This window comes from Phasianus colchicus, chromosome 1, assembly GCF_987193195.1.
Source record: "Phasianus colchicus chromosome 1, bPhaCol1.hap1.1, whole genome shotgun sequence".
NCBI classification, from domain to species: domain Eukaryota; kingdom Metazoa; phylum Chordata; class Aves; order Galliformes; family Phasianidae; genus Phasianus; species Phasianus colchicus.
The window spans coordinates 128,675,238-128,747,326 of NC_143436.1; positions in this window are offsets into that span (position 1 = coordinate 128,675,238).

Consider the following 72,089-nt stretch of genomic DNA (forward strand, 5'->3'; position numbering starts at 1 on the left):
AGAATACCTCAATTGTATCTGTTGCTGAGACTCCCTAAGAGGTTATTTCAGGTAAATGCATATTAGGTGATATCTCTATCTTTTTTCTGGTTCTTCTCTCCTGTCTGAGTGTTCTGAATATGAAAACATTTCATCCTGCTTCAGATTTGTATCCTTTCAAAATGTAAACTCACTTTCAACACTTAGAGAGATTTGTCTCTGAAATGCATAGGTGTCAAACATTTTGAATAACTCAGTCTTGAAGTACACAAAACAAATTACATCTCTCTATATAATAATGGAATTGTGAATTATCACTGCAGAAAATGTTCTAGATCTCTTAAGTAATTATTTTGGACACTAATATTGCATCACTATTTCTATTTTTGAACTAACATTTAAAAAATATCTTTGTAATTTTCTTAATGAAGTTCAAGAAAATCATGCTTCAGTATGTCTAAAACTTTAGCAGAAGACCTCTCAGTCATCAATATGATAACGCCAGTCACAGTTTTACAGTGAGAAATAGTTCTGGCTTATAAAAACAGAAGTACTGTAATAGAAAACCAACAGATTTTGAATGAAATGAACAAGTATGAATTTTAAATTACTCAAGTCTTCCTGTGACATACTTCTGAGTCTTAAAACAGGCTCTTATTAATATTAATTTTAGAAGATAATACTCCTGTCCTCTTATAAATGAACACAGAAAACATCAATAACATATTTTTCCCCGATGGTTTAATATATCTTTACTATATATTTTTAAAGCAATTATTTAGACACGTCTTTAACAATCATTTAAAAACAAAACCCAAAAACCTTAAAACATCTTAGTGATTGTAACAGAAAATAAAAGACTCTAGAGGATGATATATGTTCTATGTGCTATAGTACTGTTCCTATCTAATATTCATCTCTGATACTTCTTGCTGTGAAGCTCTAGAGCCATAATGTTCAACTCTCTCAAAAGTCAATAAGGACAAGCTACCTTGTCAAAACAGATAAATCCAAGCTGTCATCTCATACCATCTGTTGTCACCTAAAATCAAATTCATAATACAGGTATATCAATTACATTTTCAGGTGACAATATTCAAAACATGTTACTTATTTTTTTATAGACATTATAACCAGGTCACCTCATGGCTGCATCCATCAAGCTCTTTAAGATATACATATGATCACTAATAGAATTCTACTATTATCAATACTACCCTATTTAGCTGAGGAAAAAAAAAAGAAAAAAAAAATCTTTTTTTTTTTTTTTTTTTTTAATTAAAAGAGTTCAATAAAACCAAAGTACATTCAATATACTAGGATGAGAATGCTGGAAAAATCTTATTTATGCACATAACACATTAGGCTTCAGATACTATCCTTCTGTCCTTCTAAGCTGCCTATAGTACAAACCCGGGCTAAGTGCAGGACTCTTATTTGGAGCAGCCTCTGCTGATAAATGAGACCTTACTGGCTTCTGCCAGTAATGAAAAGTAAAAACCTGTTCAGCGTCTTCAGTGGCAAGAGTCTCCTTCTGAAAAATACAGAAGACTGGAAGAGAAATACACAACACGAAGAATCACTCAGAAATGGTTGATGAGAAATAACATTTCGTACTCCATCATCCAGACTCATCTTAAGCTACTTTCTGATTTTATTTTATACTCTTCAAGATAGTTATTGATTAAAATTTTTAATATAGATGACAAATTCAAGTTAATTTAAATTCACATTAATTATATAGTTATTAGTTAATTTAGAGGATTGAAGAGGTGTTTTGTTTATTTGTTTGTTTGTTTAAAATGATGCATATAGAGGTGTTTTAAGCCATCCAGCACTATCCATTGAAAAATAATTTTCCATCAATTAGAATATTACCTATATAAAAAAAAATATCTATTTTCAATTTCAGTTTTAGGTGTTTGTCCCAGGATACTCTGAATTTATTGCAATTTATTGATTCAACAGATTTTAATAGATTACCTGCAATTCTTAAAATAGCCTTCAGAAAATCATGCATCAGACTTTTGCATAACAAATGGGATTAGCCTGTGAAAATAGACGAATAAATAAAAACCCTACTAGAAGTCATAAATATTGAAGGGAAAAAAAAACAAAACTGACACGTTCACTTATGGTAAGTTTAATGTTTTACTTTTTCTCTTTACGAGAAATTAACTGAACAACACCTTTTCATCATTTCAAGTGTTTATACTGTCGAAAAGTCCCTATAAATCTTATTGGTGAAGGACAAAATATTCTGCAAAGAAACAAGTGAAAACTGGTATTAAAAAGAGTCTTTTTGTTTTTACATCAGTACCCATATTTTTAAAACAATTTCCAATTTCCAATATTTCTTTTGAAGTGATTAAAAAAAATCTGAAAGTTACATTTGAAGTGTAAAGGACAGATGTATTTTGGATTAAGATGAAAACACTATTTCATTGTAGTCAGTCTAAATTAAGCAAACAACAGTATTATACAGATAAATATCTGCAGATATCCAAGCCAATGAGCCAATGAGCATATCCAATTAATGAGCATTAATTAGAGAGATAGCTTATTTTTTCAAGCACATGTTTTATGAAATATATTATTTAATATTTTCAGTCATGAATGAAAAAAAACAAAAAGATGATATGATTCAAGAAGTCATAAACAGGAAGGAGGAGCCACGTACTCCTAGAGAAGGAATTGGATGACCATGAGGTCTGCAGATTTGGAAATGAGAACACAAAATAAGGACAGGTCACACATATATTTCTCTATAAAACTGGATGACCATGAGGCTCAAATGGCGGGATGACAGAAAAGATAACTAGATAGCAATAAGCCAGAGAGCTATCAGTGTATTGTAACCATAAAATGGCAAATTTAATCTTAGAGTGAGTCTACTGTAACATTTTGAGAGAACTTGAGGAAATATTAAGTATATATGCAAGGTCAAAAAACATCTGTAAATCTATGGCTATTTTTATTCTTTCGTGTTCCAGGCAGCATGAAACTGAAATGAAAATAGCCTACGGGGAGAAAATAAGTACAGAAAGCACAAAAGAAATCTTAAAGAACTTTTGTTTTCCCCTTGGAGAAATGGCAATAAAGAGGAAAAAGGATTACTCTCATCTAAAATACCAGAAATGACTGAAGATAAATTAAGTGAAAATAAGAATATATGGGATTTGTTTAGAATTTAGGCATAAATGGAAAAAGCTGTAGCAACTGGCAAATTTAATTTTGAAATTAGAGGAATTTTAATCTTCAGATTAGACTCTTCAGACCTCCATGGAGGCAAATTACATCCAGAAAGTTGGAGTTTAGAATAGGCTTATGAGAGGAATTTCATCAATCAAGTTTCTGCAATAAAAGAGCTGATTATTAAATGGGTCTGTTTCAACTCCATGTTTTGAGTTTCATTTTCGTTTATCTATGCGGAGAACTTCTGTTGGTTTACTTTATTTCAGGAGTTTTTCACTGTAATGAGTCAAAATTCTGGTATCAAGTAAGACTGTTCTAATGTCCTGAAATGCTTTTCTTCTCAAGTTCCTCATTACTTCTTCACAGAGCAATCAGAAAGAAAAAAAAATAGACTTCTAACTAGGTTCTAAAACACAAGAGCTTTTCGAAAATGTGTTTTTAATAGAATCATCATGCATTTAAATATATATGTATTAGACAAATAATTGCATATGACTGTCAAAATCCATCAGTAAATATTAAGTACTCTGATTTGACATTTTGATGATATTTGTACTTTCCTTACCAAGAGATACTGTTGTTTAACTTCTATATTTAGTTAGTTTAGTTAGCATATACAAGTGTGGTGTTTTTTTGTTTTTTTTTCATCACAACATTTTTGTAATTAACATTCTTATTCTCTGTCACATAATGGAAATGCTATTCATCAGATCCAAGTATTTGGTAAAAGATTACAGCTCCATAAAATCTCTATGTGTCCTTACGGAGACTCAATTTTGTTTTTGCTGCTGTTTGCTTATTTATTTATTTATTTACTTACTTACTTACTTACTTCCTTATATGTTATTTGTTTTTCCTATTGGCTTGTACTGACAGTCAAACAATACTATTTATTTTTCTTTTACTTAGCTCCAAGGATAAAAACTGTGGCTACCAGAAGTACTGTGGGAAGCATAATCACATATGTACTGAGTAGTTTAAAAAACATATTTGAGAAGGCAATCCTTTGAACTGTTGCTTAATATTTTTACTAAAGTTATTTGTAAATGTATATTTAACAAGTATGCTGAAAGCTTGAAGAAGCGTAATTACCTTCGAGTTTAATATTAGTTCCATCAACATTACTTAGTACAATTTCTGTGTATTAGGCTATCAAGTCCATATACTATCTAGTTTATTTTCTGTTTGCTTTAGTCTGATAGCAACTTCGCTGTCAAAATTTTAAACTGTCTGAAGTCTAAAACTTTCATTTTGTGCATGTATGCACAAAAACAAATTCAGATACATCATTATTTTGTTAAGAACTTGCTTACATTAAAAAAATAAAAAAATCTTTTTCAGAATGTACTAGTACTGCCAGCTGAGAGTATAAGCAGGTGATTTTTTTTTTTTTTTTTTCCCCACTTTGTGCTGTACGAATTTGGTCAGGTATTAAGTTCCTCGGTTTCCCTTATATTTCAAGGAAAAAAAAAAAAAATCTAATATTTGAAGAACATTTATTATTTTGAAAAACACCACTGAAATCATAAGACCTATATAATAAAAGACTATTCAGAGTACTTAGAAGTTGCAAAATCCAGAAACCTAGAAAACGAAGAATGCATAACCTAAATGACAGATTGCATATTTCATTTCTTATAAAGTATTGAATGATGGATTACAAAATACATACAGGCCTTTCTTCAGTTTTTGTTGCAGCAATTTCAAATGAATTGCTATAAATAACTGAAATAAAAGAAATAAAAAATAGTAAGAAAAAAAAAAAAACAAACATAATAAGTAATATATTTGGGGGGTTTACTCTTGGCACATTCTTATTCCAGCTGAGAAAACAACTTTTCAGTAGCTCATAAATGAAATGTGCTTATTGGCTGAGATAATGTCCACATTACTCAGAGAAACTGGGGAAATATGTGACTAAAAATGCCATTCTCTTTGCGTCATGGTTTGCTAGTGGAAAGAGTGGAGCATATGCAGACAGTTTACATGCAAAGTGAGTAACTAAAGGTAATCCAGGCAGCTAATCAAACATCTTTAAAGCCTGAATTTTATCTGATTGAGTCAACATTCATAGAAAAGAGTTTGGCAGGTGAAAATTAGGGAGAATAGCTAGCTGTCCAGAGAAAATTGCTTTTTCAATTCTCGGTAAATTGTTGCACTCTTGAACAGTATTAGAAGCAAACATTCACACTGAATATAAAAGAGACAAGTTAAAAAGAAGGACAAGAAAGTGAGTGGAAACAGAAAGTAAAATAGTCTTCATATACTGTTATTGTATACTATTGAATCTCAGCTATCTCATGGAAATCACTACAGAAATCAGATATATAATATACATTGATTATATTAATTTTACAAATGTAAGAAGTGTAATGTGTAGATCTTTTCCTTAAAATGAGTATCTTCTTGTTGCTTATTACTGTATGTCTGTACTGTATGTGCCCTTATTTACGGTACTTAAGCATTCACTGACAACCTTAACTGCAAAAAATCATTTATATGAGATTTGTAAGATAATACATACCTGTCAATGTTATTATATGTCATCTTCAAATGGCATATATCAGGAAAAATTCGGCAAGTAAATGGAGCTTTAGGAGTTTATATTCACTATCTCAAGTCACCACATATCCAGGCTGAGAATATCTGAACGGCAAGCCTCTCTCATGGTCAGTTAGAAAAGCAATGGTTCCTTTGTATCTTTTCAATCTGGAGCTTACCAGACTGAACTGTGGGATCTTAGAATCACAGAAAATTATAAAAATTAGGAAGATTTTGTTCAACTTGTCTGTTTGCTGAGCCATGTGAAAAACCATCACTATGGATGGTTATCAATGTCACATTAAGGTGACTATACAGTCATGTCTTGCCACTTAATATTGCTTCTTATCCTCTTAAAGGGACTACTGCAAAAGGCAAGAAAGGTGGAAAAGTTGAGGATCTGTTTGTTGAGGTTAATAGTTACAGTACCTACTACCCAGTAGTTATTTTACTGACAATAACTACTAGACAACACCACAGTCAGTGAAGATTTGTTTGCACAGAAATGCAAATGATGGTTAAGCTAGGGTGAAAGCTGAAAAAAAAAAAAAAAAAAAAAAAAAGTTCTCAAGAAACAGTTATTTTAAAAACACATCATTGATGTATGAATTTTGTGTGTGTGTGGTGGAGTGTATTTTGTCATTGCTGGGCTGTTGTTTTTGTTGTTTGCTGTTTATTTTTCTTTTATTGAAACGCTATCATACAGAATCCAGAGGCAACAGAAGATATTGTTCCAGCACACAGTTCTGAACCATTGTCAAGGTACTTCCTCAGCTTATTCTTAGTGTTTACTGACTTAGAATACTTTCCTCTTACCATATTCTACTAAATAAAGAGAGAACTGTGAGAAATTCTTGCATTCAATAATCCAGGCTCAGGCAGAACTTGCTATGAATCACAATTTACTTTATGCTTTTGCAAGAGTTGGTGACCTATAGGGTAGGCACACTACACTGGAAAGATACAGCAGTTTATATTTCCTATCACCCAGTGAAGGTTCCCTTCCCTGTTTCCTCACTGGTCAAGGACTCCAGGGTTTACAACCTATCTGATGCTTCTAATTCCCTTAGCTGATGTTCTGCCCCTGTTTACTACTTGGTTAACCCCACTCCATTCTCCCTCTGTTCTTTTATTTTTACTTATTATGGTATGCTGGGATAATCTCTCATAGTTGACCTTGCCCTCTGGCTATTATTCAAACTGCTGAACTGTACTGGTACATTTCCTGATGTTACTTCAAAATGCAGATCTTCTATTCTGTTAGCAGGAATCTATTTTGTATTAGAGTTCTGAAGCACCTCTTTGGTGTCATAACATCCTTTTGCTATACCAAAACATTTCTTACCCCACATATCAATGCAAAAATATACTGAAAATAATTAAAATAAAGAATGAATTACAAAAATAAGACAGAAATTGATTCCGGTTTGTAGCTTCATCAATATAGATACAAATGTAAAATTTATTTTCATGACATTTTGTCACTCAGCTGTACTCTAGAACTACTGACAACCATGCCAAAACCTTTCACAGTCCCCTGAAGTGGTACCTACTTAGCAAACAATGTGGCCTTAGTCACTCTTGTCAATTTCCAAAACTACAGATAAAGTCACATACACCATATACTTAAATATATTGTGCACAAGAGAAACGCCTGAAGAATCAGCCTCTTCTTGACTTTCACAGTCTGTTCTATAGCAGTAGAGAGCAATGTCAAAACAAGAAGCCTACTATGCTTGCTCGTGTACTTGTACAGGTAGGTAAGTTGTAAAGAAAACAGAAAACTGAATTCTTTGGATTGCTGTAGAATCATAGAATCATAAAACAGCTTAGGTTCAAAAAGACCTTAAGGATCATCTAATTCCCACATCTCTGTCATGGGCTGAGTTGCCAACGCTAGTGGTCAGGCTGCTCAGGATCCCATCCAACCTGGCCTTGAATGCCTCCTTCATATTAGAAAAATCATGGCTGTACAGTGAAGTCCCTGGTGACTGGAAAAAGGGAAACATTGCTCCCATTTTTAAGAAAGGGAGAAAGGAAGACCCAGGGAACTACAGGCTGGTGAGCCTCACCTCTGTGCCTAGGAGGATCATGGAGCAGATCCTCTGAGAAGCTACGTTAAGGCACATACAGGACAAAGAGGTGATTCGAGACAGTCAGCATGGCTTCAACAAGGGCAGATCTTGTCTGACCAGTCTGGTGGTCTTCTATGATAGTGTGACAGCTTCAGTGAACAGGGAAAGGACGATAAATGTAATCTACCTGGACTTCTGCAAAGCCTTTGACATGTTTCCTCACTACATCCTTCTCTCTAATTTGGAGAGGTATGGATTTGAAGGATGGATTGTTCAGTGGATTAGGAATTGGTTGGCTGGACCCAGCCAGAGGATTGTGATTAATGGTTCTTTGTCAGGGTGGAGGCCGGTCACAAGTGGTGTCCCTCAGTGGTCGGTGTTGGGACCGGTGCTCTTCAGTATCTTCATCAGTGACATAGACAATCAACTAGGCATCAACTGAACCCTCAGCAAGTTTGCAGATGACACCAAGCTGAGCAGTGCAGTTGATACTCTGGAAGGAAGAGGGACCTGGATAGGCTGGAAGTGGGCCCGTAAAAACCTAATGAGGCTCATATAGGCCAAGTGCAGGGTGCTGCACTTGGGTTTGGGGCAATCCCAGGTATTTATACAAAGTGGGGGAAGATCTCCTTGAGAGTAACCCTGTGGAGAAGGATTTGGGGGTCCTGGTGGATGAGAAGCTGGACATGAGCCAGCAGTTGCTTTTGCAGCCTAGAAGACCAATTGTGTTCTGGGCTGCATTAAAAAAGGGGTGGCCAGCAGGGAGAGGGAGGTAATTGTCCCCCTCTACTCAGCTCTTGTGAGGCCCCATCTGGAGTACTGCGTCCAGGCCTGGGGCCCCCAGTACAAGAACTACATGGAGCTCCTGGAGTGGGTCCAGAGGAGGGCCACTAAGATGATCAGAGGGCTAGAGTAACTCTCCTATGAAGAAAGGTTGAGGAAATTAGATTGTTTAGCTTGGAGAAGAGAAGGCTCTGAGGAGACCTCATTAGAACTTGAAGGGAGCATTTAAACAGGATGAGCAATTGCTTGTTTATGAGGGTGGACAGCGATAGGACAAGGGGAAATGGTTTTAAATTGAGACAGGGGAGGTTTAGATTAGGTATTAGGAGGAAGTTTTTCACACAGAAAGTGGTGACACACTGGAACAGGTTATCCAAGGAGGTTGTGGATGCTCCATCCCTGCACGCATTCAAGGCCAGGCAGGATGTGACTCTGGGCAGCCTGGTCTAGTGGATCGTGACCCTGCACATAGCTGAGGATTGAAACTAGATGATCATTGTGGTCCTTTTCAACGCAGGCTGTTCTATGATTCTATGGGGCATCCACACCTTCTCTGAGCAACCTGTTCCAGTGGCTCACCACACTCTGAGTAAAGTGCTTTTTCCTAACATCTAACCTAAACATCTGTTTTTCAGTGTGAAGACATTCTCCCTTGTTCTATCACTGTAGAAAGTCAGTTCCCTTCCTGCTTATGAGCTTCCTTCCAATATTTGAAGGCCACTGAGGTCTCCCCAGAGCCTTCTCTTCTTCACGCTAAGCAAGCTCAGCTACCTCCACCTTTTTTCACAGGAGAGCTGCTCCAGCCCTCTGATTATCCTCGTGGCTCTCCTTTGGAACCGTTTGAACAGCTCTCCATCTTTATTGCACCGGGGGACTGAGATGTGGATGCAGTACTCCAGATAGGGCCTCGTGGGGGCAGAGTAGAGGGGAAAATCATTGTTATACAAGTTGCTCACTTTGTCCTGAAAGGTCTGAAGGCCTTAGACAAGAACCGTTTGCATACAGAGTTAATGTCTTTGCTTTATAAAGGATAGGCACCACTTGTGTTTCAGAACTGTACAATATTAGTATATATATGTATATGATAAGAATATAAGGAGTTTAAGATTCAAGTGTTCTAGTGAATCTAATAAGATCCATACAGCATAGATGATGACTGATGCTGAAAAGCATCACGTTTTTTACTGTTTGAAAGAATGTAGTCAGAATTAGTGTGCTACTCTCAGCCTAATTTAGGTTTAAGAAAGTCATGAAGAGTTAGATTACTAATAGATGCTGACAGTACAACTATTTTAGTGAGCCTTCTTCTGTGATTACCTTAAGGTAATCCAAGGATCTGTGGGTTCTTGGTTCTGTAACTTAATTTAAAAAAAAATTAATTGTTCTATACCAGAAACAATGGGCTAAATAACTAAGATCATATTTAGTGCTGGAGAAAAAACATGAATGCTGAAGACATAAAGCTAGAATGATTCCACAACTTTGCTTCATATGCATTTCCACATCAGATGCCATTTTGTCAGACTGTCGCTCTGCCACCATCTGTCACATTGCAACATGAAAAGAATGTTGGCAGGAGTGTTTAGCCTCTATTGCCACACCACCAAAATCCACCTCTGATGTCATGGGACAATATCATAAAATAGGAGGCATTAGTTTTGGAGTAGTTCTTGTAAAAAATATAATATAGTCAATTTATAAGGAATAAAATATTTTATTTTGTTTAAAATAACAGAGAGAGAGCAACAAACACATAAATCTAGTGGGATATTTCACCTTGTTTTTGTGAAACTAGTGCATCAGTCTGGTTCTGTGACATTGGTTTCAATTCTTAGTGAGGTCCCAAGTTGTTTGTCAGAGATTTTTGATGAAATTTTACTTGTTCAGTATTTTATCCTGACAATTTTTCACAAATGTCTACACTGCCAAAAAGCAATGACATGAATAAGAAGTAGTTGTGAAGTGAGGGATAATTCTGTCTGTTAAGAGAGGGTTTACGAAAGTCCTGTAAAGAGACATGATCAGATTTTTTATTTGAATGTCTGATTGCTACTCTGTACATTTCATTTGAAAGTTTGCTGGTAATGTATTTATATCAGCTGAAAATCAGCTTGCAAACACAAACTGATGTGTTGTTTTTTTTTGGCACTTTTGAAACATATTCTCAAATTCCTTTATCAAAACAGAATGCATGGTTCATGTTTTTTTGCTATTCAAAGGACTGTGTTTAGCCTATGTATCAAAATGCATAATATTACCATAAGTAAAGCTGGCACTGCACTGTGCCCTTCCCATGCTCTGGTTTCAGCCCAAACAGGGCTGATCACACATCAGTGTGAGGTTGTTGTGAGCATTGGGCTCACCCACGGCCAGGTAAGGCGAGGCTGCTCCACAGGGAAGAGCCACTGCCTGGGGGTGCACCACATTTCAATCTGCACCAGAGCACATGTGGCCCATGAGACTCAGGCTGGTCATTCCTATACTATATGGTATGGGTCATCTGTCCTTGTATAGGTTCTTGCGCACTCACTGCCTCTTCACTGGAAGGAAACTATGAGAAGCTGAAAAGTCTCTGACTCAGTGTAAGAATTGCTTACACTATGGCTGAATTCCAAATCACACCATTTAACTACTCATTTGTCTCAAGATTCATGATCCGCAGCAGCTACCCTAAAGAAAGAAATTTCAAAATGATTAAACTTTTATTTTCCTTTTTCTTCTACTTTTTCCTTGGAGAAAAGTTGTTACGCTCACACTGCAAGCCAGCTGAACAACATGGATCTCTGTTTTTCAACACATAACTGGCTGCAACACAGGACTAAGACAAAGAACTGTCCTCTGAATCATGTTTCAGTTTTCCTGCTCCCTGTCTCTATATTGCACAGGATTTTGTCTGTGGATCCCTATTAAAAAAATGATCTCTGAAACACAGAGCTCCTTTGCACATATTTTAGAAGAGATAGCTCTTACAGAGTGGTATTTCAAGCACTGCTGCCTGTCGTGATCAGATGACAGCTTTAAAAAATAATTTTCTCTTTAGCTATCTTCCCCTAGGCTCATAAGAGCCCATAAGAGTAAAGAAAAAAATACCTTCTCTGTGGTTTCTGACACTCTGTTTCATATTGACTTGCTTTAAATTCTGTGTATTGACATGTATGAATGAGCCATCTTTAACCTTTCTTAAATGTATTTTCCTCCTTTTGTGTTTCCACTCTGTTTTCAGCAATAGAAAAAGCAAAATGACATTTGATTTTCGAACTTTTCTATTTTAGTATGCTATAGTTTTTGTCAATGTATATTTTAAAAGCACTTGCATATATGCAAAAGAGATTGAATATCTACAACTGGCAACACTTGGTTGGATAACAGCTAATTGGAAATTTGTTCAGCTGGAGTACAGTGTTAGATGATAAATAATAGATGTATGCATTCTATTACTTCAGCAAATCTCAGTGCAGTTCAGTAAATGTACTGGAGCCTCTGCACCTTTTATACTTCAGATCCAAAGTCTGACAAACAATTTTACTTCTCATTAAATCCCAGCAGTATTTGATAAGTCATCCTGTGAACTTACACTGAATAGGGTAAAGAATGACATTTAAAATCTCAGCTCAGAAATCTCGGTCAAAAGACTCACAATTTACCCTATGTCTACTTACAAAGTAGCATTCTGATTAGGATGAAAGGTATGGAAGTGCAATTAATGATGAGTGACACCTTGTACCAGCTATATGTAAGGCTAAATTCACCTTATTTCAAAACAGCAAATTGGAAAAGAAAATAGTAGTGAAAACCACTGTTGAAACTATCCAACCTCACAAACAGCATTCAGATTTTTTTTTTCTTATTATGTTTTTAAAACTGTACATTATTTATATATATATACATATATGTATAAATGTATGGCTTTTAGATCAGCACTTACTGCTCACTATTAAATATGAAATTTCAGAACTTTTGATTATTTTATGATTTCCTAAGAATTCACGAAATATTGGAATTTATTAAGAAGTTGATATGACTGGATTATCAAATTAGTAAATTGGATTTTTCAGCCTAGGAGTTTCTTGAGTTGATTGAGACTGAGCATACTTAGAGGTATAACATGCAAATATGTTCAAACTTCCAAACTCTTCCCATAATACTGAGATTATAATTAACATTAATGTTCAGCAATAATATGGTAAGCACTCACAATTAGTCTGTCATCGGGTGCCATCAAAACCAAGCAGTTTTATGTTAGTTTAGTTGAGATACTTGTAGACTAGTGTTAAGACAAGCTGATAACACCTTAGCATTTTCCAACTTCTCATGACATATTGAGAGCATTGTCCTACAACAGGATCATAGTTTATTTTTACTCCAGTTTAATTGGATGGGAAAATAAAATTAATTATTAAAACAAGCAAGCAAACAAACAAAGTCAACCAATCAGCAAACTAGGCAAAAAAAGCACTTCTTTTTTTTTTCATTGAACTGTTATTTCTGTGCTTGTAGATACCTTCATTCCATTTCATGAGCTCTATTTCATCCCCCTATCAGGACACATGCACCTTCATTTCCCTGGTCTATAGCTTTTATTTCTGTTCTTTTTTTTAGAAGATGTGCAGACAAATTAAGACTCTCATCTGAGTAAAAAGCAGTAATAGACTACACAGACACAAAGAATTTTAAAAATCCTTTCAATCTTCTTAAAGAATAAGACAACATCAATTCATGAATTAATAACATTATCAATTATTAATAATATCAGCAGTTTAACCTACTTCCTTTTTAGACATAATAGTGGTCTTCTATCTAGAAAGAAAGAAAAAAAAAGAAAGAAAGAAAAGGAAAAAAAAGTGAAAAGAATCATGGGTCAGATTAAATTACATTCTGATAAAAAAAAAAAAAAAGTTTCAGTTTTCTTCCCCATACTTATCCTGAGATTTTAAAACCAGTGAGCTGTGAGATTTCCTGTTTGCGGGCCCAACAATATAAAATATCTCCTCTTACCTAACTCTACACCTAATTTTTCTAAAGTAGATACAGAAATATATATACTCCATGGACAGTTTTTAGACATTGGTTTAATGCTGGTGGCAAATATATATACTCCATAGACAGTTTTTAGACATTGGTTTATCACAGTTTTCTGTAGCTATGTAAGAAGACACACCAATAATGGAGTCAATAAAACTTTAGCATGTGAATATTTCTGAGTTCCAAACCTTTACTGAGAATCACAAGACTACATTCTTCTCTTGTATGTGTGTGCATCTATCTGACACATGCATATAAATGTACATATGCATGTTTATTCATATGCAAATGCATAAATATATGTAATCATTATTATACATATATGCACATACAGATATACAAACGTGTATAAACTATTCAAAAACTGTATCTTAGCTCTGAATGGTGTTCTCCAGAAAATAACAGCATAAATCTTTTAAATAAATTCATCTAACAATCTGAGCTTTTGATCTCATTTGGCAATGAATCCCATTATATTACATATGTTGGTAAAAATAGATCTCTGGTTTTTGAATCTCTGTTAGTTGTTGTCTGATCTTGAATAATATAGATATAAAATAGGGTAGTTCATTGCCACTTTTTAATAATGACATACAGTAATTTTTTATAACTATGCAGAAGCTCAAAGTACTTAATAAATTACTAGAAATATTTCATGCAACAGAATAAAATATATATATTACATAAATTAAGATACATAGGATTCTAAGAGGCTAGGTGGAAGTAATATTTTTTTTTTCTGTCCATGGAGAAAATGAGAGAAACAAAAGGAGAAAGGCTTGATGAAGACCTGTATTCCAGCTAGGAGACAGACACTTGTAACATTTTTAATTTCTCAACAAAAAGAACTGGAATTATTACTATAATCTAGTAATGGCATTCAAGATTGTTATTGCTGCTCACTGATATTTCTATCCATTGAATGAACTTATTTTCTCAAAAAAATATAATGCATGCACCATGAATAAAAAGAGGGATAAGAATTGCTGTAGGCCTTTTTCCCCTATAGGTTTAATCTTTCAGAATATTTTACTTGAACAGCATACTGTAATAAATAAAATCCTCAGGGAATCTCAAACTAATTATACCAGCTCATAAAAAATGTTCCACTTCCCAATTAAATGCACACCTCAGACTCAATCAAGTGGCCTAGTGAAGAACTTTGTGAATATTAAAATTCATATGGCTATTTAGAAATTTAGAAACAAACTGACTCCTGACTGAGAAAAGTAAATCTGGATCTAAAATTCTGCTACTGGAATCTGTATGTGTGTGTGTGTGTGAAAGTATTGAACTCTAATGTGCATAGATCATTAGAGAGGTTCTATGAAGACAGAGTTATTCAAGCTGAAGGTTTCTAGTAGCAGAAAACTCATGAAGAACATAGTGATTATATCTGTTCAAGTAATTTACTATTCTGACTCCTTCTGAAGGATTATATCTTGATTATGCTGCCCAGAAAGAAGGCAGAGTTATTCGTTACAACACATAGGCAATATCTAAGATGAGCTTTTTCATTGCATTCCTGGGCACCATGTACTGACAAAATTTCTGTGAAGACCTGGCAAATGTCTGAGTTTTACTAAATCTGATTGGAATTCAGGGAAAGGAGAGCAGTGGTATTGTGATTTGCCCTTGCCCGCATGTAATTTACTTGTTGTACTGAGAATCATTGAGTTGTTGTACAACATTGTACTGCTGTCCCTCAGTACACTAAACTTTCCCAAGTTCAGTGGGAAATATTGGTGATAGATGGACAGTTGGACGGGATGATCTTAAAAGTCTTTTCCAAGCTTGGTTATTCTGTGGTTCTATAATTATGCGATTCTATGATTCAGTTACTCACTACTCCTTGACTGATGGCCAGCTAGACCCATGAGCAGCAGAAAGGCAAGATGCCTTCAAAATTCCTTCTGCATGATGTCATATGCTACGGAATGTCCTTTAGTCCAGTTTAAGTCAGCTGTCCAAATTCTGTTCCCTCTCAGCTCCTTGGGCTCTTAGCTGAGGATGGCCTTGGCTCTGTACAGCACTGCTTAGCAGCAACTATGAACATCAGTGTGTTATCAACATCGTTTGTGTCCTAGAACCAAAACAAGCAGCAACTATGAACATCAGTGTGTTATCAACATCGTTTGTGTCCTAGAACCAAAACAAGCAGCAACTATGAACATCAGTGTGTTATCAACATCGTTTGTGTCCTAGAACCAAAACGTTGCATCATATCAGATACTCTGAAGAAAACAGTTTCAGTCCCAGCTGAAACTAGGACAAGCTGGTATTTCCACATTTGTATTTTACTGTGTTTTAAATTTAGGAGGAAAATTATCTTCATAACACACTTATGTTGTAGTTGTTGATGAGCCATGCTTACACAGAGTTGAGGACTTTTCAGTTTCTCATGCTACCCTGTCAACAAGGAGGTTAGAAGTGCACAATGAGATGGGAGGAGACACACCAAGACAGCTGACATAAACTAGCTGAAGTGATATCACATTCTACATTGTATCGTACTAAGCAATAAAACTCAGGCAAATTGGCTTAGGATGCTGCCAAAGCTCTGGGTCTGGTTGGGCATTAGTCAAGCTCATGGTGAGAAATTGCATTGTCCATCGCTTGTTTTGTGTATTCTTTTCTTTTTCTTTACATTTTTCTTTCCCCTTTTTTCTTTCCTATGAAGTTCTACTTATCCAAACCCTAGAGTTTTATTTTTTATCTCCTAATTCTAAGCACCATACCACTGGTGGGGAGAGAATGATTTTAGAGTAACCAATTGTGATTTTTAACACAAAGTTAGATGCAGCAGACCTCAAGGAAAACTAACAAACAGAAATGTTACTAGGGTAAAGAAAGACAAAACTTTATAAAAAAAAGCATGCAAATGACTAACAGAAGTAATTTTCAAGAAAATATTGAATATTCCCTTGGGATTTCCTTAGAAAGAAATGTTTCAGGTTCTCATCCATGCTGAATTGCTGGAATGTGCTGTAGGTAATTAGATATTGATTGTAGATGTCAGTGAGTATACCACTTAGCATCTGTTTTCATGTAATGTAAAATGTGTGAAGTCAGAATTAATCTTGGAATTATTTTTAAGCAGTTATATTTTAATTAGATATTGCTTGCACCTGAGAAAATTAATCCAATTTGAAATTGAAGAGTAACAAGTTTTTAATGATTAAGTGACTACAACTTGAGGAACAATAACAGAGATTTGCTTACTGCTGTTTCTCAGGTTAACACATATTTGTAATAATTTGTAATCCAAAAGTGTTTGTTAACAACTATATGTAGTAAAAATGTCAATAGTAATCACTAGGACCAATTTGAAACTGATTGTTTTTCTTGAGAAGTTATTACAGGAGCAATGTCTACTTTCATCTACACTAACTGTTGTTTTTTAGAGCCGATAATGTAACCATGTATATTTTTCATTATGTTTCAGCCATTGAAATGAGACTCCGTGCTCAGTCTGATGATATTCTCTATGTTTACCTTCCTTAAGAATGAAATTTCTCTAATTCAGTCCAACTGAAGAAAGTAAAATACAAAAACCAAACCAAGTTGTTAAAAGAAACATATAAGTTCTGCAGAATGGGCTAAATATACTATAAGTTATATTTATATCCATATATATATATATCCATATATTTTGCTGAAAGGCTGGATTTTTTTATTTTGGCTGAATCTCTGCCTGCACCTCCTTCTACAGATAAGAAAGTCTAGAAAGTAAAGGGTTTCTGCATAAATATGTATTTTCTGCAAATATATATGAGGTTGAATATGAATCAAACACCTCTTCAGAGAACAGTTTTAGTCCTTTAGCTAAAAGGACTCATCGTTTCTTTGTTTATTGTCATAGCATTTCACAGCCTGAATAGACTAAGAGCTTTATTTTTCCTTTCTTAGCAAGTTAACGTACTCAACTGTCCTCAAGATTAGTGACATTATATGGATGTATTCTTGTCTGGATCATATATTATCTATGTTACAAAAAGAAAAAAAGAAGAAAGAAAAAAAGAAAAAAAAATGTTTTCTTTTGTTGTGGTTGTGTTGCTGAGTTAAAAGGCCTGCTGTTGAGAAGTAAAATTAACATATCTTGCAAAACGTGTATCTCGAATGTTGTTTAAAGTAGTTAATTGTAAACCTGTACTTGAGTTAATCTTCATATCTATCTTAAAGTATGACTTAAACAAGAAACATTCAAATTATATGAGTCATAAGGAATAATCTTCTGAAATTCTAAAGAAATACAGCATCTTTGCTACTATTCTAAAATATTTACATCTGTTTTTCCCTGTCTCTCTAGATATAACAGTAGCACAAAACCAGAGCTTCCAGAAAAGAAAAATGTGCAGTGCCTTAATGTACCAATAACATGCTTTCTAGTGAATAGGTCTTAAATAAAATAAATAGACAAAAGAGAAAAACACCTCATGGCAAAATTCAAATTTTAGTTATTTGAATATTAGTGAATGAAAATATTTTTTGTGTTTCTATCTTCATCCTGATAAAACCAATTAATATTGTGGTCTAATCAAGGAGAACTAAGTCTTCCCTTCACTGGTAGAGTCAGTTAGAAAGTGACTGTCTGGTTTGTACAATCAATAGCATTCTTTTGACATTCACAGCAACTGAAGTCTCTCTCTTCAAGGCCAGAATCTCTTTTGGGGATGATCAATGAATAGGATTCTGTTTCTAATTTTAAAAAGTCTGTAATGAAAAGCAATCAAAATTTCAGCTTTTAATTATATTTTGAATGCTCAAAATCTCACTAGTGTCTACAATCACTGACTGAAATAATTCCATTAGCCCTGACAAGGAATTAAGTAAGACTGGACTGATGATGTGTCAAAAATTGAGATTCTAGCTTCCTACCACTGAAACCTTCTAGAAAAGGCCCAGTATATGGTTTTAGTGTATGTACTGGAGATGAAAAATTCCTCAATGTCAAGCAAGGGTTTTTTTTTTTACCAGATTTCTATTAGAAAAGATTCTGGTGACAAATGAACACATTTTATGGTCATTCTTATCATGTTCCTTCAAGGCTTGTCAGACTAATGTCAATAACAGAGAAAGAGTTGTGTTGAACTACTCAGGGGAAAATGTAATAAGAGATTTCCACCCCCTCTGAGACCTTGAGTCTTTGAGAAAACATCCTAGCTGCAGGCCAGGTTAAAAAAAATAATCCCAAAGAGAATCATCATCTGTTTGTCATCAGAAAGTCATGCTCTAATCTTCTATTGTTTCCTAACAGTTTGGACTACTACCAGAGAAGTGCACACACAGATAGTATCACTTCACAACGGTGAACACAATAGAAAACTAGAAATCTTGGATATATTTTCAGTGAACTGATACGCATGATATATGAGAATAAAGATTTGGAACTGGTATGTGTGTTACAGGCATAAGAAAAAAAAAAAAAAAAGGACTAAAATGAAAATAAATACACAGTTAAAAAAAAAAAAAGTTAAAAAAGAAAAAGCACCATTGAAGTGTATCAAGTCAAATTCATTAAAACTTTTATTTTATCCAGCAGATCCTATTTACATGTGGATGTCCCTCATCCACTCACTTCTGCCCCCTTATTCCCAGTTATTCTAATTCACATGTTCATATTATTCTAAGAACTTTCTGTTTGATACTGACATTAATCTCACCCATCAGACATTAAGCCAAATTCACTGGAAACATGTTGCATTCCTAAATATCAATATCAAGGATTCACTGTGGCTTAAGGTTTTGTACTTAAAACTTATGATTTGCATAAGAAGCATTTCTTGCACTAAGGTTGATTTTTTTTTTTTTAATTTTGTTATCATTACTTCTGCTTATGAAGAGAATTAATCATTTTGTATCAACGTAGTTATATTTTTATATCTATCTAATATAATTAGAAGAATAACCGTTTTAAACCTTAATGTTGGAAGTTCTTAAAATTCTTTATACTGGTAGCTGTTGTTGCTAATGGAAGCTAAATGTTAAAGTTATTGTTTTTTTCTTGTTGTTGTTGTTGTTTTTATTTTCCTGATTGTAAAAAAAATAAATTGAAGAGAGATACCATAATTTTTATTAGATTACTTATTGATTTGTATATGTTTATGATTTTTTGAGTAAAATTGAACCAAATTGTCAATAGGAAATATTTCCCTTTCCTATGTCTTAATCAACCTTGTCAGTCATTTCATATTAGTCAAGTATGTAACAAACAATAAAAAAGAACAATAATTTTTTTAAAAAAGAAGGCAAATCCAATATTATTTTCAGGGAACACTATTTCAAGGCTTAGTGTGGAAAACCAGTGTCAATTTTCCTTACATCTATATATCACAAGTGGCAAACAGTCTTTTGTTTTCACACATGGAGCTTCAGAAAACATAATTTGTCCTTAAAAAAGAAAAGAAAACAAAACAAAAAACAACACTGGGACACTGGGATACAATTGGTAATTGTAGAGTAAGTTTGGGAATTTTTTAAATGTGTCCTAAACTATTGCAAGTTATTACCCTCTCAAACGAATGAGAGACGGCAGGTAACCATTATTTGAATAAATATAAAATATGACACACCACATTAAATTGATATGCATATAAATATATTGAGAAGCTTAGTAGATTGTTTAAAAACACTCTTTAGCCATTATTGAATATTCCTAAATTTCTCTACTGTCAAAGAACAAGCTTTCCTCCTTCCATCATTTCTGTGCAGCTAGGTACATTTTTGAATATATGTTTTCGCTAAAAGTACGTCTTTTTTATCACTAAGAAACAAAACAAGTGTTGATCGAATCATAGAATCATAGAACTGCAAGGTTGGAAACGACCTGCAAAATCATCTAGTCCAACTGTCCTCCCTTTACTACTTCTACCACAAGCCTCTAAACCATATCTCAAGTTCCTCATCCAGATGCCTCTTGAACACTGTCAGGGATCATGACTGCACCACCTTCCCAGGCAGGCCATTCCAGTGCCTGACCACTCTCTGAGAGAAAAAGTTCTTCCTTATGTCTAACCTAAACCTCCTCTGGTACAACTTGCGGCCATTTCCTCGGGTCCTGTTTGTTGCCTGGGAGAAGGGGGCAAACCCCTCCTCACCACAACTTCCCTTCAGGAAGTTGTAGAGTGCAATAAATTTTTCATATAAATGCTACAAATAATAATATATCAGCATCCTTCTTCTGAAAAAAAGCTGGTAAAGAAATATAATCTATAGTACAAAGGTTTTACAGGCATAATACTATTTTCTTTATATAAAATTTTATACAATGCTATTTTTTAATTTTGGAAGTGCATAAATTTTTCCATTTAGAAAATTGCAGGAAGTTTTGCATACCTTAGTGGTTTTATTTTTATTTTTTTGAGTAAGCTAAAAAATGCATTCTTGAAAAAGAATAGATTCCTATTTCCAGGTGGTTCTACTTCAGTTGAGTGGTCACAATCATGACTGCTTACTTTGAAGTCATCTACAATGGAAAAGTTCAGAGAGCTGAGATTCTGATTCAAAAAAGAGACTGAGGATAATCTTATCAATGTATAACTAAATAGAGAGGATATGAAAAGGACAGAGCTAGGCTCTTTAAAATAGAGCCCTGGGCCAGGCACTGGGCACAAATTATAATACAGGACGCTAGAAGCCCTTCCGTAGTGTGTGGATGATGAAGCACTGGTATGGGTTGTCCAGACAATTGCAGAGTCTCCTCCTTGGAGATTACCAAAAGCCACCTGGACGTGGGCCTGGGCACTTTGTTCTAGGTGGCCCTGCTGGAACAGAGGAGTGGACTCAGAGGTCATTGCCAGCCTCAGCCATTCTGTGTTTCTGTGATTCTCTGAAACAAGTAAATATTCTTCAAAAGAGAGGATTTAATTTGGACCTGATACAACCATTGCCACAGTGATTGATCCTGAGCAATTACCTACCATTTGTTTTTCTCCAGCTCAGGAAATAGTACCATGCAGCTCATATTTACTCACAGCCATGGTAGTTCATACCAGAAATCCCTTGTGTGGCATCAAATACTTTTGTTGAGACTTCAGTAATCTTGTAGTTGTGTCCTAAGAGAAAATTAACAGAGTAGTTAAAATAAGAAATAAGAAAATGTGTCATAGAGCTGATATTTTTGGAGATTTTAAGGATGTAACCACTATTAAATTATGTATTTGTTTCAACTGCATAATCTGTCATGTATTTAGAAACAGTGTGAAATGAAATTCATGATTTTCCACCCATTTTTATATCCAAATTGCCAGAAATGTAACAATTTGAATTAGGTTTTCCTGAGATGGAGGCAAATATGTAAACAAATAAACAAAATTAAATGAATGTCAAACTTATGTAAGTAAATATATAATACATATATATACATATTTATATAAATTAAATATGTGAAAACATAATGAAACACTAGTGGGTAAATCATGAATTTCCTTTCCCACATATGTAGCTTATCATTTGATCTGAACATTGATTCACTTCTCACATACAACTTTTCAGGAAATGGCATGTAATTGTTATTTAAATCATTATATACATATAGTACCAGTAGTGGCTTGCTTTTAGATGGGATTAATGTCTTAAGATTCTTTAAAAATTCCAATAGGTTTTCTTATATGCTTTGTTTTATTTGGAAATAATTTAAGGGAGTAAAGTTAATTCCACATATAATCAGTAACAAAATTGTGTTTAGAAAATAAATGAATGTGTTAAAGCAAAAATAAAACAGTCCTTCACAATTATTTACACATATTATCGATCATTTGAGTATTATTCATTTGGTATTCTGTGAGACAACTTTGAACAGATCAGTACAGAATAGAATGTTCTCCACATTCTCATAATTAAATTCATTTTAAAATCTAATAGCATGGAAATCTTCAATATTGAAATCAGAACTGTTATTCCTTCACAGTGACATCGCTAAATATACTGAAGATAAGAACACAGTGACACATTATATTTATCTGTACTATAGAAAATCATGGGAATTGAAAGGTGGTGTGTGCATTTTTGGACAAAGGTAATGTTTGGTCTAGCAAATGACTACCCAGATGATTAGGCCATAGGCTGAGGTTAAGATAACCAAACAGAGAATGGAAAACAACTGGTCAACTTGGAACAAAGTACTGAATATGTTTATGCTGAGTAACAGCTGAATAACAAGCTGGCAAAAATTGAAGATGACATAATGAAAGAGGGTTGGATTTCGCAGATCTAAAGGGAAGTTATATGTGGAACAGTTAAACTCATGGATAAGTGGAGGAAAATGGGAGACCCTTTGGGCAGTATGATCTAGGATGGACAGCAATGCCTAGGTGACTATTTCAGCAATGTCACACAAGGCTGAGATTGCTCACAATAGTACAAGAAAAAATAAGCTGGTTGAACTGCCATTCACAGTCTTCACAGCCTGGAGAAATGGGTAAACAGAGAGAGCTCATCAAAAGGATGTGCAAAGTTTTTCATTCGGGTAAGAATGACCCTATGTGCCCATATATGCTAAGCACTGACCAACTGGAAAACATCTCTGGAGAAAAGGACCCAAGAATTCTGCTTATACACCAGGCTTTATATACTGCCCAGAGTCCAGCAAAAAGCCACAAGAATTAGTGTGGGGCTAGAAGAGAGCTGGGACTGTTCAGCCTGGAGAGAAGAAGGATCAGAGGAGATCTTACTGATGTACTTAAGTGCTGGACATGAGGATGTAAAGAAAATGGAGCTAGACTCTGCTCAATAATAAGACACAGTAGACACAGACTGAGATGCAGGAAATCCCAATTAAACATAAATTCCACTTCTGCTATGTTGATGGTCAAGTAGCAGGTTGTCAAAAAATGTTGTGGAGTCTCCATCTGTGGAGATATTCACAGTGTGATGGATATGACCCTAAGCAACCTGCTTTAGTTATTCCATGAGAAACAAGTGTGCAGGGAAGTGGCAGTCCACAGCTGTTGGGCAGTATGGGTACACCAGTCAGGTAAAGTGAGTATCCTGTTGTTCCTGCGGTAGTATCCATTCCACATCTGGAAGCATCAGCTGTCCACCACTGAAAATCTTGTATAAACACTTGAGACCAACCCTTATCTTGTTTCACAGCCACACAGAAATGTATTTCAAGAAAACTTCCTTTATTTAGGACATTTTGTGATTGACAGCAAAAAGTTAGCTTATCAAGAAAAGTAGATCAAAACAGAAATATCAGTGGGCTGTGTGTCATGTCCAACTGCTTCTAGCAAGAGAGAAGTTGCACCTAAAAAATGAAGAATGCTAGAAGGAGCTGTTAGCAGAAGCAGGGTATGAACTAAATTTCCCAATATGTTGCCCTGAGAATTAAAATATCTACTTTTTTTTTTTTTTTTTTTTTTTCCCACCAAGATAAGTAGTGAATCTATTTTGAAAATGTGCTCATTAGGACTTCAGGTTTTTTTTTTCTTTTTTAATGAAGCTCCAGTCCACACTAAGAATAAAACACAGGACTAGTTGTAGAATAGTTAGAAATGTTCATGCACACAGTCAGTTTGGACAATTAGGAGGCCTTCCAGGATCAGACTACCTAATTATGAGTTCACTACTTTTTTCATCAAAGAGCAATGGAGCAAAGTTAAATAAGTAAAAGTGTAGACATTTTCTCAGTGTTTATAGATTTATAGATCCATTAAAACTGCAGTACTGCAAGGATAGATGGGCTTTAGTGAGTTCACAGGTTAAGATTTAGAAAGATTCTGATCTACTGGGCTCATTCCTGAACTGCAGTTACTTAGTCATTGACTACATTAGCATAAGATTTGGGGCTCTCTGAATTGGCTGTACCTCTCATTTAGCTTTTTTGGCTTTCTACATTTTGGGGGTCAAAGAAAATCTTCAGCTAAGCAGAATATTATTACTAAGTGACTGAATGAAGTTCTCAATTATTCAAATTCTGTTTAGTTGACTGTAAGCTATATTTAGCGTGCTCATTTCTGGAGGGGAGATGTCTATATTTTAAGTAGCATTTTTTGTGTGCCTATGCCTACCTAGAGCATTTACTGAAGATGAATGAAAAGAACTTAAAAAGTAGCTCAAAATGCCTGCTGATGTTGACAGATAAGCATTTTAAGCAAGAACAATGCTTTTGAAAATTAATATATATAAATAGATCAAATTGGGATAAAGGCCACAAGGAACCTAAGTAAAATTACATGCAAATGGATAGACCCAAGTAAAAAATATCAGACTTGATTAGAATTGTGAAGAAAAGGATTACAACTTCTATCTACAATGTTATGCTAGCTCTTTGCTACGTAGATGGAGACAACACTTCCATAGAAAATCCACTCTCATGGTTTTATAATTTTGATAGCATTATTCCACATCATAACATCATGTAAAGCACAGGTAATTAAAGAGTTAATACTCCAGTTCTGTGGACTGACAACTTTCTGGATACCTGGTTCTCAGGAGAGAAGAAGAACTACATATCCCAGGGGACTTCATGGTCAGAGAGGAAGATAAGTCACGGGAAGAAGTCACGGGATCTCACTCTCTGGCTCAAGCTCTCTCTTGCTTGCTGCCTGGCAGTGTGTGGGTGTGCTTCCCAGCTGTGCAGCTCCTGTTCCAAGTAGCTTTTCAGTTTCAGATACTCTATTATTTTATTTAATTTATTAGCCTCAATTTCAATTATATTGTATTATATAGTGTTATCTTTCATTTCGATATCTGATCAGCTCCCATCTCCCTACCCCTGCCCCCTGTCACAGGCACATTGATCTAGATAACTCCATGACACCCTCTGACTTAGGAAATCATTAACATACAAGACTCCTTTGGTATCAGAGTGCTTTGACAGCCAAAATATAATCTATGGTTATAAAGAAATGTAACTAAGAATGGAATGGAAAGGAATAGAATTGTTCAGTTGGAATGGGCATTCAACTACTCCAACTGCCTGACCTCCCTGGGATTAAAAAAAAAGATACTGCTTATTATTGAAGGCATTGTCCAAATGCTTTATGAATACTGACAGATATTGGGTAACAATTACCTCTCTAAGAAGAAGGTTCCATTGTTTGATCATCCCCATAGTAAGGAACTGTTTCCTAATGTCCTGTCAAAACCTTTCCCTGACACAACTCTGTGCTGTTCCCACACATGCCTTCATCACTCCCTAAGGAGGGGAGACTGGCATTTCCCTTTCCATTTTCACTCCTCAGGAAATCTCAGAGAACAATGAAGTCACCTCTAAGTCTCCTCCAGGTTGGGCAACTGGTATCCTCAGCTTCTCCTCACAGGACATGATTTCCAGCCCCCTTACCAATTTGTTTCCCTCCTATGGTTGCTTCCAAGTTTTTAACTATCCTTTTTGTATTGTATGTCATGGTTTTGCACACCACACCAATGATAAATACAATAGGAGAATCATCTCTTTTGGCCAACTGTGGCCAACTGGCTATGCTGTGTTTAATACATCTGCAAATGCATCAAATGCATCCCTCTTCGTTGCCAGGACACACTGCTGACTAAAACTGAGCCTGCTGTCAAGCAGCATCCCCACATCCTCTTCTTCTGAGTTGCTCTCCAGCCACTTATCCCCTGGTGTTTACACGTCTGAAGTTGCTCCATCCCAGGTTCAGAACCTGACATTTTCCTTTGTTGATTTTCACAAGATATATGGATCCTTCTGCAAGGCATCTTGTCCTTCCATGGAGTCAACAGCACCTTCCAGTTTAGTGTCAACTGAAACCTTGAAGATTCACTCTACTCCAACATCCATATCACTGATCAAAATTATGAATAGATTGGACATAGAATTGAGCCCCAGATAACTTCACCAGTGACTGGCCACCAGCCAGATGTACTCCCATTCACTACAGCTAGTTGATCCAGTTCATCACCCACCATACCATGAACCTGTTTATCTCAATAAGACAACTTTTCCAGAATGATAAATTAAAATGCAAATATAAGTGCCAACATAAGTGTAAATGTAAAAGTTTGTATAAATATTATGGAAATTTGAACTTTTTAGGATATTTGAAAGGTGAAATTTTTGGCTAAACAATAAAGAAGGAAAAATAAGAGAGCTTGTCTAGACTTCAATTTATACAGAGTACAACTATTCTGGAAAAGCATGCTTGTATTTTCAAATATTCACATATGGTCACTAGAAAACCAACAAACCAAACTGTTGGACTAAAGATCAGTAAGGGGATCAGTGTTAGACCTCAACTTTAAAGCTACCAATGAATAAGAGAAAAGATCATTGCAAAGTCTGCACTGGTATTACCTTTACTTTTTGCTCAGCTAAGGCACACTGACTTCAGGGCCTCCATTGGTACAGTTTCTGCAACTGACCAAGATCTAGAATTGGGTCACAGAATCACAGAATATCAGGGTTTGGAAGGGACTTTGAAAGATCACCTAGTCCAATCCCCCTGCCAGAGCAGGAATACCTAGATCAGGTTGCACAGTGAAAGATATTATTCTTTTACATCATTGCTCAAAGCTTGCTGGGGACACAGATGAACAAGTCCAAGGAAGTCCTGGGCAAGGGTTGAGAAATCCTTTGTCTGAAGGACACAGATGGACAAGGCCAGGGGCAACAAGAGAGACATAATCCGCAGCTTAATGTCCAGGAAGCAGTCTTTTGTGTGGGCTTATCTCAAGGAAGATGGCCATCTCAGCAGGTGCTGCACACGACTCCTACCCAAGCTTCCAGGAATGGCACGCTGGCAGAAGGATAAAAAGAGGACCTACAACCATGAGGTTGGGTATTCTGGCAACAAATTTCCTCATGAAGAAGAAAAGGTTTCTGACATGAGAAGCCTCACAACCTGCCTCTCTTCCTCCTGAACTTGCTCTGCGCTCTACCATGATGCTGAAGAAGAACAAAGGCGTCTGCCATCAGATTCCTCATTACAGAATTCCTGCATGCTGATGGACTCTCCTGGGCCTGCTACCTGAGTCCTGCTGCTTCCTCCTGGATTGGCTCTGCGACTTCTTCCAGCTACCTGCTTGCTGCCCAAGGCTGGCCATTCTGCTGCTGCTCTCCCCCTGCTACTTTTGCCTTGGACCTTCGAAACGGCGTGCAACGGGACCACTGCTGGATCCTGGTGGTGACTATCCGTGCTTTATGCAATTCTTGTTTCTTTCCTATCTTTTCTATTGCCTTCCTTCCCTTCCCTGTCACTCTAATTCATAATAGTCACCATCCTTCCCTTCCCTGTCTCCCTGATTAGGATTTGTAATAAACTGGTCGGACCAACATTTGAACTGTTGTTTCTTAATCTCACGCTGGGTATGTTATATTAAAAGAACCTCTTCTCCCTCCTATAAATTGGAGCAAGACACACAGGAATGCGTCCAGGCAGGTTTTGAATGTCTCCAGTGAAGGAGACCTCACAAACTCTCAGATGCTTCTGTGGAACCTCCTGTGTTCCAGCTTGCACCCACTGCCCCTTGTCCTATTGCTAGATGGATGTCACTGGGAAAATCATGGCTTCATCCTCCTGACATACACCCTTTACATATTTATAAACATTAATGAGGTCACCCCTCAGTCCCCTCTTTTCCAAAATACAGAAATCCAGCTCCCTCAACTCACCTCGTAAGGGAGATGCTCCAGTCCCTTAAGCATTTTTGTGGCTATGTGCTTGACTCTCTCAAGCAGTTCCTTGTCCTTCTTGAACTGAGGAGCCCAGAACAGGACACAGTACTCCAGATGCGGTCTCACCAGGGCAGAGTAAAGGGGGAGGAGAATCTCTCTCGACCTACTAACCAAATCCCTTCTAATAGACCCCAGGATGCCATTGGCCTTCTTGGCCACAAGACACAGTGCAGGCTCATGGTCATCCTGCTGTCCACCAGGACCCCCAGGTCCCTTTCCCCTGTGCTGCTCTCCAACAGATCTGTCCCCTACCTATACTGGTAGCTGGGGTTGTTCTTGCCCTTGCCCTTGCCCTTGCCCTTGCCCTTGCCCTTGCCCTTGCCCTTGCCCTTGCCCTTGCCCTTGCCCTTGCCCTTGCCCTTGTTAGATTTCTCCCTGCCCAGCTCTGCAGCCTGTCTGGGTCTCACTGGATGGCAGCACAGCCTTCTGGCCGGTCAGCCACTCCTGCCAGTTTTGTGGCATCAGCAAACTTGCTTACTGTGCACCAAGTACTGATTCCTGAGGGAAGCTAGTAGACACAGGCCTCCAATTAGATTCTATCCCATTAACCACAACTCTTTGTCTTCTACCATTCAGTCAGTTCACAATCCACCTCCCTACCTAATTGTCCAGACCACACTTCCTCAGTTTAGCTGCGAGGATGTTGTGTGAGATGGCGTCAAATGCTTTACTGAAATCAAGATAGACCATATTCGCTGCTTTACCATCATCTATTCACCTGGTTATTTCTTCTTAAAAGGCTATCAGGTTGGCCAAGCATTACTTCCCCTTGGCGAAGCCAAGATGCCTAGAGACAGTACCAAGGATAAGTTGCTGCATCACCATTTCAGGGAAGGAGGTGAGGCTGACTGGTATATAGTTACCTGGGTCGTCCCTTTTGCCCTTTCTGAAGACTGGCGTGACAGGGGTCACCTGGGTCACAGGTTTTTAAGGGATGCTGACATTTAATTGAAGGAAGTTGTTTAGTTTAAGTCTTGCACATGACTAGTATGACTTGATCCCAGAGATTAATGAAGACCTAAATAACTTATATTTTATCTTCATTCAAACAACTTATCTATTTGAAGATACATATACTGAGACTTTGTAAAAACTAAATATGCTTCAGTTCTGTATATTATATTAAGTAAATACTAGACAGCAATCAAAACAAAGCTCACTTATGCATAAATAGCCATATTAAGATATTTTTGATCTCTTGTAGTACTTGGCAGAGTTCTTCTTTCAATAATGCTTCATGTTCCCTAAATCCCATCACTACTTCATTTGACTGTCAGACGCCTCAGTGAGGCTTTATAGAGCAACATGGCAAGTTTTGCACTTTATTACCCTTAAAGTAGCAGTGAGTCTGTACAGGAACAGCTAGGTGTTTTCCACACAGTTACAGTACAGTGAATCTAGATGTATCTCTATATTTTAACGGATACATCTGTTCCTTTTTGGACTATAAATTTCAAAGCGATTCTAATGTTGAATTCAGATAAAAATTGTTTTTAACACATTTATGTGACGAGTTTATGTAATTTAACAGCAGATTTCATTCTTTATAACTGTTTTTGAAAAGATGATTGCTGCTGCAGTGACATGTCATATTTAGGTTTTCTGTTGTTAACTTTGCTAGATCCTTACAACTACTATTATAAAGATATATATATCCTCTTTCACCATATTGAAAATATTCTGTCCAAGATAATGGAAACTATCCATTGGCAATGAACATATTTTATTCTTCTCATAAAAGTTGGACAAAAGATGAAGATTTTATAACAGATTCAAACAACTGCATCCCTCACATTTATAAAATGCTAATACAACAACGTATTTCCAATTGTGACAACATTCTTTAAGTAAATCTGGAATTCAAAGCAATCAGTGGGGAGAAACATTGTGCTAGAAAAGATTTCCATACCTTTAAAATATTAATAGGGGCTTAACTTTCACCAGATTATCTCACAACTCAGGATTGGATTTTAGAGAGCCTGAAAAATACCTCTGATTTTCTCCTTTGATAATTCCACCTCTCATACAATACCATTGGGTTAACCAGAAGAAAAACAAACAAACAAACAACAAACAAACAAACAAAGACAGGAGAAGAAGGAAAAAAAAAAAAAACCAACATCATTTCTCACATCCCTGAACCTCACATCCCTCTGAACCTCTGAAATTCTAAGTGGGAGCAAAATTCCCCCCACTATAAGAGCAGAGCAAGACTGAGACTGCTTCATAGGACTGAATGTGTATGAGTCTATAAAGCAAGATGACGTGCATTCGAAGGTTCTGAAGGAAATGGGTGATGTGTGCTGTCCATCATATTCAAAAAGTAATGGTTGTCAAAGTCCCTAGTGACTGCAAACAGGCAAAGAGCACTCCCATTTTTAAGGGAGAAAGGTAGACCTGTTGAACCACAAGCCAATGAACCTCACCTCTGTGCCTTGGGAAGATCACAGAGCAGATCCTCCTGGAAGCTATGTTAAGGCACATAAAAGATAAGGGGGTGATTTGAAACATCCAGCACAGATTCACGAAGGGAAGATCATGTCTGACCAATCTAGTAGCCTTCTACGATGGAGTGACAGTATCTGTGGAGAAAGGGGAGGCAAATGTTGCAATCTACCTGGATTTCTTCAAGACTTTTGACATGGTCCTACACCACATACTTATCTCTAAATTGGAAAACTATGAGTTTGAAGGGTGGACTATTCAGTGGATGAGGAATTGGTTGAAAATCATAGACAGAGGGTTGTGGTCAGCAGTTCTGTGTCCCAGTAGAGGCTGTTGATGTGTGATATCCCTCAGGGTCTATCTTGGAACTGGTGCTGTTCATTATCATCATCAGTGAGATATATGATAACACTGAGTGCACCATCAGCAAAATTGCTGATGACACCAAGCTGTGTGATGCCGTTGGTAAGGCAGAAGCGATGCCATCCAAAGAGACCTAGACAAGCTTGAAAGGTTGGCCCATGTAAAACTAATGAGGTTCAACAAAGCCATATGCAAGATGATGCACTTGAGTTGGGGTAAACTCAAGTATGTCTACAGCCTGGGAGAACAGGAGTAGTCCTGCCTAGAAGGACTTAAAGGTACTGGTAGAAGAAAAATTTAACATGAGCCAGCAGTGTGCACTTGCAGCTCAGAAGCCCAAAGGTGTCCTGGGCTGCATCAGAAGAGGGGTGGCCAGCAGGACTGTCCCTCTCTACTCTTCCCTCCTGTGACTTCATCTGGAGTACTGCATCCAGGTCTAGGAACTCCTACACAGGAAAGACGTCAGGTTTTTGGAGAGGGTCCAGAGGAAAGTCGTGAAGATGATTAGAGGACTGGAGCACCTCTCTCTCCTTTGAAGACAGTTTTTGACTCTGGAGAAGAGAAGACTGTAGGAAGACATCATTACAGCCTTCCAGTATTTAAAGGGAGAGTACAAATATATGGTAAATCAATTTTTTACACAGGTTAATAGAGATAGGAGAATGGTTTTAGAGTAAAGGAGGGGAGATGATTTAGATTAGATGTTAGGGAGAAGGTTTTCACTGAGAGGGTGGTGAGGTGCTGGAATATCCCAGTGAAGCAGTGGATGCTTCATTCCTGGAGGCGTACAAGGCCAGGCTGGATGGGGCTCTGGGCAACCTGATCTAGTGCTTCATCTAGTGGTTGGCAACCCTGCCTGTGGCAGGGGTACATGATCTTTGACATCCCTTCTAATCCAAGCCATTCTATGATTCTATACTTTCGTATAGATCAGGCTCAGCCAGCAGTGTTCATGAGAGACAAGATCTGCTTGACCAACCTAATCTTATTCTACAGTCGAGTGACCTACCTGTTGGATAGGAGAGGCTGTTGATGTAGTCCACCTAGACTTCAGCAATGTATTTGACTCTGTACTCAGCACTAATGAGGCCACACCTTGAGTGCTGTGTTGAGCTTTGAGCCCCTCACTGCAAGGAAGGCATCAAGCCTCTGGAGCATGTCTAGATAAGGGCAATGAAGCTGGTGACTGGTCTGAAGCACAAGTCTAATGAAGAGTGCTGAGGGAGCTGGGATTCTTTAGTCTGGAGAAGAGGAGGCTCAGGTGAGACCTTATTGTTCTCTACAACTATCTGAAAGGAGGTTGTGGTGAGCTAGGATTAGCCCACTTCTCCTGCATAACGAGTGACAGTACTAGAGGAAATGTCCTCAAGTTGCGACAGGGGAGATTGTAGAATATTGGACATTAGGAAAATCTTCTCTGGAAGAATGGCCAGGTGCTGGAAAAGGCTGCCCAGGGAAGTGGTTCAGTCTCCATCACTGGAAGTGTTCAAGAAACATTTAGATGTTATACTGAGGGACATGGTTTAGAGGGTGGTAGTTGGACCGTTGGACTGGATGATCTTGGAGGAGTTTTCAAACCTTGGTGATTCTATGATTTTATGTAATTAACTTTAGTTTTAAATAGTTTATAAATATATGAGTAGTCATTTGACTTATTGTTTCATGTTTTTTTTTCAATCTATATAATTACAGAAGGGATTAATATCACTATAGGAATAAGAGGGAATCTAGGTGTTAGCACAAAAGAATAAAAGAGAAACATCATGGTCTATAAAGAACCATACAGTGAAAAATCGTAAGAGCTAGAGAATGGTGTAAGTTGTGGGGTGTTGATATTTCAGAAATATCAAGGTGATTACAAACAATCCAGTGTAGTGTTGCATACCAGATTGTCAGCTACCATAGAAGCTGGGCCATCTGTGGATTTTAGAAGTGGGGTTTTGAGGAAGAAAATAAAAAGGTATACCCTTGTTAAGATAGTTGTCTGCGGACTGAAATCTGTATCTGTTACGAGTTCTTAGATGAACTCAGGCAATCCACTTAAACCAGACTTTTAAAAGATAGCAGATTAATTTAATTTTTTTTTTTTTTTTTTTTGAGTGCTTCTGTTGAGACTCTAAAACTTGATTTGTAGACATGCTGAATACTTACATATGCAGCCCTGAGAATAAAAGCTGTATTTGAGTATAAAAATTGATATGTGCTGTTAAGTCGTACTGGAAGTTAGCTACTAGTGGCCTTATATTGATTACCTAGAATTAATGAAAGAGTTTGGCTACAATCACCTTATATATCTATTTTCTACCTGCAAAATGTGGATAGTAATTCGCCTTTCCTTCACAGGATTCAAATGTTCATTTCAGTACAAAAGGGATTATGGAAACACTTCGAGAATACATTGGAATTGGACAAAACACTGATCTTTCATTTCAAACTAAAATATTATGTCTTATATTTCATTTCTAAGCTAAACTAAAAACATGAAAATAAATGCCTTTAGAAACTGACCACCATATTTTGATAATACTTAAACAGAATTTCTATATGTTTGTCTTTTTACCATTTCTTTTGGCAGGGAAACTCAGTTAATTTTATGTGCATTGTAATATTTTTTTCAGACATATTAAATATTAAGCTAATTTATTTTTAATTATATCTATATCAGCATGGTAATATTATAGAAAAGCTTCACATGGAATTAGCAGCTTTTATTTAAATCAAATTTTAAGCAGCCTATAGTAAGTAGTAATTTCAGTAACATTGTGACAATGAGAGATAAAATATTAATGGCCTAGATATATCTCAGACATTGTCATATTTGTCCACTACACAAGTCAGGAATCCAGTAGCCTTCCTTAAATAAGTGCATTTATACATTCAGTATATTTATTTAACATAGTGTATATATGTGTTTCTGTCTGTGCAATTACAGTAATTCATAATAAAATTATTTAGTGATCAAAAAATAAGCTTTTATAAATGTTCAAGGTGATCATCAATGAAAAGGCACTAAAACAGTTCTTTATAGCTCTGATATACTTTATTACCATTATAGATTTCTTTTTTTTTAAGTTTAGACCATTTTACTAGTGCTACATGATTTTTAGTACTTTTCCTACTTTGAATTTACATAAAATCTACTTGCATTTAACCAAAACCTTTTCAGCTCATTTTATGTTGTTTGTAAATCAATTTTCTGGCATTCCAGTTACTGTATTCCTGTATGAATGCAAATTAGACTTGAGAGTCCTTTGAATGTTTTTTGCTAGTGGAACAGTGATAGTAAATATGTAAGAAATTAAACAAAGTGTAAGGAATAGAACTGTTTAGAAAACACACAATTTCTGGCTTTCTGTAGATTTAATAGTCATTTTACATAGAATTTCAACGTAATTGTTGAATTCTATTTAGTTACTTTCCTATAAAACTCAATGAGCTTCTTGCAGGTGTTTATTTTCAAGCTACCTGGGTACAAGGATTTTTATAAAGTAAAAATAGCTCTCCTCAGGGCAGCCTTCAAATTTCCAGCTTCTAAATCCAGTTTAGCTCTTTGTGCTGAAAGTCACAATTAGACTTCCTGTAGAATAAAATACTTCTTATGATGCCTAATGTAAAAAGAATCAACCTCTATCCCTTTCAAACGAAAGATCATAAATAAGTAACTGTGCCTTTTATTTGCATTTGTTTGTAGATATTCAATTTGACTTTTAGATATATTGGTTGATTTGATCAATATTAACAGATATTTGATTCAGAGATTAAGCTTTGAGCAGCAGAAAGTAAGATCTTATGGAAAGTAATTTCTTGAAGCATTTTCTAAACAAAATATCAAATAAATTTACAGACCACATAATAGCCAATGTTTACTTACTTTCCAGTCTTGAAAGAATGCATTCTTATTTGGAAAGAATAACTTATAGTACATTACATTAGGAGGGGTGTTTGTAAATACAATTACAAACACAGGGTCACAATTGCAGCTGCCCTTAGGCCTCTTTTTTTCCTTTTCTTTTTTTCCCCCCATCAGTCTGTTCCTGCATAAGGAACATATAAACCTCTTTCAATTCCTTGGTTTCCAATGGGGATAGATGGCTTGATAGTTCAAAGAAACTCACCTCCTTTTCTCTGTTCCAGAAATTCCTGGCTGGGGCTTAAAGATACTGGGGATGGCAGTGTGCGAGACTGTTCTTTCCCACTGTAGATCTGTTAGAGAAAACTAAAGCCACACAATAAAATAGGCTCCTTTGTTCAAAAATCTGTAAAAGAAATATTTCAGAATACTTTCTTCTTCTTTTAAAGAGATGGCTGAGGAGAGCTAATAGATTACTTTGTTACTGAAGACACATGTAATTTAGATAACCATCTTATGTATGACCAATCCTCATCTCTCAAAAATTCAGAAACTAGATTCTTGCTTCTTCAAGGTATGTTTTATACTAGAGAGCTGTAAAGATAAATTATGATTCCTGTAAGCATATATTTCCTTATAGACAAAGTCAATTTAATTTTTCATTCCACTGAAGAAGTCTTAGATTGTAATAGGATGTTGTGCTACACTTGCCTGAGAAGACCCTGATATTAAAAATACTAATAAAAATGTATTATCTACATCCTTTTGTTTCTTCACTTTTTTTCCTTCCCTTTCTACTCCTCCAAAGACACAAAATTATGTTCAGCAAAGAGGACATATTTTTATACAATAAACTTGATGGAGTTTGTGTTTCCCTAGCTTGATCTCACATCCTTAAATACTGTGGAAAATGACATGGTGAATATACTTACATGGGTAATTCTTCGTTAGGCCTACCGGTACTTGAAAGAGGTGTCTACAGTGTATAAAACTGTATTACTACAGAGGTTTTCCAATTCACCTTGGATATGTCCTTTTGTGTTGATAGTTACATGAATAGCCAGCAGTGCTTTTATGTGGATGATATATGACTTACATATAAAACCATGCCAGCTATGTATCTTAAATCTACTATAAATGAAATATTAGGCAAGTCTTCAAGATGTTGCTTTTTTTTTTTTTTTTTTTTTTTTAACCTGATCTTTCATAAAACTATTTTACTGACAACTTGAAAGTGCAGTTGCACTCTAAATGAAAACTTGCATCTATTAGAGAGTTTTTACTGGCTCAAGGTCATATTAAAAGATACTCATTTTTCTTTTATCATATTTCAGAGTGTGTGGCAGCTGATATGGTGAAATGTTATTGAGGGTTTATATATGGAATTAAAGCAGCAACAGTTATTGAGCAACACTTTTTTTCCATTCAAAATTAGTCTGGTTATCAGTTTTTTTTTATAACATGATGATCTGACCATGAATTTTATCTCTACTATCAAACTTTGAAATTTTTGTAGGAATTGTGTTTCTTTTCAAAATGTTCTCAGTGGGAATGCAATGAAGCTCAACAATTTCATCTTTCAAATATTTCAAGTATTTCATCTTTCAAATAATTACTCATTAATCCAAAGTTTTGTAGAAACATTGGCAACTTAATAGCACAACATTTTCAAACTAAACATTAACATTAATTGAAACCTCTACACAACATTTATCTGCATGAAGATAGGTTGTAATCTCAAAATTCCATTTTAAACTAATTTCTAAAATAATGGAATTACTGAGATTGATGGTCTTCTATGATGGGGCTACAGCATTTGTGGATAAGCAAAGAGCAACAAATGTTACCTACTTGGAATTATACAAAGCATTTGATTCTGTCCCTTGGAACATCTGAAGAAATGAAATTGAAGAAACGTGTATTTGATGAATGGACCATTTGCTGGATGAATAATTGGTTGGCTGGTCACACTGAGAGAATTGCAATCAATAGCTAAAAGTTCCAAATACAGATAGTGACAAGTGGGATTCCCCGGGGGTTGGTATCCTTCCCTTCCCCCCATCTCTTCTCCCCCCAACTCCAGCTCCTGCTAGGCTACAGGCACTACTTAACATGTTTGCTGATGATATAACAGTGAGAAGGTTTGCTGACGACATCAAGCTGAATGGTGCAGTCAACACAGTGAAGGGAAGGAGTACAAATGAGACAGACACTGAAAATCTTGAGAAGTAGACTCATTAAAGCATCACAAAGTTCAATAAGGCCAAGTGCAATGTTCTGTACTTGAGCCAAGGCAATCCCAAACAGGACTGGGTTGGGCAGAGAATGGACTGAAAGCACTGTGGGAAGGGCACAGTGACCAAATTCACAAATCTCCTCAGATTAAGATGAGACAATACTCAAGGTTTATACACAAAATGAAAAAAAAAAAAACAACCAACCAAACAACAACAACAAAAAACAAAACACCAGCTGTCCACCTTAGCCCCTATTTATAGTAACAAAGATAAAGGGAAGGGATGGTCTTCTCTAACCCCTACTTATAGTTGGTTCCAGTTCCAGGATTGGTTGAGACCACAGACACAGCCCAAATCAATGGAAGTTATACCAGCCTTCCCATGACTTGGCTGCTTCTTGGGTTTTGTACTCTTCCAGGAATGGCTGAGACATTAGTGAAATTAAGAGAAGAGATACCGTGCTTAACTCTCCGTGGCTTAACTCTCTCTGGGTGTTGTCCAGGCTCACATTACTGTCACTTGTAGATCCTCCTTACAAGTAGTTCCAAGGAAAAGGACTTTGGGGTTGAAAAGAAGTTGAAATCTATGTTGGATACTCTGCATAGTGTTTTGAATGTGGAATGACTTCTAGACATAGCCAAGTATAAGACATGATTGCTACCAAAAAACCCACTGCCAACCAACCAATCAACCAACCAACCAAAAAAAATTGCCAGAATAGGATCACTTGCTGTACTTGTATGGGAAGGAAGGACATGATATAGCTCTTAACATGGCAGAACAGTCACAGATACTGGAAACAACTCCCTAGCAATTGATATTGCATTTGTCCAAATCAGTAAGAAACAAACACAATTTTGAGCTCTCAGTGGTCCTAACTAATAAGATCTCAGATTAATTATCTTCATTGCTTTGGCAATTCTTGTGAATTGAAACTTATAGTTGTTTCATTTACATAAAGAAGAGAACATCCATCTCCTATACAAAGATTCTTGTTTTTATTTATAAATTTTATCAGCAAACATTTTGGACATTTATGTTTACATTTTAAATTCTTTTCCTCAGATTTTCCCCTAGTTTAGCTGTATTCCTTTGGTTAAAACTGCTTTAGAACGACTGTTTTCTTGTCCAGAGTCTGGAAGCTTTTGAAACACTTAAGACTTTGCATTGAAAACCAGAGTATATCTTCCTATTATTAAACATAATTTTTATTCTATTCGTAGACATATAAATTTTTTGATAATATTTCATATATGTAGGCCTTTTTGTTTGCTTGTTTGTGTAGTATCTTCTTATGTTTCCTGAAGTTGGAATAAGGATAGCACAATTTTCATCTTCCAAGCTCTTTAGCTTTAGATGTTTATCTTGAAATATCCTTTGACTATGCTCAAGCTCAATCATATCCAACCATCAACTTGTATCAGACATGCAGGCTTCAACACATCTGATATGGACCTTGATTTCCCAGGTGATGCTAACACACTACAAGATATCGAACCAACACCAAATATGCTGCAACAGCATGTGAATAAGAAAGCTAGCTCACTTGCCAAAAACAAAGGTTCAACAAAGCCAAGTGCCGGGTCCTGCACCTTGGCCACAATAACCCCATGCAGCACTACAGGCTTGAGGATGAGTGGCTGGATAACTGTGAAGACGAAAGGGACCTGGGGATGTTGGTTGATGCTCGGCTGAACATGAGCCGACAGTGTGCCCAGGTGGCCAAGAGGGCCAATGGCATTCTGGCCTGCATTAGAAACAGTGTGGCCAGCAGGAGCAGGGTGGTAATCATCCCCCTGTACTCACCACTGGTGAGGCTGCACCTCGAGTACTGTATTCAGTTTTGGGCCCCTCTGTACAAGAAGGACATTGATGCCCGGGAACATATCCAGAGAAGGGCAATGAAACTGGTGAGGGTCTGGAGCACAGGCCTTATGAGGAGCGGCTGAGGGAGCTGGGATTGTTTAGTCTGGAGAAGAGGAGGCTCAGGGGAGACTTCATTGCACTCCGCAACTTCCTGAAGGGAGGTTGTGATGAGGAGGGGTTTGCCGTCTTCTTCCAGGCAACAAACAGGACCCGAGGAAATTGCTGCAAGTTGTACCAGAGGAGGTTTAGGAACTTTTTCTCTCAGAGAGTGGTCAGGCACTGGAATGGCCTGACCAGGGAGGTGGTGGAGTCACCGTCCCTGACAGTGTTCAAGAGGTGTCTGGATGAGGAGCTACGAGATATGGTTTAGTTTGTGGTAGCAATGATAATGGGAGGACAGTTGGACTAGATGATCTTGCAGGTTGTTTCCAACCTTGTGATTCAATGATTCTATGATTCTATGAATAACTTAGAGAACAGAAAATGCAGATTGATATGACTTCCCCTTCCCCCTCCTTCATCTCCCCCCCCCCCCCCCAAGATCTAAATCATAATTCTTTTAATAAAATGTCAAATTGAAAAATATTTTTTTTCATTCCACAATAACATAGGAAAATAAAAATTGAATTTCCACAAGCCAGTTCCAGTGCAGGGTGGTATAAAGAAGAATCTACATTTTTAATTCATTCAACACTTCCATCCAAGTAAATTTCCTTTTAGCAAATTCAGAAAATATGCTGATCCATATTCAGTGCAGGAGTAATTCATATTTACTATTAATTCATGCAGTTCGTACTCATCAACAATGTTGGAATATATTCTCCAGAGATGCCCCTGAAAAGAAAAATAAGCTTGTTTTACAACTTTGCAGGCACATAGGTTACCTTTCTGGAGACTGCATTCTCAGTCACTGGTATGGAGAAAGGAAAAAGGGGCTTATGTTTCCATGTTTTGCTTAATGTAAAGGTTGTCTTCAAAGTTTTTCAATGAGTATAATCAGACATTTCCTACGTATGATTTCCTTGGCTTTATAATCTAGCATATGTAATCAAGGGATGGTTTTTCCATTAAACTGGCTCTGTCTGCACTTTAAAACACGTATAAATATGCAACTTGCAAAACAAGATATATCAGACACATGTATTTTTAATGTTTTACTGCAGAAATCTATGGAAGAGTGCATTTACTTTGAATGAATATCATGGATGTTTTTTCTAGGCATGAAATGAAGAACTTCCGAGACCAGATGACATGCATCTCAATGTCCTGAAAGAAGTGGCTGATAAGCCACTCTCCATCATATTTTTAAAAGTCTCCTTCCAACCCAAGCCATTCTATGATTCTATGAGAAGTTGTGGATGTCAGGAGTGGTCCCTGAAGACTGGGGAAAATGAAGACCCTGAAGACTTTGATGTGGTCCCACATCCTTATCTCTAGATTGGAAATATATGGGTTCAAAACACAGACTATTCAGTGCATGAGGAATTGGTTGGAAAGTCAGTGGCTCTATGTCCAGGTGGAGAACAGGGACAGTATTTCTCAGGGGTCCATCTTGGGACCAGTACGTGATATCATAGATGACAGATGATAGACAAAGATGATGGGATCAAGTGCACCCTCAGCAACTTCACTGTTGACATCAAGTTGAGTGGTGCAGTTGATATGGCAGAAGGAAGGGATGCCATCCAGAGAAATGACAAACTCAGAAAGTGGGCCTATGTAAACGTAATGAGGTTTAACAAATCAAAGTTCAAGATGTTGCACTTGAGTCGAGATAAACACATGTATGTATTCAGACTGGGGGAAGAACTTGAGAATAGAAGGACTGATAGAATAATTCTATCATTCTATTATCATTCTTAAGAAGGAATCGCAGAATCATAGAGTCATTAGGTTGGAAAGGACCTACAAGATCATCTAATCCAGCTGTCCTCCCACCATCATTATGACCACAAGCTACTAAACCATATCTCATAGCACCTCATCCAGACGCCTCTTGAACACTGCCAGGGACAGCAACTCCACCATCTCCCTGGGCAGGCCATTCAAGCGCCTGACCACTCTCTGAATGGAAAAGTTTTTCCTTATATCTAATCTAAATCTCCCCTGGCGCAACTTGTAGACATTTTCTTGGGTCCTGTTTGTTGCCTCGGAGAAGAGGGCAAACCCCTCTTCATCACAACCTCCCTTCCTGAGGCTCCTCCAGACAACTACCAGGACTTAGGGGTCTTGGTACAAGAAAAACTTAACATCAGCCAGCAGTGTGTCCTTGCAGTCCAGCCCAAAGGTATCCTGGGCTGCATCAGAAGAGGGGTGGCCAGCAGGACTGTCCCTCTCTATTCTGCCCTCTTGAGACCTCATCTGCAGTATTGCATCCAGGTCTAGGGTCCTCACCACAAGAAAGATGTCCAGCTTTTGGAGAAGGTCTAGAGGAAAGTCGTGAAGATGATCATGAAGATGGTTAAGGCTTTAAGCTGCACCAGGGGAGATTTAGGCTGGACGTTAGGAAATACTACTTTTCTGAAAGAGTGGTCAGGCACTGGAATGGACTGCCCCGGGTGGTAGTGGAGTCACCAATCCTGGAGGTGTTCAAGGAACATTTGGATTTTGTGTTGAGGGACATGGTTTAGTGAATACTATTGGTGATAAGTGGATGGTTGGACTGGATGATCTTGAAGGTCTTTTCCAACCTTGGTGATTCTGTGATCAGAGGACTGGAGCACCTCTCTTTCCTATGAAGACAGGCTAAAGAAGTTGAGAAGTTGAGCTTTTTCACTCTGGAGAAGGCTGTAGAAAGACATCATTACGGTCTTCCAGTATTTAAAGGGAGATTACAAATATATGGTAAATCAACTTTTTACACAGGTTAATAGAGATAGGACAAGGAGAATCGTTTTAAAGTAAAGGAGGGGAGATGATTTAGATTAGTTGTCAGGGAGAAGGTTTTCACTGAGAGAGTGGTGAGGTGCTGGAACATCTTGCCCAGTGAAGCTGTGGATGCTCCAGTTTATCTCTGGGAGAATAATCCCTACAACAGCTAGGTTGTAGCAGGGCTGTTCACTCACTCCCCTCTGGCCCCTCCAGGATGAGGGAGCAAACTGAAAACAAAATAGAACCTGCAGGTTGAGGTAAAAACTATTTAGTAAAACAGAAAATAAAAACATAAAGCAAAAATGTAATGTTAACTCTATGTGCAATTACCTACCTGCCACTCACATACCAGCTAGCAGCTTAACTGGACAATGACCTGACCAATGCACAATGGCTTACAATGTGATATCTCACCACCCACCAACTAATGCTTGGCCAGATTCAGAACAGCTTCTTTTTTCACCCGAGTGCCTACGTTTTTAAAGTCTTTCACATAGTTTCAAGTGTTAAGGAATAACCCCTTGCCTAATTCAGGCCAGCTGTCCTGACACCACCCTAGCCCATAATGGAGAATGGGCTCCCCAGCTGAGTGGCCTAGACTAATCCTGGGCATGCTCCTATCACTAAGCAATAACCAAATTAATTTAATAAATATATTTTTCTTTGAGGTTGCTTAAAAGATAAATTTGTATAAAAGATAAATAATATATTTTCCTAATTGCCCTTTGTAAGTATGGAAGGTAGCTGATATAGTTGTCTTTAATCAGTTCTGGATCACTCAAGAAAAGCAGTGGCCACAATTTATTAATAAATAATGAATAGTTAACTCATTTCCAAGGATCAAGACTAACTAGAAACTCCCAAAGGAAATAGTCTCTAAAGATACTGCCCTTTTGGCTGCCAACCCTTAAATGAGGTTAGGGAGGAGTGACGCTGGGTCTGCCCTTCTGGTCATACCTGTGAACTGATTGTACCTGTTCTCTCAGGACTGGCTGTGCCCCTTCATCGGGTGTTTAATCACTGATTCAGGCTGTGACCTAATGGTTTCCATAACCCTTTCATTCAAATATTCTGCTATAAACTACAGAAAATAGTTTATGAAACATGTCAAATTTGTATGTTAAGCCTAGTTTCTGCTTACCTGCATAGAGCATCTTGAAAAGTGCAGAAGTGAAAATGGTAATATGAACCTCAAAGTGTAGTGGGGTTGTCAGTCATAGATATATTGAGCTGTAGTAAGACAAAATAATGTGGCAGAAGATTGTTTGCTATTGTCTGCAAATGCTCTTTCTGCTATATTGGAAAACTAGGGCATTTCTCTAAGCTTCTAAAAATAATTTATCTTTTACAGAGAAGGAGAACCTTTTTTTCCCCTCTTATTCTCAATTAGTCTTGCTATATGGTTGATGCACTTCTAGGTCCAAAGTGACCTACGTAATAACAGAGCTCTCAGGGCAAAAAAAAAAAAAAAGTCCTGCCTGTCCCAGTTTAACCTGCAGAACTCTTCTCACCCTGCCCAGAGTCCAGGACATAATTTCAGTTTATCCCTGGGAGAATAATCCCTACAACAGCTAGGTTGTAGCAGGACAAGTCTTCAGCCCAGTCTCTAACCTGCTCTCAGTTTTCTCCTTCTGCTATGTCTGGGGCTGTTAAGAACTCCATCACCAGTGATGAAAGTAACACAGCTGAGAGAGAGTTTGGCACCTGGTTGTCCTGGTAGATATTAGGGCAATCATGAGTAAACAGTTTTCTTGGGGCCAAGAAGACCAACGATATCCAGGGGTGCATTAAAAAGAACATATTGAGCAGGTTGAGAGAAGTGATCCTCTCCCTCTACTCTGTTCTGGTGAGACCACATCTGGAGTATTGTGCCCAGATCTGGGTTCTAATCTCAAGAAAAACTGGAATTTCTACAGAGAATCCAGAAAAGGGGCTGTTTAATCTGGAAAAGGGGAGACTGAGAAGGAATCTTATCATTTTGTATAAATATCTAAAAGGGAGGTATCTTTTGGATGGGGACAGGCTCTTTTCATCAGTGCCCATGACAGAACAAGGGATAATGGGCACAAACTGAAACATTAGAAAGGCATTAGAAAAACTTATCTGCTTTGAGGGTAACAGAGAATTGGAATAGACTTCCCAGAGTTGTTGTGGAGTTTCCTTCTCTGGACTTATTTGAAACCTGCCTGGATACTTTCTTATGACACCTACTGTGGGAAATCTGCTTTAGCAGGGGGTTGGACTTCGTGATCTCCAGAGGTCCCTTCCAATACTTACAATTTTGTAATTCTGTGAACTAATCAGAAAAAAGTTTTATACTTTCAAGGCATATTAGCTAAGAATATTATCAGTTTACCATTTCTGATAATCATACACAATTCAATTCTGTTTCAAACTGAATTGCTTAATATATCCTCTATTTAGGAAATGTGGCAATAAGGTTCAAATAGTGACATTTGCTTAAGAAAATGGGAATCTATTTCAGAAAGAGAAAACTCAAAGAAAAAAATTGTTATGTGAACAAGCTAAATAACTGAAATTGTAATCATGATGTTTTACAGACTTAAAAGAATCTAAGTAAGTTTCAAGGTGAACAGGTCAAACAAAATTAAGCAGCATACATATTGTCAGACTGTAGAGAACATCAGATAAAGAATTTTATCTGAAGAAGTGCTGTGCACAAGCTCAAAGTAACATTGTAAAGCTGTAGCTAATGCATAAATATTATAAGAAAATAGAGAAGTATTAGAGTTTTAAATAAGCAGATTAATATGATGTGAAGAACAGATACAGTAAGACTTCAACTATTAATTTGGGTCAAGATCTGAAGAGATAATTTAGAAAGCAAACTGAGAAGTTGGAAAAAAAACTCTGAGAAGAGCTACAGTAACAGTTTTCACCTGTATAATATTTATGCACGAAAATGTTACACCTTCATGATGTGTTATAAGTATATAGAACAGAAGAATATCAGCAGGGAACTGTAATCTCAATTTCTAGCAGTGGTGAAATGTCAAACCAAACAAAAACAATAGGAGTGTTGATAGAGCACTCCTTTATCTTCTTTTTGCAGTGACAGTAGTCTAGAAATTTCCTTAAGGCTATGGTTAGAGGAAGATTTTTTTATTATCTTAAATTGCTTGTTGCAGAAGTTGTTAGCTGAGGTTCTCTGAAAGAAGTTCCAGTCATGGATGTCAACTAGCTGAATAATACAAAAGTTCTTTTATTGTTCATAGAAAAACATCTATAAACCCTCTGTGTCCAATATTGCAGGTGATTTCAGAAACAACATTTTCTTTTTGAGAACGTAAGAAGAAAAATAAAAAGGCTCTTGAAGATAATCAATCACTTTTGTAAGCGTACATAAGTTTAAAAGCACTGATGTTTATTTAAGTTTCCATCAATATCCTTTGTAAAACATGGTCAAATTAAAAAAAAAACATATATTTAAATAGCTGATTAATTAAGTATCTACAAGCCTAGGCAAGATATATCACATTGTTCCTAACCTTTAAATATGAAGCTGGGGAAAAAAAAAGAACAAAACAACTGCATATAATGCAAGGTAAAATCATACAGTGTTACACAAGCAAAAGCATATATTTGCACAGTGATTAATATACAGAATAATACCTTTCAGTTCAATCGTAACAGATGTCCCAGAAAGGACATCTATCTTCTTTTAAATGACAGTATTTTAAAATGCTCTTTCAAAGCCAGGAAATTCCTAAAGAAACCCAGGATCTTTAGCATAGATATCTTATTTACCACTTCCTATGCAATGTATGTATTGATTCAGACTGAAACACTTGTTAGAAACATTAGAAAAATTATCCTCATTACTATATCATCAGTAAAGCCTAGCTTGTCAGACTAGATAAAAAAACTGAAAACATGACTTATGAAGATAGAACAAACTACATAATAGAGGAATTCTGTATTTTTTGTTCTTGTTTTTTGTTGGTTGCTTCTGTTTTTGTCTGGAAAAGTGAAAGCTGTCCTGAGACAAAGTCATCAAATAAAAAGAAGACAGTGTCCAAAATGTAATAAAAGGAATACTTTAAGATCATTAACTAAATATGAATTTAGTTTAGATATTAGATATCTGCAAAATAGTTTAATGCCAAAAAGTTTTTCAGAGAGAGAAGTCAGACAGAATATGTGTGAGAGAAAGAGCCCTGCAGACACCCAGATCAGAGCTGAAGTAGGGTGGGAGGTGCTCCAGGCGTGGAACAAAAGTTCCCCTACAGCCTGTAGGGTACCACCTGGAGCAGATTCATCTCCTGCAGTTGTGTCCCTGAGGCCTTAAACAATGAACAAATGACTGATGTAGGAGTCAACACTCTGTGAACTCATGAGGGGTTTTATTTTGTATGGACAAGTTGTTCAGGAAACAATGTTCTTGATTTTCTCTGCCTCCTGAGAACCTGTAGTAATTTTATTTTATGGAGCCCAATCTTTAAAACCAAGCACTTTTTGAGTTTACCATGTGTGGAATTATTCAGCAAGATACATTCATTCATTCATTCATTCATTCATTCATTCATTCATTCATTCATTCATTCATTTATTTAAGCTAGGAGTCATATTGCCAAAAAATAATGAAACCAGTATTTTCCTATGCCAGTAAGAATATCAGATTCCATAAGAAAAAAAAGGAGTGAACATGAAAGAATGTATAATGTCTTATAAGGACGGAGCCAAAGTTGAGTAAGGCACTCCAAAGACATTATTAACCAACTATGAATCACAGAATCACAGAATAGCAGTAAAGAATAGAACAGTAGTTGGAAGTGACCTCTGGAGCTCACCTTATCCAATCCCCCTGCTCATGCAGGGCCATCTGTTGCCCAGGACTATGTTCAGGGAGACTCCATCACTTGCCTGGATAACCTGTGTTTGGTTACCTTTATAGTAAACCATTACCTGATGTTCAGAGGAAAGTTCATGTCCATTGTCTCTTGTCCTGTCACTGGGCACCACTGAAAAGAGCCTGGATCGTCTTCTTTGCATCCTCCCTTCAGTTTTCTTTGGGCACAAAAGCTCCCAGTTCCAACACGCACTGGGAAGAGCAACTGATGACATCTACACTGACAAATGGAAAGCCTTTGGTATGGTCCCACACAATGTCCTTGTATGTAAAATCGACAGACATACATCTGATGAATGGACTGTTCAGTGGATATGAAATTGGCTAGATGGTACATCCAAAGAATTTCAATCAGTGACTGAGTGTTGAGGAGGAGACCAGTGATAAGTGGTGTCCCTCAGAGGTCTCTATTGGGATTAGTATTATTTAACATTTTTGTCAGTAGAATTGAATGCACCCTCTTCAGTTTTCCAGATGAGACTCTGCTCTCATGAGACCCCACCTGAAGTACTGCGCTCAGCTCTGGGGTTCCAAGCACAAGGGAGACATGGACCTATTAGGTCAGGTCCAGAAGAAGGTCACAAAAATGAGTGGACAGCAAAATTTCTCCTGTGAATAGAGGCTGAGAGAGAGAGACTAATTTAGCCTAGAGAAGGTTCCATGGAGATCTTACTGTGGCTTTCCAGTCCAGAAATGGGAACTCTTTAACATGATATGCAGTGATAGGTCAAGGGATAACAATTTTAAAGAAAAAGAGATTTAGATTAGATATAAGGAATAAATTATTTGCTATGAGAATGATGAGAAAAAGGAATGAATTGCCTAGAGAAGTTGTGGATGCTCCTCTACTTGAACTTGAAAGTTCAAGGTCAGGTTAGGTGGGACTTTGAGCAACCTGATTTACTGGAATACGTTCCTGCCCATTGTAAAGGAGCTGGAAGTGGATGATCATAGAAGTCACTTCTAACCCAACCCATTATATAATTCTATGAGATACACCCTGAGTCTTCTTTTCTGAGAGTCCCAGCTCTCTAAACCTTTTCTTTTAGGAGAGATGTTCCAGTTCCTTAACCATCTTTGGACTTTTCTCCAGTAACTCAGTATCTCTCACACTCAGAAACCCAGAATACAGTGCAGTTCTGTCCACACATAGCAAGTAGGTTATCTGTTGTATTTCTGATCTTTCCATTACATCTGAGAATGTGGAAGACAGTTGATCTCTTGCTAATTAACATCCAAACACAGTTACATCCAGTGTAATTCCCAAGTTGCAAGATGCCCCAGTGCTGAAGGCATTTGAGGCCAGGCTGGATGTGGCTCTGGGTAGCCTGGTCTAGTGGTTGGTGACCCTGCATATAGAAGGGGAGTTGAAACTAGATGATCATGATGGTCCTTTCCAACCCAGGCCATTCTATGATTCTGTGATTCTTGGATCACAAGAGGAAAACTTTACAAGAAAAGCAAGAGTAGTCTATATAATGTGTTGGTCTTTTCAAATGTATTTATACCATTACCAGAATATACAAGCAAAAAACTATTTCTTATTTTTTGAAAGATTTTCTCATTCAGAGTAAAATGAATCATATGAAATAATGGGTCATAAAAATCTTATGGCCACATTTCAGTAATCTACTATGTAATATTAATAAAATAGCAAATGCTAATAGCTGACCAAAAAGACATTTTATGTTTATAGATTATATACACATTTTAGGCTAGGAAAAATCTGCTGTGATACATTATCATCTTATCTATACAGTCATAGTGACCGATTTTCTTAATATTTTATATTCTTAGCTTGAAACATCACTGATTGAATTGAAAATGACTGAGCCAAAATTTAGAAAGACCTAAAAGTAGGGCTTCTAAGGCCTTTTATAATGTCAAGAGAAATACAGGCACTTATTACTTTGAGAGATAGTGCTGAACATTACTGATGGCTACTGTCACAGGACAATTGACTTAATGGAAAATTCTAGTTGAAATAACAGATAACTATATGACTTAAATATTTACAAAGATTGATTACATTCTTACAGCTGAATCATATTGCAGATATCACTGCTTAATCATGAAAAAGCACTTACAAAAACAGCTGTTCAGGTCTGTCAGGCAAATAGATAGTACATTTGTTCAGAAACTGATACTTTCAAGACTTTTAAAAAACATTTTAGGAGAGGATTTCTTGTTTCTCATTAATGCAAAGAAAAACAACACTGTGCACAGCATCTATCAACTCTTTCAGTGCCTGATAAATTATCAATGTATAAACAATGCATAAATAGAATATCATACTTAAATTTTCCAAAGGAAGTTCTTGCAGTGTTCATTCATATCAAAGCAATATATGAAAGTGGAGTGCTGCATTTCTAGTAGAGTATAAAGTATTGAAAAATAATCTGGATTAGAATGTATAACATTATCTGCAAAGTGCTAACCTGTATGTAATTTCGACACTTTGTATATAGTAAATATCTTTTAACTTAATTTTTCAACTCTGTGTACTGCACCCCTGAACTCAGTTCAAAGGCAATATGATGCACTACATCAGAATGTCTGAAGTTAGTTTGAATAAATAAAAAAAAAATAAGAGTTACATTTGGTGTTTTGTTCCTCTCTAATCTTGTATTTGTTTATCATGTTTACATGCTGCAATATCTGTTTTTTGTGATCTTCATTTGCCTGATGTTTCTTAAATGACTAGGCTTCTCTCACATGAGCACTCAAAATTTGTAGATATGAAAAGTACTAATAGAATTAGCATTCCATCATTGGAACATTGGGATAAGGACAGTATCCTGTGAAGCAGTGGTTATTAGACTTCAATAGCTTCCCTATTTTTCAGCTCATTGTCAACACTGCTTTCAAAAAAATATTTCTGATATCTGTGCTATGCATTATTTATTATAACAATTAAAATATACCATATTATCATATCTCTCATAAGTCTTACAGATAGGTATTATTACACAAACTGACCAATTTCATTCCTGAAATTAAACCACAGAGGTTGTGACACGTTTCGTATCTAAATCTGTTTTTTAGAAACTGAATTTTATCAGAAATGTCGTGTTGTGTATACCACAGAGTTCAGGATGAAACCCCACACAGTGTTCAAGATGAAACTGAAGATACTATTATAAGTAGTGTAAGAATTCAGCTGAAATTGAATTTGTAGGATTATATAGAGTAATCCATAGTTATTTATGACACATATAGGATGACCTTATGCATACAGGGACATAGAGATGACTTAGATAGTTTTGACACCCAAATTTCAACCGTGTAAGATTACGGCGGACTGTATCCTACTTTTCTAGCTTTATCAAAGCTTAGAAGATTATTCGTCTTCTGTAAGGTCACACATGATGTAAAGGTCAAATGCAATCAGAGTAAATAAAAGTACTATTTTTTTTTTCCTGTTTTAACTTAAAATTTTGAAAAATATTGATGTGTTTTATCATTAAGGAGATAAATTAATTCAAGCAAATCTCCCTGGATTCCTTTTGTGATTCTAATAATGTATTTTTAATTAGTAATTAAGCCAAATAATTGCATTTAATATTAGTTGTTTTATCACTGTGTTTTTCTCTTGATTCCTTCTTTATTTCTTGCAAAGTAACTCTTTAATTTCATTTACTTATGAAGAGGGAAGCTGTATCATATCAAAATGTATATCATATCAGATCAGAATCAGCAATTTCAAAGTTGTTCTTCCCTTTTTAGCTGATCAAGACTGAAAAAAACAAACAAACAAACCCAGAATGCATGTATAATTCAGCTCCAGAATTTGAGTATTTTCATTAACTCTCTAATTTAGTTAGTCAGCTGAAATGTTATTGATGTCTACCAGTGGTCTTCTTATTGCTATGCAATGACATAAGTAGTTGAGAACCTCACTACCACGCTGTGCATGGGCAGTGGTTACTGTATTTCTAATCAAAAGCCTTGACAGTTCATAATTACAAACTATCATTCAAATTAAAATTATATAAAAGAGCTTAGCAGTTCTCAAAAATTGTCATTTAAACATATCCTTGTTAACATAGAAAAATGTTCCTGCTTGAATTACATTAACTCATTAACATGTTCATTAAATAATTTCATTATTAATATATAGTAAGAATGGTTGATTTACCCAATTTGCAAAAAAATAAAGTGAGTTTCCTAATGCTCTGGAATTCATTCTTCAGAGTCAAATGCTAAATCTGTCAATTAAAATTTATAATTTTATGTACCAAATTCTTTTTGTTGTGCTGTCTATTCAACTTGCAAGTCAGATTTCTAGTACAAAGATATATATATAATGCGTGATTTTCAGTGAATCCTGTCTTCCATAGCCACTCAACCTCAGCAAAGTGATTGAAGCATATCCAAGTAGAAAAAGAAAATATATTTAAATTTTATCAGGCAAAGGAAAAAAAAACAACAAACTCAACTACCAACTAAATTTAGTTTTGTGCTTCCTGAGTAGCTGCTCTATCCAGTGGGACATATAGAGAAAAGCAAGCTGTCTCTTAGCTTTCTAGATGTCTTCTGAAACTAATAATAAAAGCTCTGATTGCAGTTTTCCAAAGAACACTGGCCTCCCAAGTCAGGTTCTTCTAGGTACTTAGATGTACTTTTTCACTTTAGCTCCTAAATGTGTCCAAAGTGGAGGTGGTTATTATTCAGCCTAGGCTAGAACTGGACATGGATCCTTGGCAAAAAACAGCAAGAGTGTTGCCAAAAAAAGGAGGTGATTTTTAAATTCATCTGCCTTTTAGAGTTTACTCAATCCAGCATCTCAATAGTTGAAAGGCTGCTCTAACTCCATGTCCCCATGTGTAATGAGCAATGATGCTGAGCATGTGATAGCAGTAAATATGCATATGCACATATATGTGCATTTAAATGTATGAATTACCACTGTGAGATGAAGAATATGCTAATTCTTTGAAAGAAATGGAAGCAGGGAAAAAAGATAGGGAGGAGATATGAAAACAAATTGTGCTATTGGTTACAGAGATGTAAACATGCAAAACTTCACTGAAGTTAGATGTGAGTGGGAGACTTATGTGATCAGACTAAAAGCAGAATGTACCTGAAAACTTCACAAAAACAATAAACTGCCCTTTTACCATGTTCTGCATGCACTGTATGCCTATTTTAAAGAAATACCAAGGCTTCCTGATTTGATGTACTAGTTAGATTGCAACCATCTTGGTCAAGCTGCATTAAAGAACACAGGCAAGAAAGTCACATTAGATTTCAACAGAATGAAGATAAATGACTTGGTGCATTTTAGAAGGAAGCAACTGTGGAATGTGAATGTGGAATGCACTGCTGATAAGCATTGCTATGGCATGTGGTCAATATAAAAAATGATAGAAGATAAATCTTCATACTGGTTTCCTCAAGGATACATGAGATGGACTACGTGATATCAGACAAACTGGAAATAAGGATTTCCAAGGAAAATGAGTTGTCTAACTCCATTCTTTTCAGAAGAGGCTAAAATGTATAAATCTATACCTGAGAAAAAGAATGAATGCTAAATCAAGTACAATAATACAATGGATATAACTGTGAAAAAAAAAAAAAAAAAAAAAATCTGTGTTTGTTTTTGTATTTATTTGAAGGCAACAACAGACTGCAACAACAGTGATACACTTAGACACAGATTCATAGCTAAAAATTAGAGAACATGTCTATTTTATACTGTCTGTGTAACTTGCCCTGTTGCAAAACTTAGGGTAATAGTAAAATGGAAAAATGTTGGCACAGCTTCTACAGCAGTTATTTCAGGTCATGGTTCCAGATGGCCATTACCAGAACAAGATTTAAATGTGACTTGGACTCTGAAAAAAAATGTTTGTAAAGCCATTTAGAAGAGATGATCTTCAGAAAGGTCTATATTATATGACTGATGAATCCCATTATATATAAAAGTGTTTTTGTTTTTGGTGCTGTGAACCTGTCCCCACATTTTTCTGCTAATTTATCCCTTCTATTTATTTATTTATTTATTTATTTATTTATTTATTTATAATTACATATGTATATATATACAGAGAGAGAGAGAGAGATGTATGCATATAAATGTACATGTTTATGCTTGATCAATATACTTCTCTTTTTCATCCTGAAACATATAGCAAAAATACTAAAATAGAACGTACTTCAATCTGGGGAAAAGTGCACTGGAATTTATTTAGAAACAGATTTTTTTTTTTTCTTACTACATGAACTGTTCAGCAAAATACATTAACAGTGGAATTAAAAGATATATTTAGATTAATATGTTCCATTAACTCCAGTGATATTTATCAGCCAAAGAGCGTAATTGTAAGCAAGGGGATCCAAGATATGGAAGTTTTGTAACATGATTCATCTAAGGAGGAAAAACAAAAGAAAACAAACAAAACAAAGCACCCAATACCTTCATTCCAATCTGTTGCTTCTTCGTGTTGTTCGTCCTCTGCCAACCGAGGGCGCCACAGCCCAGCGAGACCGACCCTGACCAGGTCGGGGCCAAATGCTTGCACAGACCCCAGGAATAGGTGAAGCAAAATGGCGTTTATTGGAATGTAGCAGGCACTTAAATACCTACATTCTTGTCCTGCTTTGTCTACACCCCTTGCATGCTTGCTGTCCTATCATAGGGCATCACTTGGCAAACGCGGAGCATAGGGAACCTGACCCTGTCACATCCCGTTTCCTCGCCACGCCTACTACACCAATCAGCTGTGTTCTTATTGCCTTATTTCTGCTCCTGTGTTCCTCTTCCATCTTTGCTCCATTTGACCATTTGTTGTTAGATTTCTCTGTGGAATGGTAAGTGGTTTTGGATTACAAACAGAGTCTTAAAATTTTAACTCCAATTTGTGCTTGATTTGTAGATTTTGGCTGTCATTTCTAGCTAGAATTACACTTCACCACAGCTAGATTTGAGCCACATGACACATCCTGTTGTAAATTTCCCCATCCCAGCCTTTGCAGTGCAGAGACTACATCTGAAATTTCATATTTCAATTCTATCAATTCTGTATTCTGGCTTTCCTCTTATGTCACTATTAATTTACAGTGTACTTGTCTGAAATGTGGTAAAGTGGTGCATCAACCTCTATCAAACATTTCCAGTCTGCTGATATTAAAATTAGTGTTTGGCAGCATCTCTAGAGGAGTAAAAACTGCAGTTAAGCATAGTATCACTTCTGTAACTTGCAGATGACATATTATATACATGTGTGTGTATATATGTATATAGGAGTACATACATACACATGCACATATATGTGTAATTGGAAGCATCCAGAGAAGACTATTAGCTCAGTTCCATATCTCAGCCAAGTCAATTTACAGTTGGTTCCAAGTTACTCTCAGAACATTTTTTTTCCTCCTGCATGAGTTATAATTGTTCCTTATGGAGATGTAATACCAAGTCTGAAAAAGACTGTAATTTTTAAAGGCAAACTTTGAACTTTCTACCTTTCCATACTTATGAATTATGTTCTTCCATCCTGCTGTCTAGTGTTTTCAGATACTGAAGTCTGGTGTTTTCAGTACTGAAGTCATCCTGACCCTGGATCTGAAAATGTGTTTTGTGGTGTATTTTCTCAATTTCATGATTTTGTAGCATTTCAACTTGAGATCTACATATTTCAGGCAATTTTCCCATGTTTCCATAATCTTAACACTCATTTGCTGCACATTCTCAAAGTTTATGTCCACATACAATATTTAGCATTTACTGGTGCTTTAAAATCTTTGGATGCTTTTTTTCCCTAATTGCTGTGATTATCACCTCATCTGTCATAACTTCCTTTTCTATAAATAGTTTGTATTTTCCTTTATCAGAAGTTATCTAAGCTTTTTGAGTGAACTTTCTAGATCTTTTTTACTCTCTTTTCACTGGCAGCGCAGATGCCAACATCACAGCACATAAGAACTGGAAGTGAGTACCATGACACAAAATACACTTGTTTATCACAGAATCACAGAATGGCCAGGGTTGGAAGGGACCTCAAGGATCATGAATCTCCAACCCCCCTGCCACAGGCAGGGCCACCAACCTCCTCATTTAATGCTAGGCCAGACTGCCCAGGGCCCCATCCAATCTTGAACACTTCCAGGGACAGGGCATCCACAACCTCTCTGGGTGGCCTGTTCCAGTACTCAACACTCTCTCTGAAAAGAATTTCCCCCTGACATCCAACCTAAATATCCCCTCCCTCAACTTAAAACCATTTCTCCTCATCCTGCTTTTATCTACCCTTTCAAAGAGTTGATTCCCCTCCCCTCTGTAGGCTCCCTTTAGGTACTGAAAGGCTGCAATGAAGTCACCCCACAGCCTTCTTTTCTCCAGGCTGAACAAGCCCAGCTCTTTCAGCCTGTCCTCACAGGGGAGGTGCTCCAGTCCCTGATCATCTTCATGGCCCTCCTCTGGACCCTCTCCAACAGCTCCCTGTCTTTCTTGTACTGGGGGCTCCAGACCTGGACGCAGTACTCCAGATGGGGCCTCACAAGAGCAGAGTAGAGGGGAACAATCACCTCCCTGTCCCTGCTGGCCACCCCTCTTTTGATGGAGCCCAGGATACCATTTGCCTTCCGAGCCGCAAGGGCACACTGCTGGCTCATGTTAAGTTTTTCATCTATCAAGACCCCCAGGTCCTTCTCCACAGGGCTGCTCTCAAGGGCTGCTCCTTCCAGTCTGTATGGATGCCTGGGATTCCTCCTGCCCAAGTGCAAAACCTTGCACTTTGCCGTATTGGACCTTATCAGGTTCACCCAAACCCACCTTTCTAGCCTCTCAAGGTCCCTCTGAATGGCATCTCTTCCTTCCACCATGTCAACTACACCACTCAGCTTGGTGTCGTCAGCGAACTTGCTGAGGGTGCACTCGATTCCGTCATCAATGTCATTAATAAAGATGTTAAAGAGCACCGGTCCCAAGACAGAACCCTGACGGAGACCGCTCGTTACTGGCCTCCACCTGGACATAGAGCCATTGATGACTACCCTCTGTCTGCGGCCTTTCAACCAGTTTCTTATCCATCGAGTGGTCCACTCATCAAATCCACATCCCTCCAGTTTGGAGATAAGGATGTGGTGGGGAACCATGTCAAAGGCCTTGCTCAAGTCCAGGTAAATGACATCGGTCACCTTTCCCTTGTCCACCAATGCCATCACTCCATCATAAAAGGCCACCACATTGGTCAAGCATGACCTTCCTCTGGTGAAGCCGTGCTGGCTGTCACGGATCACACGCCCTTTCCTCATGTGATCAAGCATGTCATCCAGGATGATCTGTTCCATGATCTTCCCAGGTACAGAGGTGAGACTCACCAGCCTGTAGTTCCCGGGGTCCTCCTTGCTCCCTTTCTTGTAAATGGGAGTGACGTGACCCTTCCCCCAGTCATCCAGGACCTCACCTGACAGCCACAACTCTTCAAATACGATGAAGAGCGGCTCGGCAGCCACCTCAGCCAGCTCCTTCAGAACACTGTGATGCACGCCATCCAGCCCCATAGACTTGTACACATTCAGTCTCATGAGGCGGTCTCAGACCTGCTCTGTCATGGCAGGGGGGGGGGGGGGATTTACCACCCTGGTCCCCACCCAGAGGTTTAGGGATGCAGGGCTCAGGGATGTGAGTAGTACTGGAATCCTGGCCACCAGTGAAGACTGTGGCAAAGAACTCATTCAGTATCTCAGCCTTCTCTTCGTCCATTGAAGCCAGTTCTCTTTTTACATTTACCAAAGGAGGTACACTCGCTTTGGCCTATCTCTTCTGGCCAAAGTACCCGTAGAAAGTCTTCCTATTGTTTTTCAAGTCCCTCACCAAGTTCAGTTCCACATGCGCTTTGGCTTTCCTTATCCCACATCTGCAAGTCCAGACAGCATCCCTGTATTCTTCCCACGTGACACGCCCTTGTTTCCAGAACTTGTACGCACCTTTCTTCACCCTCAGCACGCCCAGCAGGTCCTCACCGCGCCACACCAGCTTCCTACCTCCTCTGCCTACTTTCTTGTTCAAAGGGATGGAGAGTTCTTGTTCTCTCAGGAAGGCATCCTTGAAGAGTAAACAGCTCTTCTCAACATTTGTGTTTTAAAGACAGCATCCCAGGGGATTTCAGCCAACAGTCCATTGAACAGCTTAAAGTTCACTCTCCCAAAGTTCAGGGTCCTGACGCCACTCTTCACCAGGCCCACATCCCTTAAGATCATGATCTTGATCAGAGCATGATCACTGCAACCCAGGCTGCCTCCAACCTTAACACCATTAATGATTTCCTCCGCATTGGTGAGCAGCAGGTCCAGCAACGCTTCACCTCTGGTTGGTCTGTCCAACACCTGGACCAGAAAGTTATCATCAGCACATTCCAGGAGCCTCCTAGACCTCTTGCAACTCGCCGTGTGGTCTTTCCAAGAGATATCCGGATGGCTGAAGTCCCCCATCAGGACAGGAGCCCGTGAGCACGAAGCCTCCCACATCTGAAGAAAGAAAGCCTCATCAGCAGTCTCCCCTTGATCAGGTGGCCTGTAGTATATTCCTATCACCAGCTGGCCTTTGTTAGACCCATCCCTAATTCTAACCCGCAGGTTCTCAACCTGATCCTGACTGTTTCTCAGAGCAAGCTCCTCACAGTCTATCTTTGACATAGAGGGCAACTTTCCCACCCTTCCTACCTAGCCTATCTCTTCTAAAGAGCCAGTAGCCCTCAGTGGTGGTATTCCAGTTATGGGAATCATCCCATCATGTGGGTGATAGCAACAAGGTCATAACTTTATAAGCACATCACGGTTTCCAACTCGTCCTGCTTATTTCCCAGGCTGCGTGCAGTGGTATAAAGGCACTTCAGCTGGGCTTTCCATCTCACCGCCTTTGTAGAGGATCTAGGACCTAACCCTAACCCTAACCCTAGAACAGCAGCATCCCCGACATCCCTTTGTACTTCACTGTCATCGCCCATCGGGTTCGCTACGAGCTCTTGAATGACTCGCTCAACCCCAGCAGCCCTGATTTTGCTCCCTTCCTCCTTCGTACCTGAAGACCTGCCAATGAGTCCTGCTAGTTCCTCAGCTAAGATCCTCCTCCCCTTCAGAGACAGGCTACTTCCATTTGCTGCCATCATGCCAGGCGCCGAGTAAGTTTCACCGTGGTCAAAAAAACCAAAATTCCTGGATTTGTACCAACTTTTAAGCCATTTATTTATGAGGTGGTTTTTTGGTACTTCTCAGTATCCTGCCCTGCCACTGAAGGTATGGAAGAAAACACCACCTTCACACCCGCTCCCTCGACTACCTGCCCCAGTCCCCTGAAGTCTTTCTTGATAGCTCTGAGACTTTTCTCAGCAACTTCATCATTGCCAGCCTGGACTATCAATAATGGGTAATAAACGGAAGGGTGAATCAGACTGGAAAGTCTCCTTAGAAATGTCCCTGATCCGTGCCCCAGGGAGGCAGCACACCTCCCTACGGGTAGGGTCAGGCCAACATATAGGGCCTTCCATTCCTCTCAGCAGGGAGTCTCCTACAACAACCACCCTTCTGTCCTTCTGGGTGGAGGAGTCTTGAGCTGTGGGATTGACTTCTTTTCCCGAGGCAGTTTTTATGTGTGGTCTCCACTCTTAAGTAGAGCTAGTGTAAAAACTAGCTTCTGCTTATAATCAGTGTATGATCAGTTCAATTTCTCAGTCATTATAACCATGTAAAAATTGATTAAAAATTCTTGAGAGATACAAAAATGGAAGAAGTTAAACAAGATTGAAAATAATGAAGCTTGCATTCCTACTTGGAGTAAAATACATAAGAATTTTGAGGATAATGTAGGAATTTTTAATGTAAAAAGAGTCAAACTATTCAGGCAGGAATAGAGATATCTGAGTGAGGTTAATAAGAGGGATGAAACTCACTACTGCTAAAAACTAATAATCAATAAATACTAAAACAAACTAGCCTTGAATTCTATCAAAGAATACTGACATACTGTAACTGATAGCAGTATTTTGTAACATTGTGATGGCATTGCCAGACACAGTTTTACAGAAATATGTGAGCAATATGAACACAGAAGGGCAAAAAAGATGGATGTAGGTGTCTTTAAGAGCCATGCAATTAACAAAAAGTTGCCAGACAAAAAGGTACTCACACCTGACTACCTGAACCTCAGCAACTAACAACCTCCAAGAACTATATAGCCCGCAGCACAGGCTGTAGTCACAGATGTGGTAGAACATGATTAAAGTCTAACAGTTTTGCAGATGTAGGGATGATGATAATCAACACTGTAAGACTGTTAGCAAGAAGTGCATTGCTGATGGACAAATGTAGCAAACTTAACTTTATTAAAACTAGCTTGATCTGTCAGTGATCGTTGATCACAAGGAACTCTAATTTCCTCATGAACACAAATATATAGCACTGCATTCATGTATGCTCAGTGTCAACATTCCTAAAATATCCAAATGTTTTAAACTACTAGACTACAGATAGACAATATTATTTTTATTTTCTATTCTAGCATACAGTAAACTTGTATTTAGACTTTACAACATTCAAGGCAGAAGGAACTTATCAACACAGGTCTCCACAGGCAGCAGCTCCCTCAGCCCTCCTGCCCCACTTCAGGCCTTTTCCATGGCTGCAGCTCCGTGGGCTCCTCCATGGCTGCATGGGGAGATCTGCTCCTCTACAGGCATTTCCTGGGCTGCAGGGAACTGCTGCTCCAGCCTGGAGCACTTCCTTCCGCACTGATCTTGGTGCCTCAGGGCTGCTTCTCTTCTGTCTCTCATTCTTCTCTCCCATCTAAGCTCTGGCAACCGTGGGTCCCTTTGGAACAGCTGGAGCTGCGCTGCTCTGCTCTGACATGGAGCACTGCTGGGCTCTGTTCACAGAGATCTTTCTGCAGAGCCCCACCTCATTAACAAAACCTTCACAATAAAAATAGTTCTAGATGGAGTTTTAAGATTAACATGCCTTTGAAAATATCATTAAAATACTTTAGTGATAAGTTTTATCTTTATGTAATTAATCAACAAAGTGAACAGCTGTTTGGTTTTAAATTGCTGAGAAGTCAAAATGTTTTATTTCTGAAGGGCAATTAAAAAAATTTGCCACTGATTAACTCAGCTCTAGGAAAATGATTTATGAACAAGAATAAATTAATTTAATATAGATGGTGCAAATTCATGAAAAAAATGAAAATTGATCCATGATACATTCGAAATATAAAGGCTTTTCTAATAATATATGAAGCAAAAATTAGACGATTTTTAATTTATTTTTTCTTCATTTTTGCTGAAGTCAAGAAAAAAAAGATTGACTGAAAGTTACTTCTCTCTATTGTAGTATGGTTTCCACATACATAAACTAGCATAATATAGTTTACCTTATTCTATAAACTTCTTAGAATTCTTAAAAATTAAAATGTCTGTAGCATACTCATAAACATTTCTGATAACATCATTAGTCAGAGGTGTCATGTAAAACTGGTATCTAGCTTACAAATCATGCAGTCAAATTTACCTGCTAAAAATAACTCTAAAAATAGCACTAATAATAACACTAATAATTACACGTGACCATACAGCACCTAAATAAAATCTGTCAAAATTTGTAGGTATATAAACATATTTGTATTTATACACTTATATATGTTTGTATGTGTAGTATATATGTATATTTTGCTAGTATAGTCAAAATTCAGACATGTAGAAAGGAGGGAACCAGTAGATCCTAACAAAATGGTGGCTTCAGTTTGTTGTTTTGTTTTTTCTTTTTTTCTCCTACACTTTGCATTGGCTTAATTTAGTATAGTTTAGTTTTGTTTTAAATTGGTTCAGCACAGTGTTTACTATAGTCATTGAAAATATATTTTATCACTAAATAAATTCCTGAATCAATGAGAATGATTCTGTGAGAATAATTCAAAATGTATGTATATATAATTTCTTTTCTATTCATCTTAGAATCATAGTAAAGTGTTCTGGAGCCTCTCCAAAAGTCATAGAAAGCAAAACACTGCAGATGCCTAAGATATCTGCAGGAGTGTAAGATATCACCAAGAAAAGTGCAACCGCTGAGTTTCTGTTCTTTTATTTATAACTTTCATCCATTTCTGGACTGTGTTGCTTTCCTAGATCTTCAATGTCCTCACTAAGAATGTGAAACAAAACTTTCATCATTATAGCCTCTGATTTACAATTATGAATTAAATGCTATTGAACAAAAACAGAACATTTAGAATCTTTGCATTTCAAATCCATAGTTTTTTTTTTTTCTTTTTATGCATTTAAACTATAAGTAATTTTGACTTCCATACATCCAGAAAAGCTGTTTTAAAGTCATTTATAGAAGATACTTCTGCATCTTGAAGTAGATATTACAACAGAGTTGTATGTCAAGAAACTTCAGCTGTTGTGAAATATCCCTATTTTGTTATTACTGATGAATTCACTGGAGAGGGGAAATCATGGAATTACAGGATGATTTAGATTGATAGGGACTTTAAAGATCATCTAGTTCCGAGCCCCCTGCCCTGGGCAGAAATGCCTTTCACTAGATCAGATTCCTCAAAGCCGCATCTAACCTGGCCTGGAAACTTCCAGGCATGGAGCACCCACAGCTTCTCTGGGGAACCTATGCCAGTGCTTTACTACCCTCATGGTGAAGATTTTCTGCTTAATTTCTGATCTAAGTCTTTATAGAAGGTATTTATCCCCAATACAGCCCAATGGCCAACCTGAAACTCTTGAGTATTATCGTGTGGGTAACAGGGTAAGTCAAGATGGAAAAGATGAAAAGTAGTGATGGGGACAAATAAAAGTGGAAAATCTGATTTCATAACATGGATAATTTGATAACATGGTTTTCAAATACAAAAATTTTTCTGGAATTGCTTTCCTAATCCAAAGCATTAGTCACAAAATGTTGCCAGGGTTTAGGGTTGAGGATAAGACCTAGTAGTCTTATGCCTCTTCTTCATGTATGAATACTTTGCCATTCTATATTAATAGCAGTATGCCCATCCATTTCTAGCATTATTTTATAACAAATCCCTATATATTTCAGTTTACTAGATTAATCCAGCTATTTTCAAAATATGTGTGTGTGTTATTTATATACTATGAGGTGGCAGCCTTGCCCATGGCAGGAGGATTGGAACTTGATGACCTATAAAGACCCTCTAACCTAAGCCATTCCATGATTCTGTAATATAGATATCTTTTATATTGATCCAGGAAATTATATATATATGTATAATAATTCATTAATAAAAATAAATATTTCATCTCAGAATGTGATGATTTTCCTTCAGAATGAGCTGGAATATTTTCCGCTTGCATTATTTTGCTAGAGAAAAACAAACATAGATTCTCCAAAAACTATTTTAAATTAAAAGATCAAATTACTCAATTCTGAAAAAATATGAAAAAATGTGTTTGTTTTTGTTTGCTTGTTTGACTGATTGATTGATTGATTGATTGTTTACTTTGTACAGTTTAATTAAAAAAAAATTGCATGTTGACTTCTGATTTAATTTTTGGGAACCTGTTACTCACTAAAATAATAAAGTTAAGTTCTTCTTGCTCTATTCATCTTCTGCAATTCTTCCATTCAATGTTTTTTGTTTGTTTGTTTGTTTTGTAAATTGCCAGTAGTGTCTTCTTCTTACATTAATGGCAGTACTTCAATGGTCAAAATTTCTTCGGCATGCAAAATTAAGCTGGTATTCCATTCTGAGTTTACAATGTAATCTGAAGAATGAGTGATCACCAGGCAAAAAGGGCTGTTTCCAGTGTTGTTTTCTCAAACCTCAGGCATATATTGGAAAAAGACTGAGTCGAGTAATATTTTCTCCTGATTTCCTCATCATGTCTGATGTGAAACTGCTGGCCAGCAGCTATTCAAAGTATTGTCAAAAGCCATATTTTAAAGTGACAAGTCCAATTTTTAAGCAATTCCTCAGGGTTCTTCTTGACATTACTATATTTTGTGAACTTGGTCTACCAATGAGATTCCCTGTAATCAAATATTTCTCAACAGATTCTCTATTGGATTGAAGCTTATTCTCAGAAACACTGTGAACATTTGAGGAGAAGCCGTAGAGGCTGCCTTGACTAAATGATGTGTTGAGATGGAAGTCAGTCTAAAAGGAAGGAATTTTAATGAAGGCTTCCAGTTGGATAGATTTTTGAATATTGAAGATTTCTGGAGTACTTAACCTCAAATCCAAGTAGATGATAATATCAAGACTTACCTTTTATTTTCATTGTTGACAGAGAGAATATTATTCACCTGAGGTACTACCGAGGACACAATGTTTGAGGGAGTGGGAAAGATTGGTATTGTGTTAGATTTTTGTATAGTACAGAGGTTGAAACAAACTGAGATCACTGAAGAACTGTGTTTAAATTACTGTTTGGAACTTTTGGAAAGTCACCTGAAAGTTGACCAAATTACAGCTAAGCTTAACACATTATCTATTCACCAGCTGCAAAGCATTCAATTGATAGAAAAGTTGACTGCCAATTGATGCAACACTGAAAACAATTCCAGAAATTTGAAAATAGCATGGAAAATATTTAGCTCACAATGGAGAATAGGTACTACAAGGGAAGCTTGTTGAAAAGGTAAAACTGACAATAAATCAAGTTTGCTAAGAAAATTACACGTTTTTCAATTTTATTTTAATTTTATGTCATGTTAATGAATTATTTTCATTCAAAATATTATTTATAGACATTTTTTTATATAGAGATGTTTGATTTTCACATCTGTTAAAGATTTCTTGCATTATGTCATTTCTCTAGCTGGACAGAAAATTGGATTAGAATGCATATATATATATTTATATTTATATTTTGAGTCTGCAACCTCATATGGGATGTATGAATTATTATTGTTGTTGTAATGAATGAATAATGAAATAAAAATTGCAGTGTAAATCATACAGCATGTATGTAGTGAATCAAGTTTCATCTTCAAATAACAAAATTTGAGTCTTGAGGCCAGAGTTTTAGTTAATATTGTATCCCTAAATTAAATGTGTAAAGGATAACGCTCAAGTACGTAAATATGTATGGTGTCAGACTAGCAGCTTCAGTGGCTTCATAAAGAGGTAATAATCTTATGTTTTAAGCACCTCAGAGGTAATACTTATAAATTACACGTAATAGTGACCTGGGTAATCTGTATATATTTTCCAATTGTAAATTTCCTGGAATAATAAAACTTCTCTGCTTTGTCTTTTCTTCTTGCACACTGATCTACAAAATTTCCCTCATCTAAGCATTGCTGCCAATTGAAAAGGGAGATTCTAAGACACATTAATGAAATAAGTCACTGTGCACAACTTAAAGTAAGTCGTATAACACCTTCTATCACCATGTACTCGCTCCATCACTTCAAAATAATAACCTTCACCTTTGTTCTTCAGCTTTTTTGAGCAGAATTATGCCTGAGTTAAATTCAGTAATTCAGGGCTCAGAGATTAGCTATTGTTAGCTGAGCAAAAAGACTTTGCTTGCGTATAACACTACAGTGCTTTTCATACAGTGGAAGACTAATTAAATGATAGTAGACTACAACTGCTATGGGCAAATTTCCTTGCATATTAGTTTCTGAAATGCAAATTATGGTTATAATTGGCAGTAGCATGACCATTTAAATATCAAAATTGTTCTCCCTCTACCACCAATTCAGAGTATATCTTTTTTTTTTTTTTTTTTTGTCAGAAAGATATTGCTACTTCCCTTGTTATACATGCTGCATAAATTACTAGCACTAGGAGTAATGAGTAGCTTGCAATGTCAGTTAGAGATGAAAGCGTACAAAGTCAAGTGGGAGCCTGTGAACATGAATCTCAAGATACCTTGGTAACACTTAGAAGTCCTACACCTCTTAAATCCTGACAGGAAGATTAATGATTAAAAGCTCAGTTGTGACATTCATTTATTACAAAGCCAACACGTGTGCACACTTATACACACTAGAATACTGAACTCAGAAATGTCAAATAGAACTTTCCATTTCAGCCCTCCAATTGGTTTACTAGTAAAGTCCTATAAATGACAGAAATTTGTACTTGTTTTGAATTAAGGTAAATTGGATAAATTTGAATTTTTATGTACTTTTTCCCTTCAACTTCTATAGCTAGTTTTGCTGATTTTGATACATAATATTGAAACAATTTTGGTAACATGATACCACTTTGGTATATTCACAGACACAGAATAGAAAAAAAAAAATAGTTGGAAGGAATCACATGGTCCAACTGCTTGACCACTTCAAAGCTAAACACAAGTTAATTTTATTATTATTATTATTACTGAGGGCATTATTATAGTATTACTGAGGGCATTATCCAGTTGCCTCTTTGATCAGTGGCAGGCATAAGGCATAAACTACCCCTCTAGGAAACTGTTCCAGTGTTTAACTACCCTCACAATAAATAATTTTTTCTTCATGTCCAGTCAGAATCTCCCCTGGTGCAACTTTGTGTCATTCCCATCAGTCCTGTCATCAGTTACTAGAGAGAAGAGACTGGCACCTCCCTCTGCACTTCCACTCTGCAGGAAGTTACACAAAAAATGCTTTAGCAAAAACTTTGTCAAGTTTTTAAACTTTGGAAATAACTGTGAATGACATAATAAAAGTTCATATAATATTAAAGTATTTTTAAAATATGCTAGTTTTCCAATATTTCTGAACAAATAAGAATAATTTTGTTTGTAGTTTTTTTTTTTTTAATGTTTTTTATCAATGACTTTTCTGATTGTTGCTTTAATTCTGTGTGTTGTTTATTTGTTTGCTTGTTTTTTTTTTTTTTTTTTTTTTTTTTTTCCTGTTTCTATTTTACGGAATGTTGTCAAAGTGAAAGCCTGGAATTAAACAAGATACAAGATTTTATGGTGGAGTAATATTGATGGTGCTGAAAGCATGTTGTCCTTTCTGGAGAGTAATCCTTCAAGATCACATTGCTGGATTTCTCTTAAATACATAGGAATGTTTTATGATAAACTTGTTGGTTTATATTCAAGTGATAGGTATGGTCTTATTTCTGGTAACTGTAGTGCAGTCTTTGAGAATTCATTAAAGTTATGTGTAAGAAAACAGTACTTTTTCTAAGCTGACGTCAGGAAAAAAAATACAATTTATATTTGTAAAATTTACACACTTTATTTGTAATTAGCTTAGCACTCACAGGAGTGCCTCTTCCTTGATCAGAAAGATTTTGGAAAACAGAAAATGGAATCAGAACTGGTAGATTCCAACAGACAAAGCAAGTAAGCTAAGTATATTTATACCTTAAAATGGCATTTATTATTTGCTAGCAGTAATATTGCCTGCTGCTTCTAGTTTCCTTTCTACAGCATAAACATCGTCTAGGTAGAGGCCTATGTGAAGCAAATATTACTGCACACAAGAACCTAAATTGTTGTTTAATTGAGAATTCAGCTTAGAGCTATGAATACATGAGAAAAATTAGTCTTCCTTCCACTGCAAGATTCTGTTTACAGAATAGATATTGAGCACCATGGAACTACTCAGGAATAGAAAAGTACTCACATTCAGCCAGTTTAATGAATCATATGCTTCACTTGGTTCTCTGAGTTTATCCATAGCTCCAGTATTAGATCAAAATATGATACTGCCCAGACGTAATCGTTTGTTGAGAATTTTTGTGCCAGGTGCAATAGAGGTTTAGTACTGCTGCTTTGCAGGAGTAATGTTTTATAGTAAAATTTTTCAACTTTTTCATAACATCCAATTCTAATTCTGTATCAGTAAATGACATAAAAAGAAGTAAAACATTAACCTCAAGTTGTTAAACTTCTTTAGCATTTCTCTTCTTTAATAATTATCCTTTATTTGGTAACATATACTGAAGTCCAAGTTGAGCATATTTTGACATTAGCAATCTGCAATGCCAACATTGATTCACTGGTGTCCTGTCTTTCTCACTGCCTTTACTAAAATGAATTAAATGCTTTGTTGCAAGTTTTAAGGGTTTTTTGTTTGTTTGTTTGTTTGTTAAATAGAAATAGCTTATGCATTTGAACCTTCATTATCTTTGTTAAAGTGTTCACTATGTCCACCTCTCATATTCCTTTGTTTAGGTGTCTTTAGCCACATGCAGGCTGTTGGCAGAATGCATAAAACATACAGTAAATACAAGAGCTTACCTGAAAATAATGCCTCCTTTTTTATTATGTTCACCCACAGCATCAGAGACAAATGTTGTTGATATGACAGTAGAGGTTGAACTTTCCTGATAATATACATGTTGTTGCTATGTGACAAATGGTAGCAGAGGGACAGTCTGAAAAAATGGACATAGAAGGGTGCATGAAGCAAAGGTGCATCACTGAATTCCTCCATGCAGAAAAAAAAAAGGACACGCACTGACATTCATTGGTGTTTGCTGAATGTTTCTGGAGATCAAACAGTGGATGTGAGCACATGGAGGTGATGGGTGGTGTGTTACAACAGTGGCAACAGTAACAGCGGGTCACCTCCACTGGTGCAGATTTTTATGAAGTATGCAAGTTCTTGTTCATTACTGGCAAAAATGCTTATCTAAATGTGGCGACCGCTGAAAAATGGCATTTTGTAGCTGAGAATTTATCAAACAGTGTTATTGTGTTCTCTTGATCTGTTTTAGTTTCCATGGAAATAAATACAAAAGCACTACTTTTGAAGTGACTTACATATATCACTCGTTTATTAGCTAGTTCATATCTGATGTGTATGGCTAAACATAAATTATACATATATAAAAACATGTAAATATTTTGAGACTTCAACAAACTAATGAAACATCAAAGCTCCACATTCAAACGGTGTATCTAGTACAACTCTGGTAGTGAAGCAGCATCAGTCCATGGAGAAAAGCCAGTCCCAGGGTCCTTTCACAATGCTATGAAGCTGCCACCAGCTCCACTGACATGAGTGCTGATAACTTGATCTAACAATGCCTTACTTGACATTCTGTTATTTTTCTGTTAAGGTTTTTACGTCTTTCCATTCTGGTGTTTTTCCTATTGAATCATCAATCTACTAATGACCTAATCTCAACAAGATATCTGCTGCAATTTTAATTATTATTATTTTTTTTTTTTTGACATTTCTGCAGACCTTCTCAAACCTGTTTCTCATAACTGAAATTCTTTTTTTCTGTTTGAGCCAAGGTTATGCACTTGTGTGTGTCATATGTGGAATCTGGGCTGTCAAACCTTGCTAAATAGGAAATGAAATATTTATATTTAGTATGTAAAATAAAGCAATTTACTTCATGATTAAAAATATACATCCCTATGGTAACTAATTGCTACCCTCTATTTAACTGATAACTGGTTTACTGTCATAGATACTTCTTAGTTTTACTTTTAAGTAATATTCTGAAAGATAATTATTGCATGCAAACCTCTAATCACTTCTTATGAATTTGTAGAGATACAATTTGAAAACAAGCCTCTAGGAGTTTTCTTCTCGTGTTAAATGCAGTTAATATAGCAGATCTGAAAAACTGTTTCTTTTTCTTTTTTTTTTTTTTTTCTGCATTTGTTCTGTTGATTGCAGTAATAATAAAGCTAATTGCCTGTAATCTACTAAAGTATAATTATACCTAGCTTAATTTAGACAAAGATGTGGATATTTTAGAATTAGATAGCATGAAATATTATATGAATAATTCATAAGGAAATATGATTAATGAGACCATTTTGTAGACTTAGTCTGAACAAATATTCCAACTGAGTTATGACCACATTGTGTGGGATTAAGTTTATCTCACTTTATCTGTCTAACAAGCAATAAACTAAGGCTAAGTTGACATCTTAGAGTGTCTCATTGTAGCTGAAGAAAAACCAGCAACAGAACAGATAGGGTAAATTATCTATCAGGTATTATGGTTAGTCTGCCTATGAGAACATTAATCACCATCTGAAAACAGCTAGAGACACTGGCAGACATAAAAATAATCTGGCAATACTGAGCAGCAGACAATAAATAGCATTTTCCAAAGCCTTTGGAATGTTCTTCAAGAACTGGAAAAATATCACTTAACCAGCATTCAGAATATAAGGTTTTTTAGATTCATCAGTTTTGTGATAGGTTTGCAGGTTCAACTAAATGAAAGAAACATCACTTATACAGATCCTGTATTTGAATCTAGTGGCTCATAGTGGTTTATATTTAACAATTGAAATACAAAAGAAGCAATTGTTTTAGAAGGATATTGGATATAAACTGTGAGATAACTTGATATAAAATTTATAAAACTCTATTGCTTAAAAACATTCTACTTCTAATACATACATAGACAAATAATATGTCTGTTTAAAGAAATAACTGGTTTGCTTAATTATTTTCGCTGTATTTGAAAAATTCAGAGGAAAAAAAGTTGCAAAATCTGTTTTGTTTTATTTTTACTTTCTAAGCAAAAAAATGCAAAAAAAAAAAAAAAGTATTTTAAGGTTAAAAAGAAAGTTATTTTGTCATCTATACATTGAGTTATTTCCTAAGGACATTAAAAGTCAGAATAAAATTATAAAATATCACCACAAGCATAATAAACTGATTAGCCAAATATAAAATAAACAAAGAAGAACAGCATCATGTTATCAAATGTGTCCATTGTAATATTTTTTTCTAAATTGCTTTTAAAAAATGGCTTTTTTTGTTCCTTTTCTAAAAAGACTCTTCCTCATCCACAGAATTTCAAATTCAAGGAATCGTAGAATGGACTGGGTTGAGATGGACAATAAAGATAATCTAGTTCCCAAATCCCTGCTGTGGGCAGGGCTGCCACCCATCAGATCAGGCTTCCCTGGGCCTCTTCCAACCTGGCCTTGAGTGTCTCCAGGGGGACATCCTTAGCTTGTCCTGGCAATCCATTCCATTCACTTGTTTTATTTACAGAATCACAGAATCATAGGTGTTTGAAGTGACCTCTGGAAATCATATAGTTCAACCCCCCCGCTAAAGCAGGCTCTGTACAGCAGGCTAATAAGGAAAGTGTCCAGGCAGCTTTTGAACATTTCCGGAGAAGGAGACTCTATAACCTCTCTAAGCCACTTGTTCCAGTGCTCAGTCACCCTCAAAGTAAAGATATTTTTCCTTATATTTAAATGGAACTATGTTCTGGTCTGCGCCCATTACCCTTTGTCCTGTTCCTGAGCACCACCAAAAAGAGCCTGGCCCCATCCTCTTGACAAAAACACACACAAAAACATTAAAAAAAAAAAACAACCAACCAACCAACCAAACAAAACTTTGTTTCAAATATGAAAAGTTAGAGATGTTTGATTTGCACCTGTTTTAAGAAAAAAATATATAATTTCAAACCATTTGTAATAGAACCAACATTAGAAGTTAATAGCCAAGTTTAATAATGTGTGGCAGAAACACTGAACGCAGTGATGGTTCATCCTTCTTTTCTGGTCTTTCCAGATCAGGAGAAAAATGTGTCTAATCATGTGATAAATTGATATTCATAATGATCATCATGTTTGATGTCTTACTAATGACTTGCACTGTTAATCTCAGTATTGAAAATCCACTGATCAGGAGTTGCTGAACACCCAACAGAAGTGAGTGTGCCACAGCACTCTGCAGGTTGAGGTTGAGCATATTCCCAGCAGGCACATGTACACACACAAAACATAGTTACAGATAGACATATTTACAGCTGATTTCACACATCATTCTCCAGACAAGATCAGCGTCTGTGGCTCCACGCCATTCCTCTTAGTGTATGGGATGAAAACTTGTCAGTAGGAAATGTATATACTTACTTACATATATCTATACAAGTAATGTGGATCACTTCAATATGGAAGGATGGCTTTAAACAATCTACCATGTAGCTGATCTCTTGACCTGAGTTCCTCCGTCACCTCTCAAATGCAGACACACACATGCACAGAGGTCTTGCTGGTAGCTGCTCTAGACTCATGACCTTTGTTTCAGCCAACTCCAGGCCCTTGGGTCAACCTGGTGGCTGAGTTGGAACACCCAATGCCCCAGACGCAGCTAGCAGAACCAAGTGATAGTGCAACATCCAGCCCCAAGCCCTGTGCCCCCCTGATCCTGCTCCAGCTTGTACTCATAGCTACAGCTCTGCAGTTCTTCAGTCTCTTTGAGTCTGGCCCCAGACCTATCCATATCTCGATCTCCCTGGTAGGGCCACTCTCAGTACTGCCAGACACAGGCACAGGGCATGGGCAGACACAGACCAGAAAAACCTGTGTCATGAGGCAGGGCTTAGGAAGATGCTCTGCTGTCCCTATTGAACTGCTGTGGCCCATGCCATTGGGCCTACCTATGTTTGTCAGTGAGCACAAGGATTGATTTATCAAACAACCCTACACACTGCCAGGCTGAACACAGCTAGGTGAACTATGAATATGCCTGTCAGGGCACTGTGGCCTTTTCAGGGATCATTTTCATTCTAGCTACACAAATAAGAGGACATGGAAGTAACTGGGTGTCGCGGAGTTATCTCTAGATCTATGTCCGTGATCTGTGCCATGTGGGCACAAGCCCAGAAGGAGACAAAAGAGAAGGGAAAAAGAAAGGGTACCAGCCATTTGCATTTGCCCAGCCAGACTCGGCCCCATGACTAATGAGGCGAGGCACTTGCAGGCCATGCACTCAAAAGAGGAGAAGAGGGGGAAAGGTAGGGAGATAGCAGATGTGTCTAAAAAAGAAAAACAGTGGCAGCAATCTGAGGAGGAATGGTAATTTACTAAATCCAGCAAAATCAAACAAAATGAGAGAGAAAAGTGTGTCCAAATATGAGGTCTTATGCCAATAGACTACATTGGAAGCACATGTTTTTCTCCACAGCGAGCCGAGTGAGCGAGAGGAAGAACTGCTGAGTCCTGCCAGGAGCTCCACCTTTCTTCCTCTGCACACCAGGTCCTCCAGGAATGCTTCTCATCCCAAAATGCCCCAAAAAAGCAGTCCACGGAACCAGAACATTAATTCCCACTGTTTTATATAATGTAATGATGTGGAATACTGACAAAAATATCACAAAGCCACAACACCGGGGTAAAAAATAAAATAAGAAATAAGGCTATTTACTTGCTTGTTTTCTACCACAAGTATTTCTTCTTTCTCATAAGAGGAAACAACATACTAAGACTTGGAAAAATGTTTGTTAACAGGTTTATTCAGTTTTCAGCTTTGGTTCATCAAGATTAAATTCCTATTGAAAAACATGCTTATTTTTTGTTCATATAATTCATGACTTGATTTGATATCTTCACTACTATACCATCAGCAGATGTCTTCTTCAGGAAAACTCATGGAAAAAATCCTGTAGTTAGTTGTGTTAAGTCAACACTTGCTTGGAGGTTTT